General features: G+C 42.3%; 2 long non-coding RNA genes across 3 annotated transcripts; one reads left to right on the top strand and one right to left on the bottom strand.

The window, feature by feature from the left end:
• Positions 1-20,127: 20,127 nt before the first annotated feature.
• Positions 20,128-25,242, bottom strand: LOC102024368. Its single transcript, XR_261481.1, has 3 exons — positions 25,164-25,242; positions 21,732-21,935; positions 20,128-20,353 (listed from the first exon to the last, which is right to left on the bottom strand). It is a non-coding gene; the product is annotated as an uncharacterized LOC102024368 (long non-coding RNA).
• A 4,347-nt stretch (positions 25,243-29,589) lies between these two features.
• Positions 29,590-49,194, top strand: LOC102024149. Of its 2 annotated transcripts, XR_001234583.1 has the most exons (4): positions 29,590-29,692; positions 30,311-30,966; positions 47,233-47,345; positions 49,042-49,194. It is a non-coding gene; the product is annotated as an uncharacterized LOC102024149 (long non-coding RNA). The 2 variants fall into 2 exon arrangements; XR_261480.1 differs by lacking the exons at positions 47,233-47,345; positions 49,042-49,194 and adding an exon at positions 45,051-45,770.
• Positions 49,195-72,089: the final 22,895 nt, after the last annotated feature.

The following is a 72,089-nucleotide window of genomic DNA, read 5'->3' as shown; positions in this document are numbered from 1 at the left end:
TAACTAAAGAGAATTATTGCTGAATTGTATGGTGAAACTCTGTTTAGCTCTGTAAGGCAGTACCACACTGGCTTCCAGGATGGGCATACCTTTGTCTTCTCACCAGCAATCAATGAGAGTTCTTGTTCCATATCCTCACTAGCATTTGGTTTTGTCAGTGTTCTCTATTTTATTTTTAATTGACAGATAAAAATTGTATGTAGTTATGAGATACACTATGCTATTACAATATACATGTACATTGTGGAATGTTCAAATTAGCCTGGCAATTCATATTTCCACCACCTCACATACTTGTCATTGTTTTGTTTCTGTGATAAGAACATGTAAAATCTACTTTTCCAGAAATTTACAAATATGGGGCTGAGGATATGGCTCAGTGGCACAAGCACCTGCCTGGCAAGCACAAGGTCCTGAGTTTGATTCCTGGTACCGAAAAAAAAAAAAACAAAGTTCATTTTTACTTATAAGGTATGTATTTTATTTTATAAAGTATAATTATGATGCTGCACAGTATATTCACAGAATTTGTTCCTCTTAACTGAAATATGTTTTGGATTTTAGCCATTCTAATAGTTGTGCAGTATATCTCACTGTTTAAGTTGCAGTTCACCAATGACACACAATGAACATCTTTCAAATGTTTATTTGCCATCTGTATATCTTCAGATCTTTTTTTGGCACTTTTTTTTATTTTAAAGAGTAAAAGAAGGATATCGTAGTAATAGGGGGGGCTTACCGAATTACAGACAAAGTGGTAGGAAATTATCAATGGTTGCTGTTTTACATATTGTTATCTACAAGATAGTTTCTCAGGAAAACAAACAGACAAATAATAGTGAGTTACAGACAAAAGTGGTAGGAGATTATCAGTAGTTGTTGTACTATGCTTTGGTATCTTCAAAGTGGTTTCTAAAGAAAATAAATAGAGCTATACATGAGTGACCAATTGAATATTCATTGACTATTCTCCATGGTTGTTGTAGGAAACACATAGTAATAAACATACATCCATTTATGAAATAGAATAGGAACAATGCAAACATTACAGAGTTATGGACAGAGTAGTAGGAAAATATCAGTGGCTGCTGTAATACATGGTGGTATCTCCAAAGTGGTTTCTCAGGAAAACAGAGATATGCAAGAAAGATCTAACAAGTAGTTACAGCCTAAGGGTTGTGAAAAATAGCGTATTACCTCCTCACCAGTGACTCCTTTCTTTTTTTTCACTTTTAAATTAGGTTGTTTATTACTGAGTTTTCAGAGTAAATTATATATTTTGGATACAGTTCCTTCATTAGCTATGTCAATTCCAAATCTTTTCTCCATTTGTGGCTTCTCTTTTCATTGTCTTAATAGTAGCTTCTGCAGAGAAGTGTTTGATTTTAATAATGTCTACCTTATCTACTTTTTCTTTCTTTTTGTGTTAATAAAAGCTAAAATTCATTGCACCTAAAGTTCATCACCAATCCTAAGGTTATGTAGTCTAGTCTCCTGTATAGTCAAGAAGTTTTCTGTTTTCATTGTACCCTGAAATGTGTGATCCATTTTGTATTAAATTCATGAATGCTGTAAGATCTGTGCTGGATTAATTTTCATTTTTGTTTCTGGGTGATAATTGCTCCAACATCATTTGTTGAAAAACTTTTCTGTTTTCTCTGAATTGCTTTTGCTCCTTTGCCGAAGATCAGTTGACTATCTTTGTGTGGGGTTTATTTCTAGGCTTTCTATTAAGTTGGTTTTTTACTATTTCTCCAATACAGCGCGGTCTTGACTGTGATCACTTTACGGTAATCTTGAGATTAGGTAGTGTCAGTCCTCTGACTCTGTTCTTTAGTATTGCATAGGCTAGTGTAGGCTTTTTGCCTCTTTTGGGATTGCTTTATTGAAATCCACAAAATAATGCTGGAATTCTGACTGAGACTGTGTTGAATTTACAGATTATGCTGCAAAGAAATGACTTCTTAATGTTGATATTGATCCTGCTTGGTGTTCTTTGAGCTTCCTGGATCTTTGGTTGGTACCTGACATTCAATGTAGCAATATTCAGCCAATATTACATTGAAGAAGTTTGGAGTATGCCACCCAAAATAGGTCAGTTTGGTGTTGTAAGGATTATTTTGAGCTGAAGGTAATTGAGAAGAAATAGAAACTATACAAAAAATTCCATCAACCCCTTTCTATAAGGGAAAGCAGGACAACTTTTAGAAGATAATTCTTAGGCACTGGAGAAACATGTAGGCTCTTAGCTCAGAGACAGTGTAAGAGGAATTTATATAACAAACCTGCTAAACAACCCTTATTTCCCATTGGTCCCTCTATATCTTGCTGTCCCACAATTTGCTGCTCTTGAAAGCCTAAAGCCTTTTACACTTATTTTGTCAGTTTTCTAAAATGTGTTTCTCTTTTGAAAAAAGATACTGCATACAGTTGTTCCTCAGTACCCATGACACATTGGTTTCAGGACCTCATATGGACACTACACTCTGAGGTGTTCAAGTCTTTCATATAAATGAGGAGGTACTTACATGTAAATGACACATCTTTGCATGCACTTTGACTCATCTCTACATGACTTATAACATCTGATACAATGAACATCCTATGTAAATGGTTGTTATGGTATATGGCTTAGGGAAAATTCATAAGAAAAAGAAGTCTGTCCTTGTTCAGAGCAGATGCACTCTTTTGTAAGTGTACATTTTTGGTCCAGGTGTGACTAAATTCACAGATGTAAAAGCTGTGGCTGTAGAGTGCCAATGATAAGCCCAAGTTCCAAACACTCCTTTAAATTAGTCACCATTGAATTTTCCTGTGTGGACAGCTGCTTCCTGTGCTATTAAACTCGTCTTGTTTTTCTCCTTTTAATCTTTCCTTTGTCAGTCTAATTTACTCTACACTTAGCAGAGAATTTATTTTGGGGATTTATTTGATCTCTTTAAGCCATGATTTCTGTACCTATGTAATGGAAATGATACCTTTGTCTTACAGAATACAGTGAGGCTATCACAGGCCACGATTTGTACAGTGCCTTATATGGAGTAGCGGTGGGAAAGGTAGCCAGTGAGTGTCGTGGAATGAATACAGGACTGCCGTGAGCAGACATGCTTATGGACCTTAAGCATCAGCTCCACAGGACGTAGGTAGTTCCAATGTGTGGCTGGTATGTTGGAACTACTCGTGTCCTTCCTGGACTGATGAGGAATTCAATGAAGGGGACAGGGGTGATAGGAAACAAAGCCCAAAGTGAGCTGCAGAGCTGACAGTACTTCTTCAAATCCAGGCATCTTGAAACTGCTCCTGTTCCACCCCTGACCACTTCTACTCCCACTCTTAAACTGTCAGATCCTGGAGGCCAAAGGCAGCCACTCCATGGGGAGCAACCCTATTCCTTTGTAAGAGTAATGGCTGAGTATCTTTGTGTGAAAGGGAAGGAAGTTCTATTCGGGGTGGAGGCAAAGTAAAAGAAGAAATACACAGGTAACAGTTTTAAAATGTTCAGCATAAGAGCCAATGTGACATAGTTTTGATGAACCTGCTGTAAAGACAGGGTTAATAGGGACCAGATGCACTTCTCCACCTGAGACAGTCAAAACTGTATCACCCAGCTCTGCTATTCTGTTTGCCCCAGAGACATCAAAGCATATGCCCACACATGCTCTGAAGCAGGAATGTTTATATTAGCTTTTTAGTAATAGCTGCAAAGTGGAAATAAGTGTCCATCAGGAGATGCAAGTAGAAGCAAATTACAGTATGTTCGTACAATGGAATACAACTCAGAAATGAATCAACTATCGATCCACTCAACAATATGAATGCAATTTAATACACTTATGTAGAGTGGAAGAAGCCAGATAAAAAAGGGTAATATTATATGATTCCTTTTATTTTTTATTTTTTATTTTTATTTTTTTTGGTTTTTCTCTGGTACCGGAGACCGAACTCACGACCTTGCGCTTGCCAGGCAGGCGCTTTTGCCGCTGGGCTAAATCCCCAGCCCCTATATGATTCCTTTGAAATAAAATACTTGAAAATGAAAGTAAATCCATAGTGACAGAAACCAGATCAGTGTTGCCTGGAAGGGGTGGGCAGGGAGGGTTAGTGTGGTTTCCCAAGTGATACAGCCGTGGATATGCTCAATATGTCAATTTTTATGATGATTTCTGTTGGGCATTCCAAAGTCTGGTGCTTTCACGTGCTGAACTGGAGAAACTACCTTAGAATCAAGATCTCCCTGATTTCCCAACTCCTCTCTCCCCACCTCTAGATCCCCAGTGTCTCCAACGGGCATAGGCAGGGGCTTTCTGTGAAGTTTACCTTAGGTGACAGAAGAAGCATCTTTCCAAAAAAAAAAAAAAAAAAAAATGCAATTACCTTAAAACTTTCACCCTAACAATCTTATTAAATAATCAGGAAAGATGAACTACAGGAGAAGAGAAGAAACTAAACGCCACCAATGCCCAGACAGATGTTTTACTCTGTGCTTCTGAGAAATACCTAAGAAATATCTGCCTAATAAGACAATTTTCTTTCACAGAGCATTTCTGCCCCTCATCTTTCTGTACCTAGTCCACAAGCTGTTGTGTCTCCCTGACCACTCCACTTCCAGAAACAATCATTTACAACCACTGTCTGTTCTCCAGACCTCTTCCTCCCTCCCTCCCCCCTCCCTCCCTCACTTCCTCCCTCTTCTTCCTTCCTTCCTTCCTTCCTTTCTTCCTTCCTTCCTCCCTCCCTCCCCTAGGAGGAAGGGCATAGGAGCATCTGACTCATCAGGTTCTTGGGGAGTCATTGGCCTGTGATGCTTCTCATTATGCATAAGTAAACTGGTAAGACTTTTCACATATTTATCCGTCTGTTGCCAGTTCATTCTGTTCTCGGAGGACAAAGGGTTTTTGCCCTTTCCCTCTACATTTCACGGGTATATCCATATTTCAAAACATACCCAACTACATACTTTAAAATATGTGCAGTCTGTTGTAGATCAATTGTACCTCAATAGAGCTGTTGAAAAATCTGTTCTTCTTGAAGTTTATCTATTTATACTCTGTCTTCTAATCTTCCATCTTATTTAGCATGGCTTTCTGTGGTTTTCCATCTTTTAAAAAAGGTTCAGCTTCACAACTAGTAAAAGACATGAAAATTAAAACAAAAATAATGTAACTACTCCCATGTAAGTGGAAAAACTTTACAAACATGAAATGTCATAGTAGACTCAGAGAAAAAGTAGACAATTTTCTTTGTATCCATAAATGGCTTGATGTTTCTCAGAGAAATAAAAATTAAAAACCTTAAAATATGCTTGATGTTTGAAACTAGTCCATGTTAAGAGTTAGCTCTTATTTGTTTATCTCAGAATTGCCTTCTATTTAGGGTGTGATGAAGATGGTTTCATAGTGTTTGTATCTAACATACAGTAAAACCTGGTTAGCGAGCACAGTTCACCTCAGAAATATGCTTGGAATCAGGAGCAGCTGTATATCCAAGCAAATTTCCCAAAAGAAATAAGGAAAACTCAGATGCTTTGTTTCACAACCCAAAAACATTCACATAAAATTATTACAATACTCTGAGGACTGGATTAAAAAATTGTGGTACTTTTATATAGTGGAATATTGCTCAGCTGTAAAGAAAGATAAACTTGAGGCGTTTACAGGTCAATGGTCATGACGAGAGACCATGCTCATAAGTGAAATAAATCAGACCTCCATGTGTAAGCAACATGTAAGAACCTGAACCTCACTAGTGTAAGAACCTGAAAGAGTGAATAAAAACTAGGAGGTGTGACAGACATTGTGAAATGAAAGGAAAATGCTCAAAAATAAAGGGCAACTGGGTGAGGGAACAGAGAAAAGAAAGAAGGGGAAATTATGTAAGTATGTATATACAGGACAGCTAACATATTTGTACTACTGACTTCTATCGCTTTACTGAAAGGAACAGTTACTGATTATTTATTTGATCAATCTTGCATGTCTCTATTTGTTTTCCTAAGAAATCACTTTGAAGATACCAATATGTAATACAACAACCATTGTTAACTTCCTACCACTTTGTCTGTAACTTTGTATTGCTTGTATTGTTCTTATGCTATTTTGTAAATGGATGTCTGCTTGTTAATATGTTTTCCTTCTTTTAGTTTTAAAATAAATTTTAAAAAATTAGTACAATACTGTAATATAATACAAAATAATAAAAAATACAAAATATAAAGATAAATAAATAAATTAACCTGTGCTTACCTTTAAAATCCTTAGTGGCTCGAGAGAGAGAGACAAAAGGAAGGAGGGTTACTGTGTAGAGCTTTCACTATCACTAACAGAATCACTGCTGTCTGTTGACTCAATAAAATTTTTTCTTTTCATGCAGCTTTAACAAGGAACTATTCAGTGACACTTGCTTTTGTCTCACTCGGAGGAGTTCATGGAAATGTGATGTTACATTGTTGTGAATCAGATGCAGTACTCACACTGCTACAGCCATATTCGTGTGGTGATTTCTCCAACGTTGTGCACTGTTTCCTGTATTTTACGCATCTCCCTAATCTCATCTGAAATGAGGGATCCCTCTGCCTTTTTCTCCTCTGCAGATAAGATCTCCTCCATAACCTGTTGCTGTTGGGAGACCATCAGTGGAAGACAGAGAGAGACAGGTGGCGGGGGAGGGAGAGGGAGACAGAGAGGGAGAGGGAACTATCAGCTCAGTTGTGATACTGTGATGTTCAATATCACATACTGCTCCTATTGCAACCCATCACTCATCTATCAAGTTAACATTTACTAAAAATGTTTGCTCGTCTTGCAGAACACTCACAGAACAAGCTTTCAATCCAAGGTTTTACTGTACTGTCTACATTTTCAAGAAAATTCAAATATCCTATGCAGTGGCACTATCTTCCTCGTGGTTTTGCTGTCAGTGCTTCAGTTACCTGAGGTCAATCATTGTCCAAAAATATCAGTTGGAAAATTCCAAAAATAAACAATTCATAAGTTCTGCATTACACCCCACTCTGAATAACTCAGTAAAACCTTGTGCCGTCCCATTCCACCTGGCCCAGGACACAAATCATCCTCTGTCCAGCACATCCACGTTATGTAAGCAATCTTCCTGCTTGTCACTGACTAGCTGCCTCATAGCAGGTTGGCTGTGGTGATATCTCAGTGCTTATTTATTTTACTACTCTCCCACAGTATAAGAGTACTGACTCTGGCAATTTGCATATGCCAAAGAGAAGCCATATACTGGAAAGGTAAATATTCTTGACCTAATAAAGAAAGAAAACTCACATGCTGAGATGCTGAGATCTACAATAAGTTATTATTTTAAATATTTTACTATGTCTAATTTATAAGATAAACTTTGTCATAGGTCTGAGTATATAGGAAGAAACATGGTATACACAGGGTTCAGTACTATCTGCGGTTTCAGGCATCCAGTAGGGGTCTTAGACCGTATTTCTCACGGGTAAGAGTGACTGCTCTATGTCAAGCCACTTGAGATTGGCTAAGGACTAATACATCCTCACAAACATAGGTTCTTGTAATCATAACTTGTGATGTGTCAACTTGACTTGAGGAAGAAGCACCTCGTTGATTAGTAGAGCCCTGGGTGCATTAATGGGTGATTGGCATGTAGGCCAAAAACTAAGGTGAGAAGACTCCCCCGAGATGTAGATGGCACCAAACAACAAACTCGTAGCCTGAAAAGAATCAAGAGGGAAAGAAGAAGGAAACCCATTTGCTCCAGTCTTCACCTTTGATTTTGGACACTGGTCTCTGGTTCCTTCTGCCTTCTAACTCCGACTCTGGTTTTCCTACACAGGCTCGTACCAATGAGTGTGCAGGGAGCTTCCAGGTCTCTTACCTTTTGCTACTGGATCCTTCAGTCCTCCAGATGTGCAGGTGGATATTTGGATTCCTCCGTGTCTGATTCCATAGACCACCACTGGGACTCCTCCACTTCTGATCCTGTAAGCCCACCTAATGAGCTCCTTGTGTAATAATAAATATGTTTTGTATTGATTGTATTCCTCTAGGGAACCCTAACTAATACCGTTCTCCAGAAACAAACATGGAAATGATTGGGCACTAGACGTTAACTGGAGTTCAACACCTGTGAGACAGAGCAGGAAGAGCCAACGTTAATGGGGAGATCAGACACATGGAGTGCGACCACCCAAAGGACTCAGTTGTCAGGGTCAGGGCTTTAATTCAATGCCTCATCCACTCATTGGTTGTGCCCAAGACTGGGCTCCTGTCTTAGTTACTTTTCTTATTGCTGAGACAAAATACCTGATACCCAAAGTTAGAGGAAAGGTTTATTTAGCTCACAGTTTGTAGAGGTTTCAGTCCATAGTTGGCTGGCTCTGAGGCAGGTGGCATGGCAGAGGGGCATCACAGAGGAGAAATCAGCAAGGCAGAAGGCTGCAAGCGACAAGACCAGACCCTCTTTCTGTCCCTTATATCTTATTCATGCTACCCACCCTTAGGGCAGAGAGCACTCATACCCTTAATCAGCCTTGCACCATGAATCAACCCCAGAATCACATCCTTGATCCCAGCATTACACAGCCTAGATCCAGCCACCTCCAAAAAGCCCCACCTATGTTTGCATGAGGCTTTGGGAGGACATCTATATATGAGCCATAACAGCCCCTCCCTAAAGCTGAGCGCAACAAGGATCTAAATGAGTGGTCCCGCTGCCCATACCCCACTGAGCAGCACACCCTTTCTCCAGGGACACCTATCTGGACAGCAAATATCTCCTTTCCATCATCATTCTAAGAGCCAACTCCCCCACCCCGCTCTTCTAGTTCCTTGTGCTTTTTCTTCTGCTTCTGCTGTCTCTGCTCAGTTTCAGAGTTTGTCTTTTTAGGAAGTGTTTATTATGGAAGTTATTTGTTGAGCTCTCCGGAGGGAAAACGCTTTTGAAATTTAATTAATAAGAGAAACAGTAAATAAATAAAATGAGCTTCTGGAAAGAATTACATGCACAAGGATTGAAACCACACTCACTGTAACTTGAATTTGATGGCCTGGTGTTCACAGGATGAGCTATTCAAATGAAGATTGGAATCTTCTCACGGGGTTACGAGCCATCAAATCAGCTTCCTCTGCTATCGTCCTCCCATCTGGATGTGGCAGGATGCCTAGGGTATGAAAGTATTTGTGTGTTTGCGCATGCATGCATGTGTTGAGGGGGTACAGGCCAGTCCTGTCTCCTCTCTGCTAGGGAAGGGGAGGAACAAGACTCCAGAATCAGCCAGGAGACAGAACACAGAGCCCATCTGGGAAGGAAGGAATTGTGTATAAACACTAACATCTGAATTCTGGGTCAGAAAGCAAAATGTAGGGCCATTATGAAGAAAAGCAGCTGATTATGGAAGGAAACATCGGTCAAGCACTCTTTTCTGTTTGGGTCCCCGTTAGAATCTCATCAGCAGACAGAGTTAAATGCAGAGCAATTGTATCAATGCTAAAGAAAAGATAATGTAAACAACCTTCACAAAAACTAGGAATTCTGACCGTGCCAAAAATTAGTAAGGATGTGGGTCATGGTATCTTTTCTTTTGCTGGTGAGAGTGGAAATTATAAAACAGTTTGGGAAACGATTTGGCATTATCTTGTAGAGTTGAACATTTGCTTCTCTTCATTTCAACTGTTGCAAGAATATACCCCAGAGAAACTCTTGCACATGTGCCCAGGAAATAATGTTCATGACAACACTGTTAGTAAGAGCAAAATGCTATAAACAAACAACCCAAGTGTCCATAAATTAATGAGTAGATAAATAAAATGTGGTAAATGATTTGGCAATAAAGTGAAGTACTGATACACCCTGCTTTGTGAACAGACCTTATGAACATTATGTTGAGGGAAAAAAGACAGTCACAAAAGATTGCACATGATTCCGTTTGTATGAAATGTCCAGAACAGAAGGATCTATAGAAAAAAGTGAATAAGTGATTACCAGGGGCTAAAGGGACTGGTTAGAAGTAGAGAGTACCTGTTATAGATGTATAAGATTTCTTCTTAGGGTAATGCAAATACTCTAAAATCAACTTTTGTGCTGGTTATACCAGTCTGTCAATACACTTAAAACCACTGATTTGTACACTTTAAGGATGAAAAGCAGCTGGGTGTGGTGGCACATGCCTGTAGTCCCAGCACTCGGGAGGCTGAGGCAGGAGGATTGTTGCAAGTTCAAGACCAGCCTGGGGTACAAAATGAGTTCAAGTCCAGCCTGAACTGCATAGTGAGACCCTGTCTCAAGAAAACAAACAAAAAAAGTATGAAAAGGCACATTTGTATGGTATGTGAACTATGTCTCTATAAAGTTCTTTACAAAGAACAAAACAAATAAGCAAATAAAAATACCTCAAATGCCTAAGAAGGGAATGCATACATGAGCACACACACATACACACACACACGCACACATGCACACTATATATACATGCAGAACATTATACAATACTAAAAAATGGATGATTACAGTTTAATTCATCAGCACAGATGAATGTTGGTAGCACTGGTGTAACACTGATTGGTTTCATTAAGTGAAAAAAGCAAATATCAGAAAGTTAAACTACATAGACAATGATAATATTTTTATAAAAATTATATGGGTCAAAACAACATAAGACTAGGCAATACACACACACACACACACACACACACACACACACACACACACACACACTGTGGTGCTGGGGATTGAACCCAGAACTTCACATAGGCTAAGCATGCACTCTAACACTGAGCTACAACCTCAGCACACTAGGCTATATATGTTAGGTAAATATTTATGTAATAAATTAACAACCATAGGAAACAAAATAAAAGGATGAATACATATGGTAGATAAAATAGCAGCTCTGTAGGGGACTAAGGAGAGGCGGACAGAAAGGTATAATGATGATAATGTATCATGAATGACAAATTTTGTTTAATCAAACTCTCTGCTCCAGAACCCTCAAATTGGTATTATAAGCAACTATGGCATTAGTATGGTCAAGGAGCTGAGCTAATCACCATCTATGCAGTATCTTAACTTTCACTGGAATCTTTTGGGGTAGGAACCATTGCTACTTCAATTTTAGAAATGAAAACCTGAAATTTAGAGAGGTCATTGGGGTGGCAGGTGGTGGAGCTTTGGTCTGATTTCACGCCTGGGAAGTGCCAGAGCTCTAATGCGTAGTCTACCCTATGCGGCCCATTCCCTCCAGGCACCCACTTCTGCAAGACAGTAGCCAAAACTGGACTTGTATCCATCAGGCCTATGAACAGCACACTCTGGGAGAGATCTGGGATGGGCAAAGAGTGCTAAGGAATCTTTTGGTAAGGAGTGACAAAAATGGCTGCCATCTTGCAAAATGAATCATTGGTTCATTTAGGGTCCTGATTACCTTCTAGAAAATGGGAGATTAGGTGTCACGACGCAAAACCTCTGCACTGGGTGAGTATCGTGGGGCTGACCACTGAGTACTGATGGCCTTGGGCTGCCGCTCAAAAGTGTTTCCAAGTGGCCCATTTCCAGCATCACAGTTCTGCTCTGCGTGAGCAGCTTCCCGCTGTTAGCTTTGCCTTATGCCATTGGAACTTGCTTTGTTCTACTCTGAGTTTGGTGAAGAATTCAGCAGCAGCTGTCGAGCTGTCTGTACAGTAAAGCTCCCTGTGGGCATCCTCTTATTTTGTTGTCTTCCTTTACTGAGAAGGTCCTCAACCGCCCTGCAATGCTCTTCTACTATGGACAAGTACATTTAAAAACACTTTAGGGGCTTCCTTAGCTACAGCCTGGGGTTTTGTGTTACAAACCACTCAGCCCAGATTAGAACATCCATGTGGTAAGTGGTGGTGAGAGGGTAAATGAAGTGATTAGAGTTAAGTCATCTTTCCAGGCATTTCCAGTCTGTGTCTTTGGATCAATTCAGTACTTTCTGCTTGTTCTCAACCCGCACACTTCACAAGCTACTTTAATTTCTGCTTTAGAAAGAAAGCAGAAGGGATTTTGTATAGCACTTCAAGACATAGGAATTCGTAGACCCCGAGGGCATAGTCTCTGTATTTTGCTGTAGACCCACCATGGGTGTCCTGAAATCGGTATGCACTCTGAGAGCAGAGGGATGTTTGGGGACATACAGAGAGATGCCAAGTCCTCAGAGACACTGAAACATCATGTCACAGACTCAGAAGAAAGAAACTGACCCACAGTCTAAACAATATGCTACCAAGTATATTGACCAGTTTCCGGTATGAAAAACTCCCTTACAGGAAAAGGAAAAGATCATGGTGTAGCCACACTCCCAGGTCCTGGGGATGTTGTTCAGTGGTAGAACGTGCCTAGCATGTGCAAGTACCTGGGCTCAAGTGCCAGACACTGGGGGAAGGAGGAAATGCAATCTTTACTTTGGCAAAACTTGCATTACACCCAATGAAATGACACAGCATAACGTGATGGCCATGTCCACATCCTCAGACAAGCTTGTTCGTAACTATGCCATCAACCCCCAAAGCAGATACTCTGGTTTTCAGAGCTCAGGAAATGTCCTCATGGATTCTAAAGTATGCCTTAGCCCCTTCTACATCTCTGTAATATTTATTTTTACTGTTGTTCCTATTTTTAGCATCTGAGTTCCAGAAAATTCAGGTCAGGTGGAGTTTGGTGTAGGTCATCACGGTTTATGAAAGGGTTCCATGCCATAGATGTGCAATTAATTATTAGCATTATGGATACCTCCTGTAAGGCTGCGGCAATGCTAATGGTCCTGCTAATTAGCTTGTTTTTATAAGCAGACGTGGGCACTGGACAAAGGCCCTGGGAGCTCCTCCTGCCTGTCTGGAATCTGCAGGATGAACTGAGTCTGTGGAGTCTGAACGCTACATCCTGCCAGCCAACACCAGACTGGGATTGGAGTGGCTCACATATGCAAAGGCTTTGAATAAAGAGGATTTGATCTCAGGGAGACAGATGCTGCTTGCCTTGCCTCATTATCCATTTTGGAACAGGACGTAGCATCCTCAGTGTGTGAGAGTTTCCATCCTAGAGGAACTAATCCCCTCTCTGTCCCTCGGCACCCACAGGCGCCACCCAGCACCAGCAGCTGCAGCAGCTCCAGCTCCGCAGCCAGCCTGGCTTCATACAAGGAGCCTGACACGCTCTTAAGCCAGGAATTGATGTCACTCTTGTGGTCTCCATGGCAACCTTTCACACTAAAAGAAGGACATTTGTAAATATGCATTTTGCTAGTCCCCTTTTTTGATTTAAAATATCAGCCCTTTGGGAACAGCTCACTCTGTCAGCTATGTCCTGCAGCTGGAAAAGTGAAGACACAGGGGCTTCCTGCTTGTCCCCTCTGTATCCTTGTGCCCCTCCACCTGCTGGCTAGCCAGAATGCACACTGAGCTCCTTGGCAGGCCCAGAACCCCTCTAGGTGCCATGCAAAACAGAGCAAGACATGGGTAATGCGCTCATATTGCTCATAGTTCAGCTGGAGAGAGTAGAAGATGGAAAGTCACCATCCCTGTAGGCAAGAGGGGCTGGCTGGGTGTCAAACAATAGGATAGGATGGCTGGGCCCCAGGTACCCTGCAAAGGCAAAGATATACCTCCCCCGGCCCCCCGGGGGGCTCAGCATTTCCCAGTCAACTGCAGGTTCTTGCAGGGGCCTGAGTCCTGGGTGTCTTACTGGTGGAGACAACTGTGTTGGCTATTTACCTTCGTGAGTTCTTACCATGGGCCTGAGATGTCTCTGTGAGCTTTAAAATACCCATGTCCCATTTTCCAGAGATTTGGACTTGTTAGGCATCTGTTAGGTCCTGGGCATCTCTGTAAAAGTTCCTCGAATGACTGTGACATTTGCCCTTCCTAAAGTCAATTCACTGGGCAGTCTTTAGGGTGCAGACTTAGCTGCTTCAATGAACACTGAAATCACAGAGGCATCAGCAGATGAAACTTCATTTTCCTGTCACTGAATAGCCAAAAGCAAGTGGGCAACCTGGGACCGACAGGTGACTATACTCCTCAGAGGGTCCTGGGGTGCAGGCACTGCCATCCAGAGGAGGCTCTGGTCCCCAGGACTGAAGTAGATCTGCTATCTGGTGTCACTTTTCCAGCCTGTTGAAGGGGAGGACAGGCAAGATCCACAACAGGAGCATCAGCACACTCAGGGAAATAAATCACCAACCACAGCTTGCTGCAAGGAGACGAGGGAATCTCTCATCTAGTCTGTGAGCTAGCCAACCATAGGGGTTAGGAAGGAGGGATCCTGGTGCACGATCACAGCTGCTGAGAGAGGAGCACTGCAGTGTGTGCTTCTCAGACTTTGCCGCACGATACCCAGGCTGTACTGCACACCAGCCAAGTCAGGATTTCCACAGGTGGGATTCCGTGTCAGTGCTTTTGATCATGTCTACAAATACCACTTGTGAGACCTGTGGGCAACGTAAAGACCTCTTTCCAGGAGTATGGAAAGATGTTTACGGAAAGGTGGCACCAACCCCTGGGTTCTGGATATCCAAGCTGCTTTGTGTGGCCTGTAGATGCAAAGCACAGACTGCCCGAGCTTGGCCACCAGGCCAGTTATCTCTGCCAGTGGTCATGGTGAGGGTGTCGTATGTCTGCAGCCCGTAATGCTTAGCCCCATCCGGGTAAATTGTCTGCTGTAGGCAGCAGGTCATGGGCAAGGTCTGCCTGTAGGAGGGCTTCCAGTATTACCTCCCGGAAGAGAAGCCACAAAAGTCTTGGGATAAGCCTGCCCAGAGGGCAGCGAGTGATGCTTAAGACGGAGAGCCCTGACTGAGCTCAGCTCCCCAGTCTCCAAGCTCAGGTCTGGAGGCCTTTGTTGCCTTAGTAAAAAGGGGATGATGATCACAATAGCCTCATTTATCTGGTGCTTACTGTATGTCAGTCACTTTTCTAGGTGATATATATATATATATATATATATATATATATAGAGAGAGAGAGAGAGAGAGAGAGAGAGAGAGAGAGAGAGAGAGAACAATTTAGTCTTCCCAACAATTTTATAAGGTAAAAACAAATGTGATTCCTATTTTGTAGATGAATACACACAGAGGTTAAGTAAATCACCCAAGGTCACATGCTAACAAGTCTCCAAGGCGGAATTTGAGTCCTGATCTGGCTTCACTGTCAGAGCAGGTCCACGCTTTGGGGGTGGGGATTGGAGTAGGTAACGACAGCTGCCCGGTGAAGCACAGTATCTGGTCCACGGCTGATGTTCGTAATAGTGGGCCTCTGTTACTAAAACCCGAAGGGCCCCTCAGCTGTCAGAATGGAACGTCTGATCGTCCTGGGAGCGAGCAAAGTGCCTTGAACATGGCCGGCACACAGGGAAAATGAATGAAGAGCAGAATTATCTTCAGAGCCTGTCTCTGCGTTCTCCTTTCTTTCTCTCCCCTGGCCCTTTCAGTGCCCTTGGTGTCTGCAGCCCAACATGTTTTCCTTTGTCCTTCTGGGCGGCAGGCTCCGATAAGCCCAGCCTGTGCTCCAGCTGGCCTACACTTGGAGCAGCTCGTTTGGCTTCCTGTGGAAGATTCCAAACCTCTTCTCTATTTGTTTCTGCCAACCTTTTCAGGCTACTTGGATTTTTTTCCTACTTTTGTCTGAAATTTCACAACATGACTTCCTTAGAGTCACTCAAAATACTCTTTCTTGTCTTACACTCTTCCCCAGAATTTCATTCTTTTTTGTTTTCCTGGGCTGAAAATTCCAAGAGTCACCGCACCAGCATTCCTGGAGGCTACAGAGGACTCCTTCTCCTCTCCAGGAGCCAGAGGCTGAGCACCATTCCCAGGGCCACCCTGAGGGTTCAGGGGACCCCCGGGAGCAGGGACCCAGCCATCAGCTAGCTCTGCATCTCACTTCTCACAGTTAACACCACTCTCACACATCAGTGGAACCCAGCCGTGGGGGCCACTAGATTTCACCACCAGGCCGCAGAATTCGCTGCTCCGTGTCCTCCCAACACCTCCCCTCTATCACGCCCTCTGCAGAAGGAGATCCAACTCTCAGTCCAGCCTGGTTCCTCTGAAAAGGAGCTGCTCAGGCAAACAGAAGGAGCTGAAATGGTTTCCAAGTACTGTGCTCCCCCAGCTTCGGTCCACACCGCCAGCTCTGGGAAGGGTGATGAGCCTTCGTTTTGGGTTTGGCGTTCCAGAAGGGTCTTTGAAGAGCCTCCCGGGACTGGCGTGGAAAGGTGATCACCCACACTGCACACAGCAGGAGGAGCTGAAGCTGTCACTTTCCTCCAGCTACTTTTATTGGTGAAGCCTTTCTGAGCCCTGACACTGACTCAGGCTTGGTCAGTGTGCAGGGAGGGCGTAGCTGTGGGTCTCCACACCTTAGGCTGCCCCTGCCCCTGGCAAAGCCAGGCCAAGCGCTTCCTGTGTGCCTGCTGCCTGGCCGAGAGCCGACGCAGGGAAGCCCTGCAGGCTGCCTCCACGATTTCTCTTGCTCATCTTCACCCACAAGCAGTCTGTGAGTTCCCTAGAGTGAGGTTGGAAGAATATAGTTGAGAAAACTGGGTCCCAGCCCTTGTGTCCAAACCAAAGTCAAACTCGAGCCTTCCTGTCAAGCTCTCGGGGCCTCTGTGGAGCCTCTTGGGGAGGATCCATTGGGGCTGAGCTCAGCACCTGCTGGATGCCCTCCAGCCCGGCTTCAGGGGCTGAGCAAGGGATTTTGTGTGAGTTTTGGTGCCCTGGGAATCTTATTGCGATTCACCGAGTCAAAGTATTACCTAGTGCCTTTTGTTAATTTTCTCAAATGAAGTGTTATCTTACCCCAGTACATACACAATGTAAATTCAGTTCTTGATGGAAAGAGAATATACTTAGCTGGAGCATAGGAAACAGTCTTCCATTAGAGGGACAGAGAGGTATGCGTGGCACGGGTGTGTACTCAGGTGTCTAGAACTTGAGGGTGATTTGCCACAAGACAGATAAGAAACTAGCCTACCCCAGAAAGCACTGTCTCTCGGAGTATGTGCCAGAAGAAACCTGAAATTGTGCCACTCTGTTGAGACAGTCATACCCCTTTCCTGCTGTTTCCTCCCATTTTACTCAGAGTCTCGGGGTCCTCCCTGTGGAAGAAGTAACTAGCTCTTCTGATTTGATGTCAGTTTAATGAAGGAAGGAAACTAAAGCAGTACAGAACTCCTCCATACAGCTCCCTTCACGCTACCCCACACCAAGGCTTTCTTTGGCTTTTTAACTTAATCCATTTATCCAGTTGTTACTTTGCCGTTCGTTAAATTCACCTAAGGAGTTTAACACAATCCCCACATCCTAGCGACTGGGGTTCACACATCAGTTGTCCACTTAAAACACACCAGATGGTTCCAATCTGCAACCCAGTTGAAAACCAGTGATCTATGGTTTGTTTTGTTTTCGGAGTGGTGGGGATTGAAGCAAGGACTTCTCTTATAGTAGGCATAACTACCGCTGAGCTACCTCTTGGCTCTTGAGAACCAGGGACCTAAGCCAGGTCCTTCTAAAACTCAAGCAGGTTCATGAGTGGCCTGGGGATCATGATGTAATGGGGATTTTGACTCAGCAGGTTTGGGGTAGGTATCCAGAGTTATCAGTTCCATCTTATGAGTAGACAGAATGGTCAAGGTATATTCAACGTCCTCTGATGCCAAGAGATTTGTAAGGAAGAGAAAATTTTGATGCCTTCATCTCTGGGCAAAAATTGTGCATGGGGAGGCAAGAGCACCTCTAGGACTTCCCCAGGATGTTAATAAATGGTTTCTAAGCTTCATACATAGATGTGACTGGCGTCTGTGGATTCCTGGGACTAGAATGATCCAGACCAAATAACCTGGTGGGTGAGTAATGCCAAATCCTGGCTGATGATCAGAATCACCAGGGAAGTTCCCAAAAATTCAGATTCCTGGGCTCCCCCCGCACCACCCCCATACCCTGTCATTAGGCACATTTAAGATGAGGCCCAGGGATCCGTATTTGTAACGAGCTGAGTTAAGTTCAGACAGATTTCAAGAGCCAGTGACCCAACTCATGCCATGCTCCTCATACTTGCACACACTGTGGAAGAGAAAGATGCTGCAGGCATGAGCTGCTTCTCTGTGGCAGCATTTATTTTCTGCCAAGGTCTGGGTGAGTGAGAGAAAGACATCTGAGTGTAGACAGGCCCTCTTCTAGGTCACAGACATGTGGGGAGCCAGATCCTGGCTAATGATTTCAGACTCTGAGTCTACCTTTGCTTTCCTTGATGGTCAGCTAATTTTATGAGACAGTAATGACAACAGTTGCTTGTAGTGATAGCTGATAAAAGAAGGAGATTTAGCTCAGCAAGAAGAGAAGATTTTGGGCCAGGGATATAGCTCAGTGGCACAAGCACCTACCTAGCAAGTGCAAGGTCCTGAGTTCAATTCCTGATGCCAAAAAAAATTTAAAAAAAAAAGAAGAGAAGATTTTGTGTGATGGCCACATGCAGAGGAGGGAAATGATGCTTTGAGCAGGGTGCCCACTCCTCTGGTGTAACTGGGGTGCAGCTGTACCTGGTCATGGGCCCCCCTCCTGGTACAGCTCTCTGTTACCCTGCTTAAAAACCCAGGGCAAAGATTTCTGAAGCCGGGTGACAAATCATAGTCACAATGCTGACCTGCAAGTAGAAATACTCCAGCCTGTGCCTCTGGGCTCCCACGCTCTTCTGCCTGGAGCCCCAGGGAGATGCTGCCAGCTGTAAGTGAATGTGTCACATCTGGCTCTACTCACAGTGAACATCCGAGGGAGAGATGAGCTACATCAGGATCTGTTTGGTACCCAATGCCTGCACCCCTTGCTTGGTCACCTGTACCCCATACACTCATTGAAATCACTGCCTGAGGAGAACTTGATATACTTATTCATGGGATTTCTTTAACCAATAGATTAACAGCTCTTCCTCATCTTCAAAGCTTGATTTTTTTTTTTTTGTTAAATTAGGCAACAATTTCAATGTTAATCCTATTTCATCATTCATTCTTACATTTATTTCCTGAGCACGTATAACACGTGAGTAAATGCCACGTATTTATATATTTTAATGGACGCAGTTTTTCTACATGCCCATTTTACACTTGAAGAATCACAAATTGGAGATCTTGAGCTACTTCATCATGCATCTAGAAATCTAATTTGCTGGAGCTTGAACTCAGATCTTTGCTGACTCCAAAGCATGTTCTATTTCCTCTAAATCACTTCACACACCCAATAGAGGCTCTTTCTCCTTTTAGACATTGAGGCAGAATGCTCACTGTAATTTTATGTTCAATATTTTTATGGGAAAGACACAATAAACTAAAAGACACACCCCAACTGAAAATAGTTTCAACAGGTAACTATAATTTTCCTACTTTGTTAGCATGCTCATAAATCAATGAGTTAAAATTCATACATATTCTTTTTACTGAGAAGCCATTCTTGACTCTCTAATCTAAGCAAGGCCCCTTCACTTCATGGCCTCTGTCTTTCCTTTCTTGAGTGTTTCTGTGTCCTTGGCAGTGTTAGGCAAATGCTTACTCTGGACAGGCGGACTCTGACCTACTCGCCACCAATTTAGGGCTGGACAAAATAGGATGACACGAGTTATCTGCATTGGAAATATTCAAGCAGCCAGATGGTGGCCAATTTCTAGAAAATGAACTTTTTATGTTGGAGTAGCTTTAGGTTTACATAGGAGTGGGAAAGATTACACAGAGTTCCCACCCACTTTCCCCCAGCCGGAACATCTATGCCACCCTGGCTAATTAAAATGTCAGGTAATTTTTTTCAAGTGATGATTTTTCTCTTTTTCCTGTGGAGTGCGGGTAAGCACTGGGCATGTGGCCAAAACCCGAGTCTTGGGAGCTTCGACCTTGGTGGGCACATTGAGCTCTCCAAGTCTCAGTTTTCTCAGGGCACCAGAAATAGATGGCCTGCCAGGTCCTTTTGGGAGGATTAATTGAGACCCCCACGATGGTGTCTGGCACACTTGTTAGGCATAAAACTCTGTAATCTGCCTTGAAGTAGAAGTTTCCGTCAGGCTGGACTTTGAAAGCATGCCCAGCATTTCTCATTTTGACCGTCATCTCCCTGCCGGGCAGAGCCATACCTTGACTTGTGTTTACAGAATATACTTTCTGTGTGTTTGTCTCCCTCCTCCTTTCTCTCCCCTTCTCCCAATAAATCCTGTTTGACGAATTCAGGCCAAGGGCAGTTACTCTCAACACAGATATTGTTTCCTCTTCCGGATTGCATCTTTCAAAGTCCCGGGCAGAGCCAGGTGGTATCAGCCAAGGCCGGGAGCAGCCCCATACTCAGCCCATGCACTCGGAATTCTCAAGCAGCTGAGCCCTATGGGAGTGCCAAGAGGGTGCAAAGGCAGAAATGTTTCCAAATTGTAATGTTAATGGTGCTGTGAGGAAGGTTGTGTAGGAGCGGGGGTCAGGGAGAACGGAAGGAAAAAAAACAGACATAACTGGAAAATTGGGGCTGCCATCATTTTCCTCCAGCTCCTGATTTATTTTCTGCCCCCTGAGCAGGAGGCCAAGCTGGCACACATGTTTTCAGAAGTAAACAGAATCTCCAAGCACTTTAGAATAGATGGCACTTTTGAAATGCTGCACACTTGGTGCCCACGTCTGCCTGTGTCTGCTGCACACAGTTGCCCTCCCAGGGCACAGCTTGCCTAGTGCACCAAGTCCAGAAGACAGCAGACACTGGGAGATATGGGGCCTGGGGCTGTGCCTAGATAACAAGTCTTTTCTCTGAGGCTTTTGTTTTTTATTTACACCAATCCTTCCAGAAGATTCCACTCAAAATAAGTGGTTATTATGCCCATTCAAAACAGCCATCCAATACTCCTTAATTAGCACCAGAAAACTTGAAATAAAACATTTGCACACTGTTACTCTTTTTTTTTTCCTTCTTAGCAGAACATAGTTGTTCTTTAACACTTGTTTTTCTTTCCATGCCCAGTTTTTTAATTGGACCACTCCCTGCACGTTGGGTCTCTGGCTGCAAGACTGCGTGAGCAGAAGCAGTCTGTGTCTCTCCTCAGCCAGGCAAAGCAGATGACCAGGAGCGGAGTAGGAGAGATAGCTTTCTGAGGGGGAAGAAACTGGAAAGGGAAATTTTACAAGCATATGGGTACTGTTAAAGTAAGAGGAAGAAGAGGATACAGTGCAAAAGGTTACCTACCAAGATTTTGAGGAAATTAATACTAATCTTGAAAATCACCATGTGTAGAAAGTTCTAGAAATATAGGCCTATGTTTTCCTCTACATTAAATATAGCTTGTAAAATGTCAAGACTTATCAAAGTCTTTGTCAGAACCAAGACATTTCTACTTATCTGTCGGAAAGAGGATTGCCGTATATTACAAGACAAGATACAGAAAATGCACATGTTTCTTGGCACATCTACCTCCCCAGTGTACAGAAAAGGTCACACAGCTTATCTGTGAATGACAAAACATTGATTGCTGCCCATTTTCTGATTACTTTCTCCTTCCCCTTGTATCGTCCAGGTTTCTCTCATTTTCTTTCTCTCTGTAAGTCCAGAGTTCTCCACATAATGAGGAAGACGAAGAAATGGTTAAGGGTCAAAGTTCAAAGGAAGCATGCGGAAGCAAAACATGTTTAGTAAAAACAGCTTTGGAGTTAAGAAAGCTGGGTTTTAGTATGAACTCTGGCACTAAACAATGATAATTTGAAATAATAGCAACACTCACTGGGCACATATGTTGCCAGACATTCTTCATAGCACTTTAAATGTAACCTGCCCTTATTGCAGGTGAAGACACTGGAGTCTAGATGTCTTCAGTGATCTCCTCAAGGTCACTCAGCAATTGCAGGCTGGGCTGGAATTCAAACATTGTTGAGGCTTGTGCCTCCCTTGTGCAACTGGAAGCAACTTATTTAGCTTCACTGAGACTCTGAAATAAGGCAGAATTAAGAGATATTCATAAAGCACCTTCTCAGTCTTTATTCAAACAAAATGAGTCCCAGCATCACCTTCACTCACCCTTCGTCCAGACACAATACAAAAATAGGCCATCTCCCTCCACTTGATACTGCTGGTAGGCATCTCATGCCTCTCTTAGGTCAGCTTTAACAAATACAATCAATTGGGGCTGGGGATTTAGCTCAGCGGCAAAGCGCCTGCCTCGCAAGTGCAAGGTCGTGAGTTCGGTTCCCGGTACCGGAGAAAAACAAAAAACAAAAAACAAAAAAATAAAAACAAATACAACCAATTTATAAAGAATAAAGGATAATTTTGCTTCAAAATTTCAGAGGTTGGCCAACTGGTCAGTTGGTCCTATTGCTTTTGGGCCTGTAGCAAGGCAGCACACGGGGGAGAGTATATGGTGATGCAGAGCTGCTCATCTCATGGCTGACATGTGAAGGAGAAGGGGAAGGAGAAGGAGAAGGAGAAGGAGAAGGAGAAGGAGAAGGAGAAGGAGAAGGAGAAGGAGAAGGAGAAGGAGGAGAAAGAGAAGAAGGAGAAGGAGAAGAAGGAGAAGGAGAAGGAGAAGGAAGAGAAGGACAAGGAGGAGGAGGAGGAGGAGGAGGAGGAGGAGAAGGAGAAGGAGAAGGAGAAGGAGAAGGAGAAGGAGGAGGAGAAGGAGAGGGAGGAGAAGGAGAAGGAAGAGAAGGAGGAGGAGGAGGAGAAGTAGGAGGAGACCAGGCTCCCACCATGCTTGTGAAGGGCATTTCCCCTATGGCCTAAAACCCTGAAGAGGCTCTGCATTCTGTTCCCACCACCTTCCAGTAGCACCACGTTAGGGCTCAGCTTTTAACATAGCTGGACTCAGCCTTCAACATGGCTGGTCTCAGCCTTAAACACGGTTGTTCAGACCAAGGTTGAACTCAACCTTTAACATGCGGGCTCCTGAGGCTCATTTTGGATTCAAACTCTAGCAATATCCAGTATGGCCTTTTATCATCAATCCCAAAAGGTGCCTATGAGAGGTACCCTCACATAGCAAGCAAAATATTTGAGTTCATTGAGTCCCTCGCAAAGGATCTTATTAGAGAGCTCTGTAGATTAGCACTGCAATGTAACAACACACAGGAACTATACTAAGGTGTTTATTGAGGTATTGTGCTAAGTGAAATAAGCCAAACCTAAAAGAACAAATACCGTGTGATGCTATTTATACAAGAGATTGAGATCAGGCAAATTCATAAACAGAAAGTAAAACACTGATTGCTAAGGGGAACGGGGAACAGGACCTGAGGAATTAATGTCTAATGGGGATGGAGTTTCACTTTGGGAAGATGAAAAGGTTCTGGGCATGGACTTTGGTGATGGCCGTGCAACACTGTGACTCTGCTTAATCTCACCGAAATGCACACTTGAAATTGGTTCAAGTGGTAAATTATATGCTATATATATTTTACTACAATAAATAAACTACATGAACAATCAAACTGCTTGCTGTTTATGATTTCACTATGTGTTTATTAAAATAAAGTATAAAAATCAAGTTATAATAATACAATTTTCACTAAACGTAAATAACTGGAGTTGTGATTCTATCCAATCTTTTTCTTTATGTCTGTGTGCAGTGGTACCTTGGTTCATGTGGTTGATTCTCTCCATAATTCTGGTCACAAACCAAGTTGCACAAGAAAGAAATCAAATTCAGTGGTCAGGGTCAGTGCTGACCTCAGAGGGAAATTTGATTTGGTTCTTGTTCACTTCAGTTTGCAACTAGAATGGTGGAGAGAATTGAGTTTGTGAACCAAGGCACTGCTGTACTTCATATATATTTAGAAACTAAATATTTGAATCTAAACCCTCCGTAATTCATTCATTTTTTTCTGTTTAACATTGTGCCATATCTTCCAAACAAATTTTATGGTAAACATAATTGTAATCACTGTGTACTAATTTAGGCATCTGTAATTTATTGATCCCTGGCTCTGATTTTGGTCCCTCGGCTTTTCCAATTCTCCACATTTAAGTGGCATGAGATCAGTCATGCTTCTCCCCTAGGCATTGCCTGCCTCTGCTTACTTCCTTGGACAGGCTCCTGGAAGCAGTCACTGGGTCTGAGTCAGAGGACAGTTATGTATTGGAAAAACCTTTCTGCTCTTCATCCGTGTATGTGTGTTTAGATTTTCTCCTTGTCCTTTGTTTCTTTGGCACAGGTTGAAGCACTTACAATCTCTCCACCTCTTTTGGTCTTGGCTGGCTGTACAATTCTCATACTTCCTGTGTTGAAAACTGCCTTTTGGGAAGCTGTGCTTGAACTCTGACCAACCCTAAGGCCAAACTTGCCGGGAGTGGTGGCACATGCCTTTAATCCCCACACTCGGGAGGCTGAGGCACGAAGATCACTGCAAGTTCGAGGCCAGCCTGGGCTACAAAGTGAGTTTGAGGCCAGCCTGAAGTGCAGAGTGAAACCCTGTCTCAAGAAGACAAAAAAAAAAGGAAAAACAAGCAACTCTGATATTGCTTGTAGTTTGCCTATGGCCAAACCTGGAGAACTGAGCCAAGGGGGCCTCTGAGTACAGGGAATCAGACAGGGCTCACGGTTCCATTCCTGTCCACACGGCTTGTCCATGAAGGAAGTTGTGAGGCTGAGGTGGCAGCTTAGCTCCCCAGCACCTGGAGAAAGGCTCCCGCAGCTCAGCTGGGCCCTGGCACCAAGGCCTCAGCTCTGCCCTGCCTGCCTGAGGGAGCCTTGCACACACTTCCTGCTCAGAAGGAGCAAGGACATCAAACTTTGCCCTGGCTTCCTTGGCTGTTGGTCACCACACGGCTGATGTAGCCTGGGTAGCACTGACCTTGTGCTCTCTACCTGTGTCCCTTACTTCTCAGAAACACACACAGACTCACCCTCCCAGGGGATGCTGTGAACCTCTGGTCCCCCTGGGAGGTGATTTCTGGCTTTCAATATCCTTGAGGCTTCTTATCAGACTTGGCTGACCTCGTCTCCTTATGCTCATCCCTTTCTCCCCCAAACTCCCTCCTGCTCTTCAGATCCAACTCAGATGTGTTTGCTACATGGAAGCTTTGAAGACCTCTCAAACTAGGTCAGTAAGGTGTCCCTTTTTATAGTGCTTTTTACCATTTGTAACTGCACTAATTTGCATTAACATTTGATGAATGTAGCACTTAAAATTTTCATTCAACCAAAAACATTTTAAAGTACCTGTGTGAGGCAGGAACTGCAGCTTTTGCGGGAGTGAATAAAACAGATTTGGCTCCTCTCCTTGTGCCACTCAGAGTCTAGAGGGAAATAAACCAATAGAAACACAATTGCCACAGCAAAACGTGCCTCGGAGGAAGTGAAGCAGGTGCAATGATAAAGACTGGCAGAGGGGCTTCAGCAGATAGAGTGACGGTCAAGGCCATCCCGGAGGCCAGAAAAGAGAGAGGAGCTGCCCATGGGAGGAGCCTAGAAGAATGAGGGAGGCTGGAGGAAGGTACCACATCTGGACTGCAGGGAGCTTTGAGGAATTGGACTGCAGCTGCCCAGAGGGAGTCGTGGGCCAGTAGGTGGAGAGGCCGAATGAACAGGACCAGAACACGGGGAAGCAGTGATATGAAGCCGGACCCATGCAGCTGAGAGGCAGGAGAGTGATCACCGGGTCTGAGGATGTGGAGGTGAAAGGTGGCCTGAATATCATGTTCCTGCAGCAGCCAGAATGTGGTGGTTGGGCAGGTAAATGAATGCTGAAGATTTAGAAAGCCTCCATCTGAGAAGAGACACCATGGCTGTGTGGGAGATTAGAAAAACATGGGTGGTGAAAGAGAGATAAGAAAGACCACGAGTGGAACTAAAGTTGGTTTTCCTGAAATCAATCCTTCTTTCCTTTCTTCCTTCCCTCCTTTTTTCTTTTTTAAAGCTTTGGATGGGAGATGGTACAACATGTTTACAAGCTTTGGAGATGACTAGTGGGGTGGATTTCTAATGTTTGGAGAGGTAAAAACAAAGAGTTCAATCCTTAAGCTGATAAGATGGGATAGGAATCAGAAGAGAAATGATAGGTAAGACTTTTACAGGAGGAGAGCCATGTTATCATTTTTTAAAAAACTTTCTGTTCTGTAAAGTTGAAGACTACAAAAACAGAGAGGACAGTGTGATGAAATTACGCCTACTCATCACCCTAACTTCAACACATGGCAACCTCATTTCCACTGTACTCCTACCCAATTTATCATTTCCAGGTCATTGTTGTTGTTATTTTCCAGTGTTGGGGGTAGAACCCAGGGTGTTGTGTATACTAAGCATGCACCCTACCATTGGTTATATTCCCAGCCTCAGCCCTGCATTATTTTGAAACAATCCAAGACACTAACTTTTGATTCACAAGTACTTCAGGAAGTATCCCTTAAAACAAAAACTTTTTAAAATTACAAAAAGCTATTGTCATACTAAACAATTAATAATTTATTAGCGTTATTAATAATGTCCAGTCACTGCACTAATTTCCCAATTTTCTCTTACATGTCCTCAAGTGGAATTTGAATAAAGCTTTTAAAAGTGAATTTTCTCTTCCCTTTCTTTTTTTTTTTAACATGTAGTAGAAACCAGGTCTTTCATCCTGTAGAATTTCTCACATTCTGGATTTTGCTGACTGTGTACACAGGTGTCATTGAACACATCCAACCCCCAGTGATACACCCTCCATCAGAACTGTTAGTTTACACCTTACAGATAAAAACTTGCTGAAAGGTCTGCTTCTCCTTTGGAGCAGAAAGAGTGAAGGACACCTCTTAGGTAGTGCCCTGCCCTTCCTAAGCATCTATATCAGGAAATACAGTAATGGATACAAATTTGTACTTAAACAAGTTCAAGAAATCTGTTGTAGAAAATGGTGCACGTGCTTAATGCAATGTAGTTATTTCATGATATATTTCATATCAATATGCTGTATGTGTTAAATAAATAATTTTACTTATCAGTTAAAATAATAGAAACTGAGAGGATAGGGGTGGAGACAGGTTGATCAACAAGTACTAAGTAGCAATAAGAGTAAGAAGTTCTGGTGTGCAGCTTCATAGTAAGGTGACTAGAGACAACAACTGTACACGTATGTATCTCAAAAACCTAGAGAAATGCTTTGCTGTTATCATCATTAAGAAGAGCTAAATGCTTGAGGGATTAGATATGTTCAAGCTGATCACACTATATATATATGTCTTGAAAAATTGTATGGTACCCCATTAATAGGCATAATTTTTGTATTTTTATGCACCAGTTAAAAATAAATTTAATTAATTAAAAATAAATAATTGTATTTTGTAACCTCAATCAGGGTGTGGTTCTTACCGGTTCCCTTTGCTATAAAGTTTCTCTTAGTGGTTTGAGCAGTTAGGGATGCCACTGCCCAGGCCCACTGTTTCATCAGGAATCGCAAAGGGATGTGATTGCCGTGCTGCCGTTCTGTCACAGGTTGGATTACAGTAATCCCCCATTCTGATGTGCAGTCCCAGCTCTCAGTAGCTCACAGTGGGGCCTTATTTGACAACAGAGGTGCTACACACACGGACAGTCAGGGTGAGGTCATAGAGGAGTAGGGTGACCCTGTCATCTAGGGTGAGCAATGTTCTTTAAGAAAGGAGACACCAGGCCAGTTGCGTAGTACTCAGAAATGCCGTAAGCCAAGAAAGTTGCAAGCTGAGGGGAAGGCTAGAGCAGACCCATCCCTGGTGCTTTGCATGAAAGCATGACTCTGCTGTCATTTCCATCTCAGACTCCACACCCTAGATTGGGAAACAATTTCCTGTGTGTACGCCACACAGTTGGTGGTACTGCATCGCGGCAGCCGTAGGAATTCGTACACAAACTGCAGTTCCCAGTGGGAATCTTAGAGAAAAGAGGAAGTCTTTCCCTCATACTTCTTATTCTGAGGTGTAATGCATACAGGACACGCCAAATGTGTGCTCCTTTCTGTTTACCAGTTTTTAGAAATTGAACGATTTCCTAACATCCTCCAAAGGTAACCAAGGAAGTTTGTGAAGTTAGTGATTTTCACACTATGTGTAAGTTTTTAAATGTTTGCTATATTTCAGCCCATTGCATTTATTAACCTTGTCGGTGATCAAATGGCTTTTTCTTTGGCCAGAGGTGGTCTTTTCCAGACTTCCTGAGTCTGCTCCCTGCAGTTACCTGACTTTCTTTCGTCGTGGCACAGTAAAACTGTATCTGGTTCATCTGGCCCCAGACATGGAAATTGCTAATTCTGAGAGACCTCTGGCTCACTTCAGTGGCAAGTGATCTTTTGAGACCAGAATCTGGGTGCTAAGGAAAGTTGTGGCTGCTAAGGTGATTTCTGTTTCTAGACCTTTCCAGGGGATAAGGCTGGAAAAAAATTAAGAAAAAACTCTCATTGTTTATAGTACATGCTTTTTTTTTAAGCTGAAAATTCTTGTTTTCAGTCATTAACTTTATTAGGATAAGTTATTTGGCTTGACTTACTGTGTCTGTATTATAAATGTATTATAGTTAAACACAGAATAGTTAGGTATTTCACATGCATTATATATAATACACACATAATGTATTTATATATGTGTATCTCCAAAATAAGAACACCAATTATAACTAACAACAGTAATATTGTTGGTGATAACATCATTAACAAAATTATTTCTACTAACAACTATTACTAACAATATTTTTGCAAACTATTTTAAAGGCCCTTTGAGACTTACAGTACTTGGGATGTATACCCCACTAAAGGTGTACAGTGTATTATGTTTCAAAATCATTTGAAATAATTTCTCTTTGCATGGTTAATCCACTAAATTTATATACATCTCGGCCTAGTGGGTTTACTTTATTTTTACTATTTGGGGAAGCACAGGTTTTCTTTCCAGTACTAGGGATTGAACGCAGGCCCTGTGCACGTTAGGTAAGTGCTCTACCACTGACTACATCTCCCTTTTAAAAGAAAATATTTTTTTGGAGACAGGGTCTCACTAAGTTCCCCAGGCTGACCTGGAGCTTATAATCTTCCTGCTTCACTCTCCAAAATATCTGTCCTACTGGCATGTACCACCATGCCCAGCTTAGTTCTATTTTAAATGTATTTTATTTCATGAAATATTTAGCTGTCTCCAAAGTGAAATCAGTAAAATAAGGTTTGTTTATGTAATCCAGCTTATATTTTCTTTCCTGTCACCTTGTTCTCTTTCCCCTACATATATAACCATTTTTATTAGTTTTTGTATGTTCCTCCATTAAGACTTTAAAATAATAGGCTTATATACTACTCTACCCTGTTGGAAGATATAAGGTAGGATGCTATGCACGCTATTCTCTACTTTGTTTTTTCCAATTAATATGTCCTAGAAACCTCTCTGAATCTGGATGAGGGGATTCCTTTTTATAATGCATGGCTCTCCACTGTGGAACTTAACTAATCTGTGGTTTCTGCAACCAGTCTCTTAATGATGGACATTTTCGATTATTTTTCTAGTCTTTTGCTATTACAAAGTATAGAGTAACAAATAGCCTGTATGTATATTCTACTGTATTTTCACCAGCCTGTCATAGGGGTATTTCCTTAGCAGTGGGATTGCTAAGCCAATTTGACTTGATGTTGCCAAACTCCCCGCTGTAGGAGCTGCACTTGTCTGCATTTACCCCAGCAGTGCATTAGAACAGCGTTTGTTCCTCATCTGAACCCGTAAAATGCACTGTCAGGCTCTGGATGCTTGCCAATATGACAGGTGAAATGGTATTTGTATTTAATTCCAATTTGTACTTCCTTTATTTGTTCCACTAGATTTAAAGGATGCAAAGATAGGACGAGTGGAAGTGTGAATGTGTTTTTAGATTTGGTGGTACACGGCTGTTTGCCTCTCTAGGCTGTAAGCTTCATGAGGACAGGACACTGGTTATTTTGAATAGAGGAGGCACTCACCATTGTGCACTGTGAATGAATGAGTGAATGAATGAATGAATGACATAAAATCTTCTTCCTGCCTATCTTATAATGCTACTGGGGTCTGTGCAACTCCTTGCCTTCACCTTTTCCTTCACCTCTCTCTGGGCTCAAAACCTAAAAGTAGGAGAGCCACTCAGACATCTAAATTAAATGGTGAGTTGAAAACAAACAAAAGAACCAAAGAAAAGGCTTTCCTAATGCTCGGATCATGAGGTTAATGGCTGTGCCTGAATAAATGAGATGTGAGGCAGGGTACAGCAAGACAATGTTCCTACTTTGTTGACTGATCTGGGGAGGGCAGAGCAGCCAGGAAAATATTATGCAGGAATGATGAATTGTGTGACTGAGGGAGAGAACAACTCTGTGTGAATTCTTTCCCTGTTCATTTCATCTTATTCAGACTAAAACTCCCAGAACTGACAGAAACTTCAGGGCTCATGAAGGCTGTGATTCCACAGAACCATCCTCATGCTCCTTCAGTGTGTGTGTGTGGCTGCCTGGAAGAACAGGGTCCCGCCACTGCAAGCAGACCTTGCTCCTTGGGGATAAGCTACGTTTAAGCCCTCCTTGATACAAAAACCCTGCTGGGGTTGTTACCTGCAGTGTCCCACGAAAAGGCACATTGTGGTAAAGGATTGGTTGCTGATGGGCTGTGGACAAGCAAGTGGATCACGAGGACTCTGACTTCATCATGAGAGTCTAATTTGATAGCATTATTGAGAGGTGTTGGAAATGGGAGGTGGGGCTTAGCTGAAGGCTGTACATCATGGGGCTCATCAGGGTACGAGCTTCATGGCTATGTCCGGTCCCTGGCCCCTTCCTGTCTAGCTGTTTCCCTTGTTCTCTTCTTCCCAGGCCAAGAGATGAACCGCTGTGGTCCACCACATGCTGCTGCCATGATGTTCTGCCTCACCTCAAGCCGCCAGCATTGGAACCACCTGACCATGCACAGAAACCTCTAAACCTTGAGCCAGAATACACCTTTCCTCCTTTAAATTGCTTTTCTCAGATATTTGGTCACAGTGAAAAAGAACTGACCAACAAAAAGCCCTTCAGGTAAGAGAAGGATTTTTTTGCTATTTATATTTTATCTTTTGCTCTCAAAAATATCAGTTGCCTTAAGCTTTTCTGCAGTGATATGGCTCCTCACATGGAAGATGACTCCTAAATTTCCACTCCTTCTTCTTCTGCTACAAATCATCCATCCTTTCTGACTCAAATTCAAACTTACCTGTGGTGTGTTGGTGCATGCCTATAATCCTAGCACTTGGGAGGTTGAGGCAAGAGGATCTCTGCAAGTTCAAGGCCAACCTGAACCCTGTCTCAAAAAACAAAACAAGGGGGCTGGGGATTTAGTTCAGTGGCACAGCGCCTGCCTGGCAAGCACAAGGTCATGAGTTCTATTCCCGGTACTGGAAAAACAAACAAACAAAACAAAACACCAAGTTACATTCCTTGATTATATCAAAATTAAGGATTTCTGTTTAATGCAGAAATCATGTACACAATTAAAGGAGAAATAAAAATTTGGGAGAATACATTTTAAGTGTCAAAAGCTGACATAGTTCAAATGTCTAAAACATACAAAGAATTTTTACAAATCAATTTTTAAAAAGCAGGGACCCTAATAGACAAATGGGCAAAAATTAGAAACAGGCAGTTCACAAAACAGGAATCCAAAATAATATGCAAATGAAGAAATATACATACTATTTAAGAGAGATAAGTTAACAACTATAGCAAACAGCTACTTTCTACTTACCACACTGGCAAAAATAAGAAAGCTGGGAGACTGCAAGTTCAGGCAGGTACTGTGGTTTAGATCTAAAGAGTTATCCCAAATTCTCATGTGTGTGGAAGGTGATTAGCTCACGGGGATGCAATATTCACCAGTGGGTTCATCCACCACTAAGTTCGGTAGCCAAGTGTGCTTTTGGGTGGTGGGGCCTGGTTGGAGGTGAGTCACTGGGAGCATGACCTGGAAGGGTGTGTTCTGTCCCTGGTTTCTCTCTTCTCTCTTCTTACCCTACTCGACTTCCTGGATGCCATGAGATGAGCAGCTATCTTCTGCTGAAGCCCTTCCACTGTGCCCTTTCTACTTTAAAGCCAGCCACCCACGGACTGTAAACATGAACCAAAATGTACCTCTCTCCCTCTAAGTCTTGGGTGTCAGGAAAAGTGACTATGACAGCAAAGTCATAGGGAATACAGGTTCTTATGAGTCATAGATGACCACCCTTTCTTTGGAGCAAGATGGTGGCACTGGGTCAAATGCACTTACCCTAGGACCATGAAATCCCAACCTTGGAATTGCCTCCAAAGAAGTTTTCCTGCTAGTTTCTGAGGGAAAATGTGTGAGAATGCTTGGCATAGCTTGGCTTATGGGAACTGAGAGATGGAGGCAACCTAAGTGTCCAATACTGGAGGAATGATTCAATAAAATAAAGAGTAGTTTGGATCTCTGTACAGCACCAAGAAGTCATGAAAGAGAGGTACAGTTTTTGTTATTTGTAGTAAATCTGTTCTGTAAAGTCTCTGCGAAAAACAAATTAGCAAGGACTAAATCATTGTTCTGGGAAGAAATACAGCATTAGGTTCTATGAGCCTCTGGTCACAGTGTTAATAAACTTATTTCGTTTGTATATGTTTTTAAAAATCCTTATTTAATACACATTGCTGATTCATTGGTGTTGAACTCATGGCAACACCACTGGAATGCAGGCCCAAGCAAAGATTATCAAGTGCGTGTACTCCCTCTAGGGCGTTTCCCAGCCTTCTTATGCTGAGGAAATCCAGACAGCACTTCAACACTGTGCTTAGGGGTCCTAATACATAGTGAAATTATGCAAGAATGCAAAATGGGAAAATGTGGCACTAACTGGCCTGTGGAAAGGACATGGTGTACAGTATGAGAGCAGAAACAAGAAGGCATGACAGCACCTTGCTGCCCCTCAGCTGGAACCTTGCCTTTTAGGCCACTCAATTTCCCATGGTCTGTGCTTGTGAAGAAGTGACCATGAAAGGGCTACAGCTATCGATTGTGAGGTTCTAATAAATTTTATCAAGTAGAAAAATTCACAAATGCAGAATCCATGAATCATGAGGATGGACTGAATGCTCACTCACTCTCTTGATTCTTAAAACAGAATTGAATGAAAGAGCAAGAGTGGATCAGGTACATAGCACAGTACCATTCATGTCAGAATATACACAAAAAAACCACACATAGTTTTCCAGAACTCGTGCAAATCGAAGGACACTCATCCATTAAGATGCTGTCTCCTGGGTGGGGAGCAGAGACACAAAGGAATAAATGAATACAAATAAGATGAGACACACTAGTGTGTCCTAAATGGAAGACACGATGATCTTGGGCCTCCCCACAAGCAAGGTCTGAACTGGAATGAGCCTCCCACTCTCTCCCCAGCTCTCTGAGTCTCTCTCTCTCTTTTCTCCCTTGTTCCCAGACGCCTCCTTTCTCCCACCTCTTCCTGGAAGGCCTGAAATTTCTACTGAGCTCTCTTCACTTCAGGTTGAGATTCTTGAGGGGAGGAACTTTGTCTTTCCTGCCTATTATGGCTTAGGTCTACCGCAGTCATCTCTCTGTCTCTCTCTGTCTCTCTTCCTCCATCACACACTCCAATCATAATGTAATGCTTCCTTCCTCACAGGGCCAAAAACAAAGGACAAACCAACTATGGGTTGATAGCTCTAAAACTGTGAGCCAAAATAAACCTTTCCCTTTTTCAAGTGTATCATCTCAGGTGTTCTGTTACAGTAGCTCAAAGTTGACTAACACACTCTCTGAAAGTGATGATTGGATCACAGTTTCTGGTATATTGTAATTATTTCCTAGCATATATTTATTTATACCCTACCTTCCTGTACCTACTTGCTGAAAGAATAAAGGCATGCATAACCAAATGGGAAATTTCCACACTTTTCCATCACATTTTGATCTCCTCAAGATGAACTCTAATAATTGTATTAGTCATAGAAGGGTGTGCCCTATACAGAGCAAAGGAATTTTTCTGTACCTTCAACTATTATCTGCACAACTGATAATACGAGCTGGCATTGCATTTGCTCTTTGGACAGCTAGTGTGGATTCACATTGAACTTGTCCTAAAAGAAACTGTCTATGTATTTTGCACATGAATCACATCTCTCTTTTGCGTGTGTGTGTGTGTGTGTGTGTGTGTGTGTGTGTATGTGTGAGCACGTGCACTTTAAACCATTGATTCTCCCACTATTTCTTTCCTTTTTGGTACTGGGAATTGACTTCAGGATCTTGCACTGGTTGTTGATCCATATCCCCAGCCCTAAACCATTGATTCATAGTGTATTTAATTGGTTAGCATCTCATTTCCATCTTCCAGTGTATCACTCATTTCTGCCAGTTCTGTGTCACCTGGAAGCTGGTAAAAATGCTTTCAATTACCTTCAGTTGTTGACAAAGACCAGAACGTCAGAATAAGCTCTGTGACAGCCAGTGCTCACCTCTACACACACTTCTGTGAATTCTTGCAGACAAGTTGCGCCAATCTCCTGTCACTGAAACTGAATTTCTCTTTGCTTCTCTGTTTTTCACTCTTCTCCTAAAGGATGCCATGAGAACTTTGTAAAATGTCCCCTGAAATCCAAATGCATATCATCCACCTGAATCTCAGTGTAGTTTTGTATCACTGAGCCATAGAGATGGAAGTGTATGTTGGGTGCTTTTATACATCTTGGTACATCACAGGAGGAAAGGGATGGGAGTGCTCACATGAATGCAGTTATTCCGTGTTATTCATGGGAGACTGGCTCTGAGATCCTCATGGAGATCCAGATTCAAGGATAGTCGAGGCCCTTGTATAAAATCATATAGTATTTACATTGACCCTACCTTCATCCTCCCATATCCAGTACTTCAAATTATCTCTGGATTACTTATAATATTTAGTACAATATTGTTGCCATGGAAATAGTTATTATACCATATTGTTTAGGGAACAATGACAAGGCAAAACCTGCACATGTTTAGAACAGATACAATTTTTAAAAAGTATTTTTATGGGTGCTTGGCTGAATCTACAGATGCAGAACTTGCAGCTAGGGAGAACTGATGGCTCCAAGTGTAGTCACATTCCAGACCAGTGGATGCTCAGTGACTGTGCCTTGACTCAAATCCAGGGCTCCTGGCCCTTCATACAAAGGGCTTAAAAAGTACTTCGATAGTTTAAGAGAGAACATGCTAGTTCCTAGGGACCATGCCCTGCTTGTTAAATGAATCTGCACTAGAATGTTATTGGGGCTTCATATAATTTGGAGAAAATTGAAGCCCAGAGAGCATTCAGGGATTTTAAATAAGTCAAGTCTCTAGAGCAGATGTACTGTGTTCCAGAACACAGAAATAACCTATGTATATTGTCTTGGAAACACAATAGGCAGGCATTTTTGGAGCAGTCTATGAAGGCTCTCCACAGAATAGTGGAGTTCTTTGAGGTCTCTTACAATGGAGAAATTGGAGCCACAATACAGAGTTGGGAATGTGTATGGGATGATCTGGATAAATGTTCCTTCCAGTGTCAAAGTGCTCACTCTGGCTCATATAACTAGACAAACAGGGTCTTGGGACTTGGAAAATGCTACAGGGACACCTCTCAGCTCAGCCTCATGGCCAATTCCCTTCTCAAGAAATATTCTCAGAGATAGGTAACAGCAGCTCTTGCAGTCTTAATGGGGAAAGAGGTCTTCTCTGCCAATCATTCCAGAAATGTCCCAGAGAGGCCTCACTGGACCCCCTTGAATACATTTGACAGATTTAGCAAATCAAAATATAGAATGCTCTGTTAGATTTAAATTTCACATAAAGAACAAATAATTTCTCAGTGTGTTTCATGCAATATTTGGAATGTACTGCTATAAGATATTGTCTACCTGCATTCTAAATTTAAATTTGGATTAATCAGCATGATATATCTTTTCTGGCAACCCTATCCTCACACCAATCCTTGTAGTTAAGTACACAGGAGTTTAACTGATTCAGCCTGAGTTGAGTGATCATACCCTGGATCCTAGGTGTAGGGTTAGCCCCACCACCTCCACCACCAGGAGCTGGGAGCAAGGAGCACTCAGATTCAGCCATGCTTATGGGTGAGGAAAATGCATTGGTAGGCAATTTCATTGTTGTGCATTCAAGACAGAGTGCACTTACACAAACCTAAAAAATTCATTTGTCATGGCTTCTTGACACAATCAAGAGACACAGTAAACATAAGATGTGTAATGCTGCTGCCTGTGGAACACAGCATACTGTTGAGGCAGAAAGCTAACAAAATTTTGAAGTGGGTTGTCACTTGCTCAAGATCAAATAGCGAACAAGCTACAGAAACAGACAGAGATGTACAACTGAGGCAGGGAGCTAACAGGGTGTTGAAGTAAACACCTGATAGAAACAAGTGGGCACTTTGGGTGAGAAAGTGGGAGAGCAAGTAAATGGTTTGGCAGGAGGAGAAAACGTGGCTGAATAGAGGAGGAGGCTCATTCAGAGGTACTCAGAGAAATTCAACTGAAACACAGGTAATTGGAAGAAAGATGAGGGACATACATCCTGAAGCTAAAATCAGTCTGACATAAGAGACAAATAGATCAAGCAAAACATCAATAAGGAACTTAATAAAATGACCAGCCAGCCCACCCAGCAGCCAGTGGGTTGCCAGATAGGGACAACTGCCCGCCATACTTGGAATCTTAAAAGAAGAGAAGAAAAAAAGGATATACTAAAATAGTGTGGTTAAAATCAAGCCATACAGGACAGACTTGGAATATAAAGTCCCCTGCCTCTTCTGCCTTCCTCCAAACAGAAGATGCTAGAGTCAAACAGTAAATTCTGCCAACACAAACTGCTCCCTCCCTGATGAATGGCAAGTTTTTCCTCATTTTTTTCTTTCCTTTCCTTTCTTTTTCTTTTCTTTATTGTTTTCTTCCCATTCCTTTTGTGCACCAGAGCACTAAATGTAACTGCCAGGAATAAGATTAAAGACCACAAGATGCATAGTAAATGAAACAGCTAAGCCATCCCCTATGACCTGTGGTTAGAGAGGAGTGAGAAATTAAATAGCCTTGCACCTCGAGACTGTGCAGCCCTGGGCTGTCCCCAGGGGTAGGAGCAGAAAGGCACCTGACAACAACCCCCCTATCTCACCTGAGGAAGTTACAGACTACAGCAGAGGTGGGTGGCAGCAGAACTTGTAAAGCAGTGAATGGAAAGTTAGCACCCCACCTCAGGAGAAAAGTAAGAATTGGGACTGAACAGCCTTGGACTGCAATAGCAGGAGCAGAGGAACAGACCATATCATAGCATCCCACCCCACCCTGCAAAAAATGATGGAGAGGATGGGGACTTGCTAGTGGAAAAGGAACACAGAAGGCTGAGCAAGGACCAGGAGGAGCTGAAGGTGCACAGGACTTGGAATAGCCCCATCTTTGTCTGAAAACAGCACTGCAACTGACAGAGAGAGAGAGATGCTGCCAAGAGAAACAGTGTAAGGAGCTGGAGGCTGCTAAGGGACATACAGAGAGTACTGGCTGAAGACTCTGGCCCCAGACCCCTATAGCTGGAGACCAAGACCAGCCTCAAATCCACACTAAGCCTACTGCAGGCTTGGCAGTGCTATCCAGTAGTTTTGGACTCTTAGTGGACACCAGAGGAATTCTGCTTTTATTATTTTATTTTATTTTATTTTATTTTATTTTATTTTTCTTCTTTTTTTGCTGGTTTGTTTCTCATTCTTTTTCCTTTTCCTTTTCCTTTTCCTTTTTTTGTGGTCTTTTACCTATATTTTAATTCTAATCTATTCATCTTCTTTCCCCTTTTCTTCAATTTACCTCTCTAGACTTTATCATATTTTCATATGAGTGAATAGTCTTTGTAATCTTTCTGGTCAACTTCAATAATCTCTTGCTTACTCCTTTATTCTTTCTCTTCTGCCCTTTTCTTCCCAAAGATTGCATGATCATCCTTTGTCCTCCAGCCTGGCTTCTACTTTATTTCTTTTCAGTTATCTCTGTTCTATACACTATCCTTCTTAAATTTCACCACCACAGGATAAAACTACTCTATCAAGGGATTTGCATCTGTCCCATGATCCTACCTTTCCAATTAATTAAAAGTGAGATTTTGGTATCTGTTTGGCTCAGTACCTTGTCCTTTGGTGCTGGGGAGTGGTGAGGTTATTACCTCAGAAGTTCCCAGTATTGTTACAGAAGTGAGAACAACTGATTAAAACAGATATGACAGCCTAGCTAAAGTAGTATAATTAGCACTAACCATAGCATCAAGCACAGAAACTGACAAACTATGGTGACTATTAATTTTGTACCTTCAATGATAGAAACAAAATCTATAGTTATATAACAAAACCAATCACAAATTGGTTGCAATTGTATACAAAGTGTTTCTCCTTGAGAGAGTCAATATTCCTAAAGGAATTGCTCAGCAAACCTAGACTAGAGACAGATTAAAAACATAGATGGTGATAGGAAGAGGATCTATTTAAAAAAACAGATGATGATAGGAAGAGGATGGAAGCCATGAATGATCAACATAACAAAGAAATAGAATGGATAGAACAGATTCAAACAAATATCCAGGAAATGAAAAATTCCCTTGAAAACTGGCAAAACTGCTTGAACAAAACTGAAGACAGACTTTCATACCTTGAAGACAGGATCTCAGCTAGTGATCATGAAAGGAAAGATCTCATGAAATTAGCAAAAGAATCGGAAATAACAATTCAACAGCTACAAAATGACACAAAGAAAAACAATATAAGAATAATTGGTGTCAATGAAAATGTAGGTGTCAACACAAATGGCATAAAAACTACTTGAGAAAGTAATAGCAGAAAATTTCCCAAGCATGGAAACTGACATACAGTTAAGGGAAGCATACAGAATTCCAGTTAGCCATAACCAAGATAAATCTACACCCAGACATATAATTATCAAGATCCCAGAAATTCAGCAAAAGAACAGAATATTGTAAGCCATGAGAGAAAAGAAAACAGATCACCTATAAGGGAAAGCCCATCAGAATCATGGTAGACTTCTCAACACAAACCTTTAAATCAAGAAGAGCTTGGAATGAAGTATTTGAAGTCATGAAAGAAAATAACTTCCAACCCAGATTGATGTACCTTGCAAAACTATCTTTCAAAATTAGTGGAGAAATAAGATACTTCCATGACAAAGAACAACTGAAGAAATTCATGACCACCAAATCAACACTGCAAAGGGTACTAAAAGATATTCTAGCCAGAGATAAAAATGGCCAAAATTCCAAGAACAACAGAAAGAGACAACCAAGCAGCATAAGCAACTAAGCAGAGGGGGAAAGTAGGGAATCAACAGCAGGAAAATAATACAATAAAGATAAGCTAATACATAGCAGTTATAACCATCAACATAAATGGCCGCAATTCACCAATCAAAAGAAACAGACTGGCAGAATGGATCAAGAAACAAGGTCCAACAGTATGTTGTATGCAAGAAACACATTTAACTCAAAAAGAAATTCATAGATTAAAAGTCAAAGAGTAGCTAACAATACTCCAAGTGGCAAAAACCCAGAAAAAAGCAGGCATAGCTGTTCTGGTTCCAGATAATGTGAACTTCAAACCAAGAATGATCAAAAGAGATAAACAAGGTCACTATATACTTCTTAGAGGAAAAGTTTGAGAGGAAGAGATAACAATCATAAATATATATGTATCAAATATGGGAGCACCCAACTATATAAGGTAAATAATAATAGACATAAAAAAATCAAATAAGCAATAACACAATTGTAATGAGGGACCTTAATATCCTACTGTCACAAATGGATAGATCAACCAAACAAAAAATCAGCAAAGAAATGTCCAAACTGAACCAAATCTGTGAACAAATGGACTCAGTAGATGTTTACAGAGTGTTCCACCCAACATCAGAATATACATTCTTCTCAGCTGCACATGGAACATTCTCTATAACAGACCATATACTAGCCCTTAGAACATGCTTAAGTAAATGCAAAAGAGTTGAAATTTTCCCATATATTATCTGACCATAGTGCAATAAAATTGGAAATGGCAAAACAAACTGAAAAACTTCCACAAACACATGGAAATTAAATAACACCACCCTGAACAACCAATGGGTTAGAGATGAAATTAAAGAAGAAATTAAACAATATCTATAATTAAAGAAAAATGCAGATACAATATTCCAGAACCTGTGGGACAAAATAAAAGTAGTCCTAAGAGAGAAATTTATAGCAATGAATTCTCATATCAGGAAAACATAATGAGCACAAATAAACAAGCTAATGTTACACCTCAAGCTCCTAGAAAAAAAAGAGAAAGTCAACAACCAAAGGCTATTGAAGGGAGAAAATTATAAAGATCAAAGTATAAATTAACACAGCTGAGACTAAAAAACAATACAAAAAATTAATGAAGAGTTGATCCTTTAAAAGAATAAATAAAATTGATAAACCCTTAGCTAATCTTATCCAAAAGAAGGAAAGAAAAGAATCAAATTCATGCAGTGAGGAATGAAAAGTGCGAAATCACTACAGATCCTGCGGAAATTAAAAAGTTCATCAATACCTACCTCAAAAATCTTTACTTTTGTAGAATGGAAAACACAGAAGAAATGGTCAGATTCCCAGATATGTATGAATTCCCAAAGCTGAACCAAGAATATATAAATATCCTGATAACCCAATATCAGTCAATGAAATTGAAAATGTAATTTAAAACTTGCCAACAAAAAAAAAGCCCAGGTCCTGATAAATTGACTACTGAATTCTACAAGAAATTTAGAGAATATTTAATGTAAGTACTCCTCAAACACTTTAATGAAATTGAAAGGGAAACAATACTCCCTAACTCATTCCTGGAGGCAAATATTACTCTGATACCAAAACCAGAAAAGACCCAACTAAAAAAGAGAACTACAGGCCAATCTCCCTAATGAACATATGTACAAAAATCCTCAATAAGATGCTAGAAAAAAGAATGCTGAAAATCTTGAGGAAGATTATATACCATGACTGAGTGGGATTCATCCCAGGAATGCAAGGATGGTTCAACATATGCAAATCAGTAAATGTAATACACCATATCAATAGAATCAAAGACAAAAATCACATGATCATCCAATAGATGCAGAAAAAGCTTTTGACAAAGTCTAACACTCATTCATGATTTAAAAAACCTACAAAAAATCGGAATAGATGATCTTCATCTCAATCTGAAATAAAACATCTTGAACAAACCAACAGTCAGCATTGTATTAAATCAACAAAAACTAAAAGCTTTCTTTCTAAAATCAGGAATAAGACGAGGATGTCCACTATCATTACTTCTATTCAAAATAGTTCTTCTGTAAACACTAGCCAGAGCAATTAGACAGGAGATAGAAGTAAAAAGAATAAGGACAGGAAAGGAAGAAGTTAAATTATCCTTATTTGCAGATGACATGATACTCTACATAGAAGACCCAAACAACTCCACCAAAAGACTTCTAGATTTAATAACAAAATTCAGTAGCATAGCTGGATAAAAAGTCAACACTCCAAAATCATTATCATTTCTGTGCACAAACAACTCACTGAGAGAGAAATTAGGGAAACCACACCCTTCATGATAGCATCCATAAAAATGGTGTACTTAGGAATCAATCTAACAAAGAAAGTAAAAGATCTATATGTTGAAAATTACAGTACTCTGAAAAAGGAGACGGAATTGGATATCTGAAAATGGAATGATATCACTTGCTCTTGGATAGGAAGAACCAACATAGTGAAAACAGCCATCCTCCCAAAATTGTTGTACAGATTTAATGCAATCATGATCAAAATACCATTAGCATACCTTGCAGACCTAGAGAAAACATTCCTAAAATTCACCTGAAACCAGAAGAGACCTAGAATAGCAAAAGCAATTCTGGGCAACAAAGGCAAGGCAGGAGGCACTACAATCCCTGACATGAAATTATACTGCAAAGCTACAGTGATAAAATCAGCGTGCTACTGGCAAAAAACCAGACCTGAGGACCAGTGGAACAGATTAGAAGATGCAGACACAACCTCAAACGCATTCAGTGGCCTTATCTTTGACAAAGTCATAAAACATGTTCACTGGAAGAAAGCCTCTTTTTATTTTTCGAAAGCCTCTTTAATAAATGGTACTGGAAAAACTGGCTCTCTACGTGCTGTAGACTAAAACTAGACCCATGTCTATCACCATGTACTAAACTAAAGTCAAAATGAATCAAAGTTCTATATATTAAAACAAAAATATTCAATTTATTGGAAGACAGTATGTAGAAATCTGGAAGATCTGGGTGTCAGCAGAGAATTCATGAACAAAACACAGATCACAAGGGAAATACTTCAAAGAATCAACAACTGGGTTCTCTTATTGAAAACCTTTTGCACAGCAAAGGAAATCACCAACAGAGTGGAAAGACAACACACAGGGTGGGAAAAATCCTAGCAAACTGTTCCTCAGACAAAGGATTTCTATGTAGAACATAGAAAAAATTGGAAAAAAAATCAGACACCCAAAATTGAAAGTCCCAGTCCAAAAATGGGCATCTGAGATGAATACACACCTCTCAGATGAAGAAATACAAATGGCAAATAAACATATGAAAAATGTTCAACATCACTGATCATTCAAGAGGTGCAAATTAAAACAACACTGAGATATCATCTCACTCCAGAAAGAATGGCTATCATCAAGAAATAAACCAATAACAAATGCTGGAGGGGCTGTGGGGAAAAATGAACAGTTCACCATGGTTAGTGGGAGTGTGGACTGGTAAAACCACTGTGGAAATCAGTGTGGAAATTCCTCAAAAAACTAAGATTACAGGTCCCACTCAAACTGACTATTCCCCATCTGGGTATCTTCCTAGAAGAATGAAAAACATCATACCACAGCAATATATGTGCACCCACGTTTACAGGAGCAAAATTTGTAATAGCCAAATCTTGGAGACAACCCAAACACCCATCAACTAGGGAATGGATAAAAAAGATGTTGTATTTTTATATAATGGAGTACTGCTCAGCCATAAAGAAGGATAAACTTGAGACTTTTATAGGTAAATATATGCAACTTGAGCTCACACTCATAAGTGAAATAAATCAGACTCACGTGTAAACATCATATTGTCTCTCTTGTGTGAGAAACTGAAAGAGTAAGTTTAAAATTTATAATAGATATTGTGAGATGGAAAGAAATTACTGAAAAGGAAAAAGGAACCAGGATGGGTGAAAGGAGAAAGAACATCAGACAAAAGGGGAAAAAAAGCAAGTCAGTTATACTATTACTGTCTCTTAGTCCATTAAAAAGGAAGGTTTATTTTAATATCAATTGGAGAAATTTGCATGCCCACATTTTGTACCCTGAGCATCTACTTTAAAGATAGCAACATGTAATGTATTAACTATCATTATTCTTCTCCTATTGTGTTGTTATGAAATTTTGTTTTACCTTCTTTTCATAAAATAAAACAAAGAAAGTAAATGGCTTATTAGGGGATCAAGTGAATGTACTCCCTGTGGTAAGGAAGCAAGACGTGGGCAAACTAGATAAGATCTATGCAAGTTACCCTAACTCTCTCCTGTCCCAAAACCTCTGCACCTCTAAAAAACATGAATACTTGATAACATTCCTTGAGACTCCAGTAAAAATGCTTCCCTGTGGGAGGGTGCTTTGTTTGTTACAGCAGCTATCTCTGTTATCTATATTTCTTTCCTATAACAAAGTTATATTATATGTTAGCCTTGAACTTAGCCCACATACAATTTCTGCCCTATATGTGGCTAAGAACCCATAGTAGCCAGTGATAATTTTACACTTTACAGTTAACTTTCCTGGTTTTTTTTGTAGTATAGGACATTGAAACCAGATCCTCATACTCGCTAGGCCAGCACTTTACCACAGAGCTACATCCCCAGCCCTTTTTAAACATTTTCTTAGTGAAACTTAGAGTTTCACTAAGTTGCTTGGACTGGCTTCAAACTTGTGATCCATCTGAATCAGTCTCTTAAGTAAGTACAGTTGTGGATCACTGTGCCAAATAGAACTTTTTTTAATAAGTAGAAAGACTACATGCTAAGATAATGATAAAAATTATAGTACGGTAAATACATAAGCCACTCACGGTAGTTTATCATCATTGTGAAGTATCATGCACTGTGTACAATTGTATATGCTACCCATGCACATCACTGGTGGCACAGATATCCTTACACCAGCACCACCACAAACACGTGAGTAATGCACCGCCCTATGACTTCGTAGTGGCTGTTACATCATGACAGAACAGGAAATTTTAGTTTCATTAAAATCTTACAGGACCACCATCATACATACAGTCAGTTGTAGACAGAAAATCTCATCACACAGTGCATGCATGGGCTAGAGAGTGAGGGGACAGCGTGCAGGCAAAACAGCAAAAACTGACTACAACTCCCTCCACACAGCAAGAAGGCCAGGTCACGAGTGAAAAGCGATGCTCTGGTAAGTGATTCATGCTTTTCTGTTACCTTCAGTGATGTTGCAGTTTTTCTATCTACTTTTTCTGAGCCCAAGCCACATGTGCACTAGTTTGTAGGCTCCTAGGAAAAAAAGCTGTGTTTCTTGTTCACAGTCATGATCCCAAGGCTTGGCACATAGTAGAACCTCAATGAAAAATTGTTGAACAGCCAATGACTGGGGCCCGATGTGTCCTTCGTCTTTCTTCGTTGGGCAAATTTAATTATCCTACTAGATTAGATTCTTCGAAAGAGACCTTCAGTGTGTTTTTACACGAACAGTTGGGATACCCTGATAACAACAGTAAGGCTGATCTGCTTAGCTTCCCAGAATTGTCTACCCCTGACTCTCTCACAATGATCTTTGAAAAGCTCATAAATTCCATCTGATAATATCTCAGCAAGAAACATGAGTCCTCTTCTGATTTACATATAAGATAGCTGAGTCAACAGAGGCTGGGCAGTCTATCAATTCTAAATAGGGTAGATGGACTTTGGCATCTACTCTAAATAGAATAGATGGACTTTGGCAGTTCGGGACACCTTCATTTTTCCTTTTCAGGCTTGAGAATGAAACCCAGGGGCTCATACCTGGCAAGCAAGCACTTACCACCACGCTACTCTCCCCCTTTTGGGGTGGCTCACCGTCTTCCTGAGAACTCTGCTTTTGGAACGCACTGGCAAATTTGCCGTCTGAGTGCATCATCTCAGCTGAGAGAAAGCTGACTAATTTCTCCAGAAAGATGCAGTGTACAGACTTTCATGTATCTGGTAAAATGCAGAGTTGGTGTTTTATTAAAAGAAATCTTTTCTGAAGGCACATCTAAGCATGAAGGAAGGGAAGCTGGAGGAGAAGTCAGCAAACTCAGCCTTCAGCGCTGGCTCTGCCTACTCTCCAGGTTCGCTCCCAGAGACAAATGGGTAAAGGCGACTCCACCTGGTGACAGCAGTCCGTGTACCAGCACTTCACAAACTCTTCCTTGGAAAGACACAAAGGCCATGTCTGAGAGAAAGCTGTCAGGCCATAGTCATCCAGCACTGTATGCTGCTTACAATCATTTTCTGACAAAAGGAAATCAAATGTCTGGAAGAAGACTTCTTGTTCCAATTTACCCCAAAACTTCATATGTACCCAAAGCCTTCTTCATCTTAGTAAAAAGATGTGTTATTAACTCCATTTTCCAGAGGAAATTTTCACTCATTAATTGCTTACTCAAAGTGAAACAGTGTAACTGGCAGAGGTGGAATTTCAATCCAGCAGGTTCTAGTCCTGAGCCCTGGGCTCTTTCTGGGACACCAGCATGCTCCTCCAGGGCAGTGAGGAGGGAGTGAACTCATGGGGTTGAAATGATGTGCGCCCTCACGGACACCCTGCAAACACATCCACTTGCTGTTAAGTTTCACCTTGGGCAGGAGAGCTGATCTTGTCAGTGAGCTTTTCTGATGGAGGACAGGCTGGTGGACTACATGCCCTTGAGAAGTACACTACTCTCTATGGTAGCCCTAGCAGGAGAGCGGACAATGGATGTTGTGGGGACAGAGAAGTGAATCTCGTAATTCTCGCAAAGATGTGTGTGCATGAGCACCGCATCTAAGATACCTCTTGTTTCTCTAGGGGCCACTTCCTGAAGAATAATAAAGGGCTTAGGCAAAAATTGCACAGATTTGCAGCTCTGTGTTTTGATGGTCTCTTGACCCTGCAGTCTCCACCCCAGGCTTCTCGTCCTCCTGTTCCATGGCTCTGGACCCCATATCCTAAACCTCCTGTCACCGGGACACCCTGCCCAGGACAGGGTGTTCTTTTGTTTCCTAAGTGATTCTAGCCTTTTCTGTCAAGACTTAGAAATTCTACAGACCCTTGGCATTTCTTTTATATGCCAGGAGTTCAAACATGCAAGGAATATTCACTTTTATCTCCCCAAGTGACTCAGAGACAGGATGGATGGAACACCCAGGGTGCTGGCTTCCACCAAGCAGCCTGGGGCTCTCCCAGGGGTGTTTGGAAGGGCTGTGTAATGACTAATTTTATGTGTTGGTTTGGGTAGGCTGAGGGATGTCCAGATATCTGGTGAAACTAGTTTTTGGTGTGCCTGTGAGGGCGTTTCTGGAAGAAACCAACATTAGAATAAGTGAATAGAGCAAGGAGGATCCAGCCTCACTGATATGGAGAGACACCAACTTATTATCAACCCTAATAGTACAACATATGGAGGAAGAGAAAATTCCCTCCTCTCCTTGGACTGGCACGTCCAACCTCTCCTACCCTCAGATGTGTGAGCTCCTGGTTCTTGGGTCTGGGGACCCTAGGATGTACAGTAAGTACCATGGCCCAGGTTCTCTGGCCTTCAGCTCCACATTGACAGTTACACCATCAGCTTCCTGGATCACAGGACTTCGGATTCACATTGAATGGCACTTGTGGTTTAGATCTAAAATATCCCCAGAAGGGTCATGTTCAGAGGTGGGATATTGAAAGTGGGGTGGAACATGAAGACACTGAATGTGTCGTTAGGAGGTGGGGCCTTGAAGGAAGAGGCTTGTCACTGGGGGCATAACCAAGAATGGTGTATTCTTGTCCTTGACTCCACCTTTCACCCTCTCTCCTTCCTGGCTATCAGGCAATGAACAGCTTTCTTCTGCTACATAATTCTGCCATACCATTTCTGCCTTGGAGCCAGAAAAAGCCACGGACTTAACCCACTAAAACCATAAGCCAAATAAGCCTTTCTTCCTTTAAATTGCAGGTGTCAGTATTTTATTCCAGGGATGGGAAAGTGACTAATGCAACACCACCAGGTTTCCTGCATCTTTAGCTTGCAGACAGCAGATCATAGGACTTCTTCGCCTCCATAATCATGTAAGCTGACCCCCACAGTAAATATCCTCTGATGACTCTTCACCTACCTTATTGATTCTGTTTCTCTGGAGAACCTTGATTAATACAGGTTGTATTAATTTGGTAGGGCTGCCATAACAAAGGACCACAAACTGTGGTTTAACAAACAGATGTTTATTCCTTCACAATTCTGGAGGCTAGAAGTCCCAGATCAAGAGGCTGGCAGATTGGTTTCTCCTGAAGCTCTCTCCTTATGTGGCAGATGGCTACATAACATAGTTTTACTTGCTTCATACATAGTTTACTATGTAGTATGTACTATGTAGTATGCAGTTTACTACATACATAGTTTTACTTGCTTCTTATACTAATTTCTGGCAAGCTGCATACACGACACCTAAACCCAGAAACTAAATGACTGAAGCACTCTGATGCACTTTAGATGGCTGAATACCATTTAGACTTCAATACTGGGTGCTATGGTCTGAATGTGTCCCCCAAAAGTACATGTGTTGGAACTTAACCCCCAAATTCCTGTGTTGTTGATAAGGAATTGAGGCATTTGTGAGGTAGAGTTGGATAAGGGTATGGGAGGGAGGGCTCCCACAATGGGATCAGTAGCTTTGATTTTTTTTTTGTTTGTTTGTTTTTTCTGGTACCAGGAATCAAACTCATGACCTTGTGCTTGCCAGGCAGGTGCTGTGCCCCTGAGCTAAATCTCCAGGCCCAGTAGCTTTGAAAGTAGACAAGAGACACCTGGACTAGGATGTTTGTTCTGTCTTATCATGTGATTCCTCTGCCATGTTAAGATATAGGAAAATGCCAGATTAATATGTAGCAAGATGACACCACCTTGATACTATACTTCCCAGCCTCCAAAACTATAAGACTTCCTTGTCTTTAAAAATTACCCAGCCTATGGTATCTTGTTATAGCAACAAAAAGACAGACTAAGACATTAGGACAAGAGGCAGGGGCATGGGCACACCTGCTCTTAGGCTGAGAATAGAGCCCTATGTCCAGCTGTGAGCAGATAGCACTGCTGACACACCATCATGGGCCAGGATCAGCTAGCATCCAGCCTATGCCTGGCACATGGTGGGCACACAGAAAATGTCTATGAAATTGAGTGCTCCAGATGAGTTAAAAGTGGAGCTATCTTCAAAGGGAATTAAGAAAATGATCTCAAATAAGATGCCTGAATTATATAACAAAAAAGGAAAATGATTTTGAATTTCAAGGGTTATTTTCAGGGCAATCAAAACTGTATTGTGGAGGCTTGACCCCTCATATGGGCTCTTTCTGGGTGACCTGAAGGAGATGGAGCACCTGATCTGGAGGCTGACATCCAGCCCTGCCATGCCAGGACCCAACACTGACTTTCAAAGTCATTAAAATATGTACATGTCTTTGTGTATACATATTTATGTACGTATATGCATACTGTGTATATATACATATAATACTGCATACTTTTTCTTTATAAAATAGGCCACTTAGTCCTCTTTAACCCACTCTTACAAGAAGTAGCACTTTTTTAAAGTGACAAAATGGCTCCACTGTAGCAGACTATGGTAGAGGTACGGTGGCCTGGCGGAAAGAGCCATAAGCAAAGAATACAAGTATGTGGGCTTTAGCACCGTGCCTTAGACCAACTAACTCTGAGTTATTGGGCAAGTGACATGCCATCTCTGCATCTGATTTCCTTGTCTCTAAGGTTAAAAAGATTGGAAGATGAGTGCTCTGTGGTGAGTTGCTATGAGTTTATTGGTAAGAAGCACCCTCTGAAGCCACGTGACTGGTTTCCCAGAATGTCTTCCCTTCTCTTGGCTATCCCTGTGCCTCCAGGTTAGGAGCAAGGAGCAAGTACTGTTCAAGCACTTGAGGTACGAAGAGGGAGCCGCATCCAGAGGGGAGAAGCTAGGGTCCCGAGGGTGGTGGCGGAAGGGGAGATCTCTACCAAGTACCCGGGGCCTTTAATTTTATTTTTTTGCTTGCATTTTCTTTAGCTTGCTAAGACTCAGTTCCTGCCCCCAGTGAGTAAAGAAAGTGGAGTCAAAGCAGGGTGAGGTTCAGCCTGCCTGACATTCCCAGGCACCCTCTCCCAGCATGATGGGGAGGAGAGATTTTTTTTCCCAAATAAGTTTCCATAGTCCACTTTCCTGGATGGAGCTAAAACTCTTTAGAAGGTTGCCATTTTCAGATAAAGAAGACAGTGCTGCTGAAAGTAAAATACACAAAACCTTGTGAATGAGGAACAGGGAAGTTTAATGCAAAGGTCAGGAATCCTTAGGTAAAAATAAAAAGAGGATAGATGGAACCAAAGAGGGGAGAACCAAGAGAGCTGAGGCTCCAGAGAGTAAGAGAAGGAGGCCATGAGGGATATCTTTGCAGCAGAAAATGGCCCCCTAGCTAGTATACTTCAGTTTCTGTTATTGTCCAAGTAAGAGTTTTTTTTTTTTTTTTTTTTTTTTTAAAACCAGGAATCAAACTCAGGACCTCACGCTTGCCAGGCAGGTGCTGTGCCACTGAGCTGTACCCTTGGCCCAAGGTAATAGTTCCTGTTACAGTTCCTGTTATTTCTGTTTCTTAGAACCATCTGGTCACTGTGATACATATTGTAAGAACCAATCAAAGACAGACAAGTACTCTGCTTCTGTACTTGCCCTTTGCAACCCCATAAAAACCTCCTTCCCAGAGCCTTTGGGGCCTGACAATTCTATAAGGATTGATTCCTTGTTGACGTAAATATATCTGCCTCCAAATCCCAGGTGAAGTTTCAGTGTTACTGTTTGCCACTGCACTGTAAGAAAGAGGTAGAGACGCATGGGAAATGAGCCTGCAGCAGTAAGTCCAAGCAATGCATCCTGCCGCTGGGAAATTTCCTGAGCAAGAGACAGGAGAAGGAAGTGGGAATCCTGGCCTTCCTCCCCAGACACAATCTCTGAGGGGAATCCAGGGCAAGAGGGGTTCCTGGGGGGAGGGAACACAGGGAATCTCAGCCTTTCCAGGTCTGGCTGCAGCTCTCCAGGTGCTGCTATGGGAAACAGCCTCCTGTGTCATCAGCTTTTCTGCGGCATGATTATTTTTTAAAGTCTTTAAAACACTATTTTTACCGCAAGCACATTTTTTTCTTGCAAAGGAACAAAAGGATCACAACCCACATGGTCCTCAAACTGGCAGCCCTGGGAACAGGCAGCATGCAGATTTACATATGGGGGAGCCCTGCCCCCGCTTTCCACCCGCTGGATATTTCCACAGAAAGGAAACCGGCATAAATGCCACTGGCTGGGTGCCGCCACTCTCCTCAAATCAGTGCGCAGAAATCATGTGAAATGATGAATGACGGGGTTTCACAGCCAATGTGATTCTCAGTAGTAGTTTGGGCCATTGACAAGTACAGCTACAGTGGTAAGAAAAAAAGGGACATTTCCTTCTTTCTCCTTGATCTCTCTCTCTCTTTCTGCCCCTCTCTCCCTCCCTCCTTCCTTCTCTCTGTCTTTCTTTCTCTCTGTCTGTCTCTGTCTGTCTGTCTCTGTCTGTCTGTCTGTCTGTCTGTCTCTCTTTCTCTCTCTCTCACACACACACACACACAGAGCCTGGTAGTCTGATTTTTTATTCCTCCACAAAGAAATTCTGTCTTGCTCCTTCACAGGTGGTATTTCCAATTTCCTTTAAAACTTTAGGGCAGCTAAGTGAGCATGATTGGGTTATTCTGCAGCTTAGCAAAGGCAAACACTCCCACTGTTTCTTCTTTCCTTTCTTCCTTTTCCTCCAAGAAGAAATACTTAGAAACATGAACATGACGCATTCCACATCCTCCCATGTGGCCAGGTTAAAGCCTGACAGCAGAAGTGCTTATCTCTCATGTGAGCATATGTGTGCATAAGAAAGATTGTACCTACATTTTTTAAAGGAAAAAAGAAAAACTAGTAAAATCCCGTAACAGCTGTGTAGTCTATCTTAACTTTCTGAGCTCCTTTTAAAACGGAAAATATTAAGAGTATTACTCATACATGTATTTTAAAAATGGAAGGCAAAGGGAGAGCCGATGATTCATCTCCTACTCCGGAGACAAAGAACAAACCAGTGCTACCGTGACTTCTCTCCAGCCTCTGCATTTGGGTGAAGTTTAAGGACTCGGTGTCCTCTGGGAGAGGTTCTTAGCCTGCAAGTGGGGCACCACCCAGGGCTATGTTGGTCTCACTGCCTTCTGTGAACCCCAGGTCTCATCCTCTCCCCCTCTCTGAGCCCTTGTTCATCTGGACTCTTGGACCTAGCACATGCATGTTCTGGGTGCCAGCTCCAGCCGCTCTGGGAGGTCCTTCCAAAGGTCATGGGAACCCTGGAGCCAAGAAGAGTGCTGACACCAGTTCCTCCACCCTTCTGAAGGTCACGGTCACTGTCACTGCTTCACGTCCTGATACCAGCCCCGATACCATAGAAACGCTTTCACTATCAGTGTTTGTGAGCACATAGACAGAGCTTGGCTGAGTTCCTGAGGTTTCCTCGTCTCCAAATCTGCACTACACTTAAGAAACAGAAACAAAAAAAGCAAAAGATACAAGCAGGAAAAGAAAATCCAGATATGGCTACAGAAAACTCATTATTGGATATTTGCTGTAGAGGAAATAATAAATCAAGATAATGATCCTTTGAGCAGGGACCTGATAACATTTTCTGTAAAGATAAGCCAGTCTCACCTTATAGAGGATATTAAACAGATATGTCAATCCCAGGCAAATAGGCTGGCTAAATAAACTGACAATTAGTAGATAGTCCAGATGATAAACAGCATTCTGCAAAGAGTCATTTAAAGGCTGGCATTTTTAAAAAGGAGGTGTTTGGGGAAGAGGCAATGAAGTTAAAGGTGAAGGACCAGATAGAAACACGGCTCCTCCCTGCCTCTAACCCTAAGAACCCATTCTGAACTATTACTTTTCCTCTTGGGAATAAAATCAAACCGTATGTGGCCGGGGATACAGACCAGCAACACAAGTGCTTGTCTGGCAAGCGCAAGGTGCTGAGTTCAATTCCTACTATCAAGAAAATAAACAAATAAAAATAAATACATAAAATAAAATTACTTCTTCAAATCTTATGTATCATTTTACCAGAAAATTACAACTTTCTTTTTAAATATCTAGTTTTTAACAGGTCAAACTCTTTGATGTTTTTATTTTAAATGAAATGACATCTACTTTTTTTAAAAGTTGAGGTAACTTTCCATACACAAAATCGACATAAAAAAGATTATATATGACTGTCAGAAAATGATTTAAAGCAATTTCCTAAGAGAATGGGTAGCCCATACATCCGAAACTGGCTTGAAACACATTTCTATTTGATTTTGTTCACAGCTAAAGACAGACTATTTGAGACTATTTGAGCTGAACTATTTGAGTTCAGCTTCAAGTTCATCGGCATATTTACTAACTGTGGTTTCGGTTTAGAAATCTCTTCCGGATACTTCCGGTTTGAGGAGGAGCTTCTTTCCGATCCTTTCCAATGGGGAACGACTGATACACATCCGTGCTTCCTTTTCAGGTCTGAGAAGTGGTGCCGGGGCCTCTCCAAAACAAGAGAACATTCCTCATCGTCTGGGTGGTCGGCCAGTACCACCTTCCTGTGGACAGGCCTGACCTCCTCTGCACAGCAGCCCTGCCTCCTGGTCCTGCATCCTAGTCACTCCATGCAGCTAGAATGGTCTTCATACCAACTGCTGCTCTGCAGGCCTCTGGGAGGGCCAATGGAATGTCACAAAGGCAGTGGCCGTTACTCTGTCTATGCAGCCCTTCTCCATCTCCTCACTCAAAGACACAGAGCCCGGCTGGTTTTGCTTGCCTCAGGCATCCTTTTTCTAGAAAGGCTTGAGCTGGGACAGGTTCTGTCTGTCCCCATTTCCTCAGTCCCTGCTTCCATTACCTTCTCCAGGAGGTGTGTGTTAACCCTGCCTTGGGCTGGGTCAGGGAAAAGTGTTCCCATTTCCTCCACTTCTGAACTACCTAGAAGGAAGGGGAAACATCCTGTGATGTTACAGACATATTCTCTCCTGCTCCTTATTTTGTCCTCTTCTTTCTCTCCTGCCTTTGGCTCATGGGCCTCGGCTGGAGCCTTGGTTGCAGCCACAGTGCCCTGCCTTGTCCCTTGCCCAGGGGCTGGGACTGCTTACCCTCCAGGGCTGTTGCTAATCCAGTCCTCTGGTGCAATACTGTCCGCTAGTGGCACCTTTGCTGCCTGTCCCTTTCCGGCTCCCATCTACCTGACATCTAAGTCTTGACCTCAGCTTGGGGTTCCTGTCACTGCGCTCTTCCCTTGGAGGGGCTTCTTTTATTTATCATAGATTTCTAAGGCTATTTGTTAGTACTACCCAAGGAATGTGACCTTGTCCTTGCCCAGTTAGATGGTTGGTGACTGCTTTAGAAGAGACGATGTAGTATGCAAGTTAGGTGCCCCCATCGCCTGACACCCTGCAGAGAATGGCAGAACTGGAGCCATGGCAAACCTTGACTTTTAATATGGCTACCACACGTAAGACTGTATCAATGCTGCCTGAGATGTGATAACCGCCCAGCCGTCTGGCTGTGTGAAAGATTGGGCACCTGGCCCTACTGCTATGGGCCTCCTTACAGATTTCCGTGGTAGTAATATACTAGGACATTCCTGGACCAGAAAACAAGAGAGCAAAAGTGAGGTCAACCGGCTAGCATTGTCCACTTGTCACACTGGCCTAAATGTGGTTCTTCCTCCTGGGGTTGGCATTCAGATTTGCTACTTAGGATAGCTCAGAGCAGTGTAGCCCTTTCATATCCACTCTTCATAGGAACCATGTCCTCCTCTGTCTTTATTGTGGAAAAAATAATATTGCAGTTCCTTGAAAATAGGGGGACAGTCTGCTGTTCGTGGCAATAAAGCTGCATTGGAATGTGTCCTTTGGTGGAGTGAATCTAATGGCTGAGGTGTAGGCTGAGACCTCACTGTAACTGTCGGGGGAGTGCCTGAGGGGAGGGGTGAGGGCCTGGCAGAGTTTTCACGAGGGCTCCTCTCCCAGGGGCTGTGAGGGTCTGGGTGGAAGTCTGGTCTGAATTCATAGAGAAAGAGCCTGGAACAGACATTTACAGCATGTTTACCATCGTGATAGAGGAAAACATGGAGAACTAGCAGTTATTTCATGCAGACAGACTTGACTTTAAGTGATGCAAAAGTGATACATATTCAATAACAACTATACTTGTTTGCTTTATGACTAGAACCTTGCTATGTGGTAAAGGTTGGCCTTGAACTCCCTAGGTAATCCAGGCTGGTCTCAAACTTGTACTGACCCTACTGCCTCAGCCTCACCAGTGCTGGGATTGCAGCCCACACCAAATCTTGAATTTTGATCTTTTCTCAGGAGAGATGTGTGGCCTGATTTCTCATGATGCTGGGCAGCGGCAGTGACTGTTAACTGCCCATCAGCCCCACGATTGTGAGAGAACTAACGCTACAGTGCAGTGTGTTTCTGAGTTAGGACGTTTGGTAGGTTAAGGGAAACCTCTGCATTTTTAATTTACAATATTTTCAACTTACACTGGGCTTATTACGGTGCAACCTCACAGTTAAGCCAAGTAGTATCTGTATTTAACGCCTCCCAAGTTAAGCTCTGTACCTGTACCTTTTGGTATAATCATTTGACTCTCCCTCCTACTGTTAGGTGGATATACTGAACCATTGTATTAATGAGAAACCCAAGGCTCCAGGAGAAGTCAAGCAACTGGTCCAAAGGTTGGAGTATTGGCGTCTGAGCTCTGTGTTGCTAACCATGACCTGGCGTAGCCCAGTGGATACTGGGAACTGATCAAGCTCTCAATCACTTGGGTGAAAGTACAACGCAGGGTAAAAGGGACAGAAACAATCATTGAGAATGTAAAGGGGGTCCAAAGGGTGAGAGCTCTTATCAGGCTAAGTTCAAGAATCTCCTAACCTGCCACATTGTTGAATGCACACAACTTTCCAGGAGGCACATAGGGAGACCCAGGGAACAGTGGAGTGGAGGGCACTTTCACAAGCAAGGTCTAGTAAGAGACAAAGCGTTATGCCACTGATTAATGGAAAACTTGTTTATCCCTTGGGTTAATATTTACTTCTATAAAATTTTGTGTGAGAGTCAGAGTGTCCTCAGCCAAATGAAGTGTTATCTTGCCTTCTGAGGCATCATGGCATCATGGGTCACTGAGACATCCACTGTGACCAGTGGTGTAGGGAGTTCTGCTTTTGCATGCCAACTACTGGTTCATCAGGCAAGGTACATAGGCCTAGGACAGATTCAGACTTTTAATACAGAAAGCCAATGTTTAAGGATTTGTAGCTCATGCAGAGTGGTCTCCATCAAGTGGGTAGGGGATGGAACCAAGTTCCCTCCAACTTCAATGTCTATGCCAGTGGTGGAAACCCATGGTAACATACCACAGCAGGCTGTGTATAACATTGAAAGCTCTGAATGGTTTGCCATTGCAGGTCTATGGCATCCCACTATGTATGGGCCTTGAAATGTCTATGCACATAATACAGGACAAGTGATATATTTTGTCCTGGGCTCTCCAAAGCTCCAAAGTTCTAAGTGATGTAGGAGTTTCCAAAAGAACTGAGCTTCAACTGCAGTCCCATTAAGAGAAAGAAGATATTTGGGCTTAGTGCATGACCTGCTAAGACTAAGCTGCATGCATCAGGGGTGGAGGAGGGAGAGCAACTAACAGCAAAACCTTTGTAAGAATAGAATGATATTATAAACAAGAAGCTCTAACTTTATGTGTGGTTAAGGGGAGGGTTAGTCTGGGCATGGTGGCACACACCTATAATTCCAGAACTCTGGAGGCTGAGGCAGGAGGATCGTTGCAAGTTCAAGACTAGCCTGGGCTACAAAGTGAGCTCAAGCCTAGCCTGAACTGCATAGTGAGACCCTGTCTCAAAAAAAAGTGAGGGCGGTTAAAGAAAGTGAGTGGACACCGCCATAGAGCACATAAGAACTTGGGGAGAGCGATCTAGGCACCCATCTCCCAGCACTGAGCAGATGGCTTCTCTAGGGATCTCATCTAAAGGTGTGGGTAATTACAGGAGTCACACAGGAGAATGCTGCCCTAGAGTGCCTGGGAATCTGTGTTCAGTACAAAATCAATTTGAATGGCAAGATCAAGAACAGGAGAAATGCAGTGTCTTCACGTGAAGGACTCTGCTTTGTCCATATTGAGGCAGAGTGGTAATGAGTTGAATTTTTACACCATGATGGACTTGGAAGGGGTCTGTTTCTCTATCTGGGTGGGTAGAGCACCAGCAGCCATAGAATCAGGACAGTTAGCTCAGAGGACTAGGGCAGAGAATAACAATGAAATCATCACTCGGGCTTCTCAGGGGACTCCAAGATCAGTGACAGACTGGAAGCCCAGTGCAAACTCACACAGCAGCTGTAGTTATCAGGTCTCCACACTATACTTCATCACATGCATGAAAACATCTATTGTTCCTTCCATGGTTTCTTCCATAAAGAAGCATCAGTTCTTAACCAGTCCTAAGGGTTGGAATTTCAGGGCAGCATGGAGTAGTGAAGTGACATGAACTTTGAAAATCAACAGGCTTTGAATCGGGTATGATGGTGTATATCTATAGTCCCAGCTGGGGATGAGGTAGGAGGATCATTTGAGTTTAGGAGCTTGAAAAGAGCATGGGCAACATTGCAAGAATTTATCTCAAAAAAAAAAAAAAGAAAACCCAAACTCAATAGACCTGAGTTTCCTCAAGTCTTAAAAGGGAATAGTCAGGGTGTTATCAAGAAAAGCTGCAGAATCCTAAAGGGGAACCGAAACCAGACTCTTCAGCAAGAGTGATTAAGCTTAGTGGCACTACCAGCTCAGGCACCAGCAACAGAAGACTGTTCAATTGGAGCATGGTGAGAACACTGAGGCAGGAGAGAAGCTTCCCAACTAGAACTGGGCTGAAGGTCAAGAAGCACGGCCACGGCCCCGCTATTGCTTGCAAGGTGAGGCAGTGAACAAACACCTGGTGTCTCCTCTCCCACCTTCCCATGGCTGTGGGTGCCAGAGGGATCAGGAGCCTGAGAAATGCAGTTCATTAGAATCAGCCTCCAGGGCGTAAGGTAGATAGAGAACACTGGAAAATAGATCTGCAAAATCGAATGGAAGCCACTGGAAAATAATTTATTGAGTGCCAAGTACTTATATCATTTGAGAGCCCAAAATACATCATCCTAATGTATGAAGGAAAGGTGAGCTGAAAACAATTAAAAAGTACATACAAGGAAGCTCTGTACCTTGTCTGTATTAGCCTAAAAGCAGGGCACAGATTTATAGATGAAAACTATCCTACTCTGCCTTCCACCAGGGAGAGCAAAGATAACCACTAAAGACCACACTAGATTGTTATAGAAGAATCTATATTCACAATCCACATTCACATTTAATTACTAACCTTGATCTGATAGCTATTTGCCTCCTCCTACGTTCCTGGCTGCCTCTAAAGACTGACCTGCCACCTCTTTAGAAGCTCATGGTTCTTGGCTGGAAATGCTATATAAAGTGGAACCCCAGGGAATCTTTTTGAGAACTACTCATTTCCTGGGTGTCTCCCAAATACATGTGAAATACACATACTCATAAATTTTTGTTGGTTTTTTTTTTCCTTTTGATCTGTCTTTTGTCACAGTGTCTGTTCAACTAAGCGCTTTCAGAGATTATTCTTTTCCTGAAGTTCCAAATTCTGTGCTAGTCCTGCAGATACAGACAGATCACTGAATGCAGCCACTCTGAGATGACCATGTTCACTGTATAATTGGGTGGACCATAGTTTTTTAAGAAAGAAAATAACTATATTATTGCAAAATCTAACAGGTTATATAGAGGAAAAGTCTGAGAAGTAATGAGTATTACATGGTAGGCCCAGACTACAGACCACAGAGTTAGAAAAAGCTGCATAAAGAAATTGTTTATGAAGAAATGGGAGAACTTCATGGAGGTCATTTTAGGTGACAGGATGCGAGGTAGGAGTTGGTGGAGAAGAATGCCCCAAGCAAAGGTGCTGACAGTGGTGGGGATGTCCCAGAACGATGAGAGGAGACACAGGGCTGCAAGAGGAGGCTGAGGGGGTAGGTGGGAATTGGAGAACTCTTGGCTTTGCAGGCTATTCAGGAGCTAACCTTGAGCCTCAGGAAGCCAGCAGGTGGGGCGCTGAGTTATGTTTTTAAAGAATCAGTTTTCTACAGAGTGAAAATATAACTGGAGAGGTCAGGAGTAGATTTTGGGAGACCAGTGGTGGCAGTGAGAGATGACAGCAGCTCTGACCAATAACATACAGTCATTCATCTACTCACTCACTCATTCACACAGGTAGTCCTGTGGTGTTTTCCAGGCACCATCCTAGGCTTGTTAATGGAGTAGTGGACAAGACAGGCCATGCTTCTGTTCTCAACAAACTTGCATCTAGTGGAGACAAACACGGCAATGGCTGGGAAAAACAAGTAGATGGGCTGAAGAAAATCCCAGGGTCCTGCCAATGGAAGGTGGATATATGCCGAGGGGAAGGAGAGTATAGAGAAAATACCGTTTCCTGGTGTACACGACTAGGATAATAACAGTGCCATGCACTGAGCTGATTGTGACAGAATCAGACTTTGTGAAAGGATCAAGGATTTTGTTTTAGACATTGTCTTAAACAAGTTTTGTTTAGACATTGTCTCTGTTTGCTGCTGCTATGAGAGAATATTTAAGACTGGGTAACTTCTCAACAACAGAAGTTGGCCTATGGTTCTGAAGGCAAAGTCCAAAATCCTGACACTAGCCCCAGGCAAGCGCCGACATGGTGAAAGGCAGGAAGGTGAGAAAGAGTGCACCCAAAAGAGAGGCCAAACTCACTTTTATTATAACAAACCCATTCTCGAATAACTAACCCAGGCCCAAGACAGTGACATGTGACCTAATACCTCTCTTTAGTCGCCATCTTCTACCACTGCTACACTAGGGATTAAATTTCCAGGACGTGAGTTTTGAGGTGCACATTTGGCGTGCTGAATTTGAAGTGGCTTTACCTCGCAGAACGGCTATGGCATTTAAATGGTAGTGTCTCAAAGTACACTGACCAGAATCAGTATTAAGTGCTTAAGAAATGTTAGCCACTTATGCTGTGAAAATCTCAAAATAAGACTATCTGTTAATGGGATAGTAAGTAGAGGTGTCTGAAATGGTTGTACCAAGTGACTTGTATTCTACTTAAGCAGATTAAGGAAGCTTTCTGCAAAACAACACCTGAAATGCTAGAGAACTTAACGCTGAAAAGGAAAATGACTTATGTCCCACCCCAGCCCAGGAGCTGGGCGCTGCATCAGTTCTGAGGTGGAACTGAATTGGAAGAATCTCTCAAATGTCTTGGGATACCCCCAGCATTAGCTCAGAGGAACAAATCTTGCATTTGACTCTTCTTTCAGGTACTTCTGGAAGGTAGTTTGAGAAGGACAAAGGTTCCTGTTATAGTCAGGGCTGTGTAGCCCAGAAATCTGAACTGGATGGAATCCTCAGCAATTTCCTGGGTCTTCTCTAACACCAGAGACTCCCCAGGAAAATGGGGTCCCCAGCAAAACACAGAGGACAAGCCACTGTCCAGCCAACTGCTCTGAAACAAAGATCAACTTGAAAATTGGAAAGAATTATATGGCAAGGAAGGGGTGGCTCAGAGAAGGCCAGGAAGGGGGAGACTGCTGATTTGCCCTTGTGCTGGGAAGAGACTTTTATAGTTTTTTCCTTTGACCATATGTAGAGGCAGGTGTTGCCACAGCTTTATAATCCAAGCTCCTGCTTAGAATAGGACTGGTCAATTAGATCCTGTAGCGGATTGACAGCTGCTGGTCAACTTATAACCCCCAGCTGAACTGAGTAAGCATGGTGCTAGGTGTGGGAGGCCCACCTGAGGACTGTTGTCAGCAGCATAAGAGGCAGAACTAGAGAAGAAGTTAGGCTGTTGGGGGCTGAGAGAAGCTGTAAGGAGCTGTTGGTTCCTTTGGAGGAGCTCGTCATGCTGGTTTTCCTGATGAACTTGGCAGTTTTCATCCTCCGAGGAGCTCAGGACCTTGTTGGCACTGAGAATAGCTTCAGCTCACTTTGGAGAAGCTCTGGTCCTTACTTTGAGCATCGCTTCCTGGTTCCGGAAGGGAAGATGGAGAAGCTTGCTGCATTGGCTTTCCTGACAAGACTCAGTTGTCTTCACCACTGGAGGAGCCTGGGACCTCAGTGTTGCTGAGGATGGCTGTGGTACTTTTCAGAGGAGCTCTGATTCTTACCTTGAGCATTGCTTCCTGGCTCCAGTGCAGTACCCTCAGCCTGCTAGAACAGATCCTTCATCCTGCTGGCATAGACTTCCTAGATTCTACCACTGACCTTTGGGCCTTCCCAGCACAGATCTGTGAAACAGGCCTGCATGAGATATTGTTATGAGCTCTGGGCCTCCAGGTGGACTTGTGGGAGGCATTGTTATGAGCTCTAGTTCTTCAGCTGGACTCATGCCGGACATTTCCATGGGATCCAGGTCCCTGGCTAATTTCCTTAGTCTTAGTGGGTGGAAAGATTTCCTGCACTCTTTTGTATATCATTCTTTGGGTGACTATTATAAATAATCTTATAAATATATGTCCTGTATTATATTGTTTCACCTTGTACAGTAACTCCCAAACCGACGCAGGTCCCAAAGACTACTGGGGGAAGTCCCCTCGGGCCAGTTGTCTTTACCTGGCAGGTTTGTGCTTTATGCAGCATGGAACTCTTCAACTTCTCCAGTGTTCTGTTGTTATTGAGCAATCACTACATTAAGTGCCAGAAACGGTGCTAGATGTCGGGGTTACCACAACACGAACCCATGGGTGACTCCTTTACAGGGGTGGGACAAGAGGGGGAGGGTGAAAGTGGGCAGAGGGAGGGAGCTCGTGTTTCACCCAGTGACTTCGCTGGTCTGTTGATGAGGTAGTAATACCCCAGGCAATACTGGGATTGATATCAGTTTTATTTCAAATGCACAAGAATAGAATCGGAAATGTTTGTTTTTAGAAATTTCTGTTTGGGCCATCCGAGCTTGATAGCATCTGGAGCGTGGCTGCTGTCCAGTGAGCCATAGTTGAGATTCCGTTCTGAAAACATTTTCTGTCTTTATCACAGAAGGGTGGACAACAAGGAGAGATTGGCTGTGGATGGAATTGTTTCGTTCCCTAGTTCTTGAATACTGATTTTTAAGATGTGACTTCAGAATTGGACAGAAAAACATCTCAACCGAAGTTGTCTATTTGAAAAATATGCCAAGTCACTCCACAGGGAGATTTTTAATTCAGTCCACTACTGCCTTTATGCCTAGAAGCATAAACAGAGTAAGTACTTTGTTGCTAAAAAGACTGAATAATTAATATGTATAAAGGGCTTTAAAGATTAAAAATACTCTATAAATGTAAAGTATTGTTACTATCACCACTAGTTCTTTTGCTTGTATATTACAATACTTATTCTGGAGCCTGGTTATGGATTCTCATGGTGAACATGGAAGGAAAAAAGAACAGCAAGAGTTCACAAAAGAATGAAGCCCACTGGTTCTTGTTTACTTTAAAGGAATTTCTAGAACTGAAGACAGCTTTCTCAGCATCTAATAAAAAAAAAGAATACACAGTTGACAGTTCTTCCTATTTTACATGTTGGCATCGCGTTCCCTTGCCTCCCCATCAGTCCTGCTTTCTCTGGGCAGGTGGGAGGGAGAAATTTTTTTGAGAATTGAGCCTTGCAGAAGAAGAAGTGGCTGTACTCTCCTGCTGACAGCCAGACTTCACTTAGAGGACAGAGAAAAGCGTCCGGCCCCAAGGGGACAAATGTCTGCAAGGTGTGCCATGAAGTCTCTGGGGCTAGCTGCTAGGAATGATCTCCCTTGATGTCATACATCAGAATAATATAGCCACGTGTGACCCAGATCACTTCCAGGGGCACTGTGACATGAGTCATCTTTTAATTAATGTAGTACTCAAGACAGGTCACAGAGAGGAAGCAGTCTTTGTGGGAAGCTCCTGGTGACATCAAATATCAGTCTAAATACTAACACTTGGAGTCAAGAGGTTTGGGACCCTAAGACAGTACTCATGGGGAAGTGGCGATCATCCAGACGTCGGGAGTAGGTGGCTGCTGCTGCTGGTGATGCCTTTGCCCTGATTAGGGCTCTTCTTTATCAAACATGTATTATGTGCCACATTGGATATCAATCTTTTGTGAGACTAGATAGGGAGCAAGGATGCCAACATATCCCTAACTAAGATTAGGAAGAAGCTAGGCATGGTGTTGCATGGCTGCAATTCCAACTACTCAGGAAGCTGAGGTAGGAGAACCACAAGTTTGAGGCCAGCGTAGACATCATAGTTAGATCCCATCTCAACATGAAAGAAAGGGCCGACGATCTAGCTCAGTGCTTCCTCGGTTCAATCCCCAGTACCACACACACACACACACACACAGACACACACACACACAGACAAGCACACACAAGTGTCAGAGTAGTCAGGGCTGAAAGAAATAGAGACATCACAGAGTACATGTTCAGGTCTAGTAGGAAATCAGCCTCTTTCAAGTTTCCAAATGAGACACCAGCTAATCATAGACCAGTATACAAAATCCACTGACCAGCTATCAAAAATCCATTTTTGTAGATGGAATCAATTTTTTGAATATATTTTTGTACTGAGCAGTATAAGAAGGCTTATGACCAAGAATCAGCAATCATTTTTCAGTGTTTGGAGAATTCTACTGCAATTCTCATGAATCGCCATCTTCTAATTTTTACACAGGTTCAATGAAATATGCTATTCTGGGGAATGTGATGAAACCTCAGGCATATTCACAAATAAAACCATTTTTCAAAATTTGTTTCAATGTTTTGACCTCCACAGAGCTGTCACACTACTTGTGTCTTTGCTGCAGAAGGTAGAATTTACCAGCTATCTTTTGAAGAAAATTGAGATGAGAATTGAGGGTTTAGGGGGTGGTACTGAAGGGGCTCTAGGGACTGTTTCTTCCTCATTCTTCTTCAAGGTCCCCACATTCCCTAATAGTCTAAAAGACCTCATGGGGTTAACTTGCAATTCATTTAGTTTTTGGACATTTAACCATTACATATGACTGGCCACCTGACATGGTATCTGGGTAATTTTAACCTCTGCCTGATGTACTGAATCAAGTCCAGGAGGAAGAAATGGAAGGAATCCAGGGACAAACATATTCCCAGAGAAAGGTGAAGGCAGAAGCAGTGGCAAACCAATCTCTCTCCCCCACCATGCCCAGCCTCTCTTCCCCACCTGCCATGCCTTCTGTCACCAAACATGGCCCTAGCGTGCTGGGGAGGCCGAAACTGGGAGGAAATCTTTTTTTTTTTTTCTAAAGGAAATCATTAAAAATATGTGCTCTCTTCTGCTGTCAGCCTTCCTTGGAATGAATACCCACACGGAAATTAGGCCAGAATCATCTATGTCCTATGTTAGTGATTGAATGTGCCCCCCACAAAACTCGTGTTGACATTTAATTCCTAATGCAACGGTGTGAGGAGGTGGGGCCTGATGGGAGTTACTTAGAGTAGGAGGCTCTGCCCTCATGAGTGGATGGATGCTGATGTAAAAGGGGCCTATAGGAGTGAGTTCAGTCTCTTCCACTTTTCTACAATGTATGGAACAGTGTTCTTCTCTAGGGGGTGGAGCATTTAAAGCTCACCTTGGAAGCAGAGACCTGACAAGATACCAAGCTTGCTGGCACCATGATCTTGGACTTCCCTGCTTCCAAGACTGTGAAAAACAAATTTGTTTTTTATAAACTACCCAGTCTCAGATTTCTGTTACAGCCACTCCCTAACAAGCAAAGACTCCCTAATTCTGAATACTTATGGTGTTTCAATAGCAGTAAAATTGCCAAGTGTCCAACAAAAGTAGGAGGGCCTTTGTGTTTTTTCAGGATAATTTAAGCCTCAAAAGGGCTTGTCTACAGAAAAAGCAGCCCCGGGCACCAAAATAATACCATGTGTTGATCAGTCTCCTGTCAGCTCTCTGCCGCTCCCTCATATCTTCATGATAAGGAAAGCTGCCATGAGCAGAAGTGCATTCTGTGTTGTGTGTGCATCCTTGTGGATGCATGTGTGCATGCTGTACATTCACATATGTCTAGTGTGTGTGCGTGTGTGCCATGGGTTGAGCAGCTTTCCTCTGCCATGCACTTCAACCGCTGGAGCCAGGTGATCATGCATGGACTGAATTCTCTGAAACGCTGAGCCAAAATAATCGTCTCCTCCTTTAAGTTGTAGGTGTTGGGTATTTTGTCCAGTGAAGGACTGGAACTAATACAGATAAATTTTTGCATGACTGATTAGAAAGGTGTACATGTGTCACGGCATATTTTTTTTTTTTTTATTTTAAAGAGGAAAAGAAGGATAACAATAATGGGGGGGCTTACCAAATTACAGACAAAGTGGTAGGAAATTATCAATGGTTATTGTTTTACATATTGTTATCTGCAAGATAGTTTCTCAGGAAAACAAACAGACAAATAATAGTGAGTTACAGACAAAAGAGGTAGGAGATTATCAATAGTTGTTTTACTCTACTTAGGTATCTTCAAAAGAAAATAAATAGAATGATACATGAGTGCCCTATTGAATAATCATTAACTATTCTCAATGGTTGTTGTAGGAAACACATAATAATAAACATTCATCCATTTATGAAATAGGATAGGAACAATACAAACATTACGGAGTTATGGATAGATTAGTAGGAAAACATCAATGACTGCTGTAATACATGTTGGTATCTTAGAAGTGGTTTCTCAGGAAGACAGAGATACCCAAGAAGGATCTAACAAGTAGTTATAGCCTAAGGGTTGTCAAAAATCAAGTGAGCAGTCTTGGGCCAAAGCCATTTTTTGTAGCGTTTTCTCTCCATCCTCCCATCACATTGGGACTCCACAACCAGTTAGTGTCCTCTCCCCAACTGTCAGCACAGGCAGCAGGAATCCTGTTGCAGACTTCTCCGGGGCTCCACCACAGCCTGTACTGTCAGGGGAAGAATGGCTTCCAGGGAGTCTCTGCATGTATTGTGCAAGGTCCTCCTGGTTTACAGCTTCCGAGCGGCTCTCATGACCCCAGTCCACAGGACCTCTGACCCCTCGGGCTTAGTCTGCATTCTCATTTTCTCCGAGTCCTTGTTCAGCAGCTGCTCCTCTGCTGACTCTAGAGCTTTCTGGTTCTCAATGGCAGGAGCAAGAGTGGCCCGTTGTATAGCATGTATTCCCAGGGGTTTTTCCATGTTTGAATGATTCCCACACGTCCATAGGTGGGCATCTGCAGCCAGTGCATGGTGGGCCAATTGTGTCATTGTTTGTCTGTGTCATGATAGTTCTCAGTTGAGCAGCGGCAGCCGACCTGAAGGACAGCGTGCAACAGCGCTCTTGGCCGCATGGCTCCCTGTGCGCCGGAGGCCCTCCTTCCGGTGGCCTACGAGGCAGGGAGTGAGCTGCTGGTCGGAAGACTGGCGCTCCCCGACCGTGACTCCCCGTGCACCAGAGGCCCTTGTCAAGGCATATATTAAACACATTCTGTCACTAATGGATTCTGGGGCAGGAGGAAATAGGGAGCACAGCTTGGCCATTGCTACCACAAACTGGTGCAGCTGTCTGTGGTCCCAGGAAGAATCCCCAGGAAGGGGATTTAGAAAATAAAGACAAGAGATGAAAGCTGAGGTCAAGTGGAGGCCTCTCTGGAAGGGAAAGGAGGACTGGACAATCACTGTAGGGGCGTTTATTCATATGCTTCAGAGGCTGATGTCAATTTCAACCTCTCTGCCCAGCAACCAACTTGCAAACTGGAACAGCTTGTTTATGTGGCTGGAGGAGCTCTCCATGTTCTCCAGCCCACTTTGTCTTAGCCCCCCTTGTGTAATTGATTTCCAGCTTCAGCCACTCCCAACACATTGCCAGGAAGAGGTTTTCAGACTGTCCCTCTGTATGAAGGGAGGTAGGCTTTGGGATAAATTGGGTCAGTGTGGCCATCGATTCCTCCAGTGCCCTTTTGCTCAGCCCTCACAGGCACTACACTGTTCCCTCATCCTATCACATGCTATGTGGTCTGTGTCGCCAGATTCCTGATGTGTGTCCCTGAAGGGTGTGCATTATATATCAAGACAATGTAATGAATAACAAACATAGTGAATAATAATCACAGTGGACTAGATTCTGTCAAGATGATCCATTTCCTCTGGATGCTTTCAAAGCTCTTTCCTGGTTGCAGACACCCTAATTTCTCAGGGCACAATCATAGTGTTTGGCGTTCATCTTTTTTACCTACTCTCTTACCCTTTAGAGACTCTTTTCTTGTGGCCTCTGTGCAGTCTGTGATGTTATCTCCTTAAGAAGAATCTCATCTATATTGAGTAAGACAGTTGGGAACCAGTCCTGTTATAAATGTTCAAGGGAGAGGACTTTTATTACCTCTGCAAATAACAAACATCATATTAAAGACTTTTCTTTCTTACATTATCTGTGTAGCTCTTAACTTATTTATTAGTCAACTGATCGACTTGTCAGACACTGTTCTGAATGTTTCATCAATTAGTCAGCTTTGTTTTACTGTAATAAATACCTGAGGTAAGCCAATATAAAAAGAAGAAAGGTTTAATTTGGCTAACAGTTTGTTCACTGGTTGCTTTTGGGCCTATAGCAAAGCAGTATATCATGAAGGAGCACATAGTAAAGGAAGCTGCTCACCTCATGGCAACTGAGAAGCAAAAAGAAAGAAAGAGGGAGGCCAAGGTTCCAACATTTCTTTCAAGGGAATGCTACTGTTCACTGGAAGACTTCCAACTAGACCCCACCTCTTCCAGATTCCACTACCTCCAGATAGTGCCACAGGCTGGGCACTACTCAAAGCACAGCACTCAACATGTTCACTCACTTAATCCTCAACAGTCCTGATTTGGGTACTACTGCCATCTGCATGTCCAGACTAATATTCCCTAAGCTCAGAGAAGTTAAGTAACTTCCCCAGCTCACAAAGCTCCAAAGTTTTAGAGACAATGTTTATACACATGCATTCAGACTCCACAGCCAATAATTAACTTCTCATTCTATTCACCTCAATTTTGGAAATAGATCTTTTAATGGATATGGTTTTACTAGAAATAGGGAATACGTGTCCAGCATTCATTGAACTGTGACTTCCTATACAACATTTGTTGAGTATGATGCCTTTAAAAAGTAAGCAAGCTTTTAATATATGGCCAGAGGCTAAATTGACCCACTACTGCAGTAAAGAAAAGGCTGTCTGTGCCTTCTCCTTGAAAGGAGAGCTCAGTTCTCCATGTGACTCCTTCCTAAAGGACCTAAGGGTACTTTTCACTAGTGTCTATAGACTCTTTGCCTTGGGTTTCCCTCTTAGAACCGAACACCCACATTAGAATTACATTCACATAAGTACACGGCCACTTAGAGCAAAGCCCTGGTGGAGTTTATGTTTGATACCATGGATACTATACTGAAAATTCTTCTCAAGGATCACCAAGTGTGTGCCATTCCTTGAATATATTTATTCATCAATGAATAATCACTGAGTAAATGGATGGATGGGTAAGGCTCTCCAAATTGGGAGTGGTGGCTAGGTGTTCTTGTCCTCCAGGGAATGAACTGTACAAATTCCTGCTCTTCTTGAGTGTGCAATGACTTACAGTAATTGGAGAACCTTGGGGGTGAGAGTTAAGATTAAAATGCAAAAGCTGGGTGTGGTGGTGCATACCTGTAATCCCAGCATTTGGGAGGCTGAGGCAGGAGGATTGCTGTGAGTTTGAGGCCAGCCTGGGCAACAAAGTAGGTTCAAAGCCAGCCTGAACTGTATGGTGAGACCTTGCCTCAAAAAGATTTAAAAAAAAAGATTAAATTGCAAAATTTTTGCCCAGAGCCTCTTAGTGTTCCAAAACCTTGTACTCTAAAATCTTGTTATAATAAAAAAAGATAGTCAAATTCTGAGACTTCACAGCATCAGTCTTTATGATGTTCATATATTTGCCCTTACTTGAGGCTATACGTAAAGTTTTGGGGAAATGACTTGTAACTATAAGTGCTGTGTTGGATCAAAATAACGATGCAAAGGCCCAAGACAGTGTTGCTTTTTTCTAAAGCTTGATTTAGCTCTCCCTTGTCAAACTATATATGAAATCAGAGCAAGCATCCTCTGTCTTCTCCTTTACCCAATACTCAGTTTTCATAAAATAGTTAAAACTATAGAGTTGAATTCATAATAGCTAAGAACTAGAAGCAGGTAAATATTCATCCATAGCTAAACAGACAAAGAAAATGTGGTACATACACACAATGGGATATTTTCCAGGCTTAAGAAGGAAGAAAATTCTGACAGATGTTACAACATGGATGAGCCTTAAAGATATATGATAAGTGAAAAAAACAAGTTGTACAGGACAAATACTGCATAATGTCACTCATATGAGTTACCTAAAATAGGCAAATTCATAGTTACAGACAGCCCCCCTGGGGTTGGGGAAAGTGGGTATAGGGAGTTTTTACTAAATGCGGACAGAGTTTCAATTTAGGAAGATGAAGGTGTTCTAGGGGTTTGTTGCAAAACAATGTGAGCTATACTTATCGCTATTGAGCTGTACACTTAAAAATGTACCCTTACAGATAAATATATACCATAACTAAATAAATAAATTTTTAAAGTAAAATATATATATTGGATTACAGTTCCCTATACTTTCCTTCCTTCTCACAACACTGAGAATTCACTTCCTGCTCAGGGACCACTGCCCATATACCCACTTTCTTTTCTCTCTCTCTCTCTCTGTCTCTCACTCTCTTGCTCTCACTCTCTTTCATACTGGGGATTAATCTGAGCCTTCACACTGAGTTAAATCCTCAGTCTCAGTAAGTTTCTAAGTTGCTAGGCTGGGCTTGAATTTGTGATCCTCCTGTCTGAACAACCCAGAGTGCTGCAATCACAGCCATGTGCCACCACACTCAGCTAGGGCTTCTTTTTCTTCAACATAGACTTGAATACATTTTACTTGCACCAAGAGCAGCTCATATGGTTAGGAAATGACTCCTGTGCAGTGATCTGGGGGGACTGTCTCAGCCTCCTTCTACTACCCAACCTGAGGCAGGCTCTAAGGCCAAAGAGTTTGCGGTTTGCAAAGCCCACAGAACAGTTCCCGGAAGGGATGTATTTGATTAAAGCAAAGATGAGGCTAAAAGGGGAAGGATGGCAGCTCTCTATTGAATCTTCTAAGGCGTAAAGGAAAATTGATTTGTCTTTAAAAAAAATTCATCTTTATTTAAATATCCATCCATGAATTCTGTATGTCCCTGTCACATCAATATGAGACTATGTGATGGAGACCACGGTGAAGCAGCCCCAAGCAGGACTTAAAGTAACCAATTGGCTTTTTGGATTTACTTTGAATCTATCCAAAACCTAGGCCACTTGTCTGGAAGTGGGCGACAGATTCATAGTAAGTGAACCTCTGTGAGTCACTAATCCCTACTAAAACCTGTAATGGTGGATGAAGCTGGAAAGCCTCAAAGGATAAGACAAGATCACAGCCAAGGATGCCTGGATCAGATCTCAACTAGATAAAGAGTATAGCATCAGGCATCTCACTCCTGGGTGGATTAATCTAATCTTTATGTAGGATTAGTTTAATACCTTCCTTGGAGAAGTCCTTGAGTAATTTGCTTTCTTGAGTATTCCCCTCCCTTCTTTTGATAACTAAATAAATATGGGACACCCAGAGAAGGTTTTGGTCTTAGTCTTGAGGGAATCTCAAATTCTGTGAGAGGGTTTTGATCCTCCTGGAGCCTGAAATCATTCCATTTACCTCTTTTTATTTAGCCTGTGACATACACTTGTCTGAGAGATTGTGGACCTGATAAGGCCTCAAAAACAAAGGGACATTATTAACCCAATAACAATGGGATTTGGATTTTAGCGGGGTGGTTGCTGCATTTCCATCTTTTTAACCTTTTGAAATTGAGAAACAGTATTGTGCAATATTTCAGATTATAACTGTATAATGAAATGTATTTAAAGTAAAACTACCAATGACATGAACACATAATCACTTTATTTTACAAAGATAAATTCTTGGGCCCAAGCTCTCCCATACACATGAATAACAGTGTTTATGTAGAAATTCATTTCCAGGTTTACCCTCTCAGGAATAGATGTGTATCTAGTATCCTCGTACGTAATACACAAACTTGGAAATGAGAAGAGGAAGAAACCGGCGTGGGAAGAAGGAAACCTAAGTTCTGTCTCTGGCTATATCTTACACAAGTCAGTTCATTTCTCTAGAACTCCTGGTCTGTCTTTGACAAAGGTGTAGATTACAAAATTATCTCTCTCATGCTTCTCAGTCTGACTTTTCATGCTTGTCTGATTTCACGATTGTGTTCAATGTGTCCATGTCACCTAAACAAAACAAGAACCTTGATTTCAAAGAAATATTGAGAAGACTCAATTTTTTACTCACTGAGACCAGGAAGTGGAATAAATAAACTATTTTGAGATATCTCAATAACAAAGGTTGAAATAAGAAAGAATTTGTTTATTGCTTGATTTTCCTCCAGATGAAATTTATACCTTCTGAGCATTTTAAATTACACTTCATTTTAAATAGTTTTCAACAATTTCCAATACTTTTCTTTAGAGCATTTGTGAGTTATATGTGATTTAAACAAATGAAGAAAAACACAAATTGTTAATGAGATTACACAGTTAATGCTCACTGGGGCTCTCTCTAGATCAATGTAATGATAAACTGTCTCCAACATGTATGAATATCCTGAACCCTAGGCCTTTTTTTTTTCTTATACTGCCTTCAGGGAGGAAAATCTTCTATAGACAATAAGATTTGTAAACAATTTCCTTACCATGTAGTGAAGTTGTATTTATCAAACTGAGTTTAAAATGTACTGAAGTGAAATAAATTGAGTTAGAATGAATCCATTTAGGAACTTTAATTCATCTGAATTACACACTCATTATAAAGTCAAAATGTGGCTTGATCAATTACTATTCTAATATCAAACTAGAAAGTGGTCCCAGAAACACCCAACCCCAGGTTCTTTAGAGACCATCTCCCCTCTCCCCACTGTCTTCTATTGTCCATTGCAACTGACAGAATTAACTGTTCTTTCACATCAGTTCAGCTTCCGGTGACTGAGGCTTGGCGTGTGTTGGGGTATTTTCTATGACATACAGTGAGACATGTGTCTTATAGAACCTGCAATTATGCAATCCCTTAGGCCATACCATTTGTCTATTGTAAATAATGTATTGCTTACTGAGCATTCTCCTCTATCATTGTTCCATCAAATTTGTCTGCCAGGCATACTACCCTAATCTCATTATACAGGGAGGAAAAGGAAGCTGGAGAGTTTAAGAAACTTGCCCCGAGTCACGTTGTAAATTACTGATTTCAATAACGAAGTCCAGGGGGAGTTTCTCCACTCTCCTCCCTGCCTCCTTTCTGCTGGCAGCTTATGTGCACCAGCTTGAATTTCTTTCAGGCCCTCAGACACACCCCACCCATCTTCTCTAACCTGCAACCTTGGATTTGCTGTTCTGTCTGCCTTTCCTCCCAAGGCACATGGCAGATGGCTGTGCCCTGCCCCACCTCAGCTCCTTCCCCCTGCTGGGGCATTCCCTACACCTATCACCTAT

Source organism: Chinchilla lanigera, unplaced genomic scaffold (genome assembly GCF_000276665.1).
Source record: "Chinchilla lanigera isolate Chin_1 unplaced genomic scaffold, ChiLan1.0 scaffold00030, whole genome shotgun sequence".
NCBI lineage: Eukaryota > Metazoa > Chordata > Mammalia > Rodentia > Chinchillidae > Chinchilla > Chinchilla lanigera.
Note: the sequence above shows the minus strand (reverse complement) of the source record. Positions and strands in the feature narration are given on the sequence as shown.